At 49.7% G+C, this 72,089-nt stretch overlaps 1 protein-coding gene across 1 annotated transcript; it reads right to left on the reverse strand.

The window, feature by feature from the left end:
- Positions 1–4,171: 4,171 nt before the first annotated feature.
- Positions 4,172–57,295, reverse strand: LOC144821616 (uncharacterized). The gene is made up of 4 exons (XM_078678855.1): positions 57,217–57,295; positions 17,800–18,652; positions 12,407–14,913; positions 4,172–5,021 (listed from the first exon to the last, which is right to left on the reverse strand). Exons 2-3 carry the CDS (start codon positions 18,557–18,559, stop codon positions 13,778–13,780), a joined length of 1,896 nt encoding a protein of 631 aa, XP_078534981.1. The 5' UTR covers positions 18,560–18,652; positions 57,217–57,295; the 3' UTR covers positions 4,172–5,021; positions 12,407–13,777.
- Between the last annotated feature and the right edge of the window lie 14,794 nt (positions 57,296–72,089).

The following is a 72,089-nucleotide window of genomic DNA, read 5'->3' on the forward strand; positions in this document are numbered from 1 at the left end:
ACATGAGCCCCCTCGCCGCCATCGCATGCAAACACAACCTCAACATCATCTCATACGCCGATGACAACCAGCTGAAACTCTCCCTCACCAAAGACCCAGCCGCTGCCAAGCTCAACCTCCAGGAAGGAATGAAAAACATCGCTGAATGGATGAAACTCAGCCGTCTGAAACTGAACTCAGACAAGACGGAGGTCCTCATCCTCGGACCATCCCCATCCGCCTGGGACGACTCTTGGTGGCCCACAGAACTGGGCACCACACCGACACCCACTGACCACGCACGTAATGTGGGATTCATCCTGGACTTCTCTCTCACGATGAACAAGCAAGTCAACGCCATCTCATCTTCATGCTTCAACACCCTGCGCATGCTCCGTAAGATCTTCCGGTGGAAAGACGGTCACCCAGGCCCTCGTCACCAGCCGACTAGACTACGGGAACGCCCCATACACAGGAATCACAGTCAAACTTTAGAAAAAACTCCAACGCAAACAGAACGCATCTGCACGACTCATCCTCGACATCCCCCGCCACAGCCAGATATCAGCCCACCTGAGAGACCTGCACTGGCTCCCCGTCAACAAAAGGATCACGTTCAGGCTCCTCACCCACACACACAAAGCGCTCCACGACATAGGTTCCGAATACCTCAACAACCGCCTCACATTCTACACTCCAACACGCAAACTCCGCTCCGCCAGCCTCGCCCTCATCCCACGGATCCGCAGAACCACCGCCGGAGGAAGGTCATTCTCCTACCTGAAGGCCAAGACGTGGACTCCCTCCCCGCCCACCTACGACTGACCCATGACCACCTCACATTCAGGAAACACCTAAAGACCTGGCTCTTCGAGCAGTAGCGGCACTCCCCCCCGCCCCCCATTGCCTTGAAACCATCACGGGGGAGTAGTGCACTCTACAAGTGTATTGATTGATTGATTGATTGATCTTGGATGTCGCCGCTGTAGCTGTGGTATTGCACCGCATCAAGAAAAGCACCTCGCATCCACGCAGAAGCGTGCCGCCGTCGGAGCTGCTGCCATCGCATCTTGAATGTCGCCGCTGTAGTTGTCGCAGTGTGTGGAAGCGTCTCGCAACGCCGGAGAAGAGTGTCGCAGCCGAAGCTGCTGTCATCGCATCGTGGAACAAGGGTGTCGCCGCTGCAGCGGACGCATCGAATCGAGACTTCTCGCATCATCGGAGACGTGTGCCGCATCTGGAAGATCTTCACGTCTTGATTTCTTTGCACCTCAACTTTGCCGCATTTCCATCACTGCAACACTGTTTGTTGTGGAAGCGCAACGCATCGTAAGGTACATTGACGCAAAGCGTCGCATCTTAAGAACTGAACTAAGCTAAAACTACAATTTTTAAGTATAGTATTGTGGATTTTTGTCGTTTGTGGTCTTGTGTTAGGTCTATATAAAGAATACTTATTTTTAATATACAACGGTGTGGTGTCCATCTGTAGTGTTGTCACTATATTACTGTATGTGTTCACAAATGCTTTACACACCGCCTCTGAGATAAGCCCGTCTGCTCGTGCCAAGCTACAAAGGGGGTGAGCAGGGGTTATTTTAGGAGAGTACCCCCTTACCCTGACTAGAGGCAAGGGTCTCTATTTGTCACAAGTACCTACCTGTGCCAACTAGAGACCCCCAAATCTAACCGGGGTGAAGAAAAGGGATCAGAAAGGGAGATCCTTTTCGGGTCATGAGGCACTGTTCTAACACAATATCTATGCTCTCCCAAAATGTCTTGAGACCATCTGGCAATGGTCTCAGCGTGAGGCCATCCGGCAAACTTAGACTGGGCCTTCTGTGCATGGGGAGGACCTGAGGGTGCCATAGAGGTGGACGGGAGAGTGTCCTTCTGGGGGGCAGCAAACTCATCAGAAGCGTTGCACCGAATGGTCAATGACTTCCACCAGGCCATCATCAATATAATACCCCTCATCGCCCACCTGCCCATAAGCCTCATTCACTGGGGTTAAAGGGCTCACATGGAGACAAGACGGTAATTGGGTAAGGAGGACCAACAAAACCACAGATCAAATACTCCCAGAGGGGAGCAAGAGGAGGGTGGCACCAGAAAGCCAAAGGGGCAAGTTCAAGCTTGTAAAGCACCGGGAAGCACAAGCTGTAGAATCCAGATGATTGCAGCGCTGCAAGACTCTACTGGTCAGGGCATCAAGCCGAAGCAGTTCCAATGAGCCACCCTGCAGGGCCAGTAAAACAGCACCAAATCAGCCCGTGGCAAGAGGCAATCAATCCCTATTGTTGAAACCTAGAGTAGAGGTGCCATCATTGCAAGCGTGAAGGGGTCTGCGAGGAGCCGACGAGCGTGTAAGAAGCGTTGGCATAATAAACATTAAAAGAGAATTACGTACAGTGTATTTCTCGTTCCGGAGCAGAGCCTCCGCGAAGGGGGGGGGGGGGCAAACAGCCTGACCAACCCTGAATGGACAGGAAGGACAACGCAATAAGTGAGGGAACGAAAGGGGGGGCCATGCAGGCAAGCGACGCAAGCCGCAACTAGATCGGGCACCGCTGCAGGTGGAGGTGAAAGTACGCAAGCGCAGCAGCACACTCAATTCACACAATTGGCAGTCAAGATAATGTCTCAGTATTGGGGACTTCGGATTGGTGGACTGTAGCAGGGGGGGTAGTGGAAGAAGGTTAATGGGACATGTAGTTAATGTAAAGTTTCTTCCACTGTTTTGACTGACTACTGTTTGGAGCTAGTAAAGAGAAAGAAGCATAATTGGAGCCTCCGGTCCTGACATAGTGTCTGACACAAGATTCTCTTAATGTTTATGTGTAGTTTTTCGTTCAGTTCTCTTGATGAAGGTGAGTTACCGTCAAGGGGCGTGGAATTGAGTGCAGAAGCATCTTCCTCTGTAGTGTTGAACTGTAAATGGTTTAATGCTTGTGATGGGATGGAAATGTCCTCTGCATGGTAAAAGACTTGTACGTCACTGGAGTGAGTCCTACATACTAACTCACCTTTCTTTAAAGTTCTGCTGCGGTGTGCTTAAGTAATCCTTGCCTTTATCAGTTGGATGTAGAGTGCTGCACAGCACCGGAGTGGTGCCGGAGATGGGAAGAGTACAGGCAAACAGCATTGCTGTGCAGTACAAGCATGGTTACTGCATGTAATGAGTGTATGTGTGCCTGTAAGGAATTCATGGTCTGAGAGGTGTAGTGCTGTGCAGCACATGCACAATGAAAGCAAGTGCTGGGTGTATGTGTGCTTGCTAGGCGTACAATACAGGAAGGGGGCCGGGCAGAGTACGCATGGTGAGTGTGTGTGCTTGCAAATAGCCCACCATCTCAAAGTACAGATATACTATTTTCATGCAAAAGCAAGTATTTGACTGGACACCGATTTATTGACATTACAGTCACGCTCAATAACCTGTATCTACAACAACCCCAACCCCTTACACCGCCCCCTCCTGCAGGAGCATTTGACTGGTTATGCACAGATACCACTGACGTCGGGCCCTGGGACATCAGGAGTAAAGGCCACTCTGCAGGGCCAGTAAAACAGCACAGAATCAGGCAATCAACCCCTGTTGTTGCATGTTCCCTGGGCCGCTGTAACAGATTCTGACAGTGGGAGACATGAAAATGCAAATGCTTCCATTTTCTCAAGTAGAAACAACTGAGCAAAGCAGATGCCAAATCTACTGGAAAATGCTGGCGTGCAGCCTTGATACATGTATCACCATGTCACTCCTGGCATGGTAGGTCAATGGCGGGAAACACTGCACCATGAAGACCCTACAGCCCCATTACAAGAGTATGGGAACCACAGTGAGTACAGACTCCCACCCACCCACCCACTCATGCTGAGGAACTGTAAGGCATTGTCTAGAAGATCACAACCTCCTTAATGCACAATAGTATCTGTGAGAGGAGAGACCAGGAAAGGACAGCGGCGTGCTTAGAGATGAGAAGGCTGGACAGTGGTATATATCTTAGATGGGAGCAGCAGGGGACGGATCAGTGAGGCACTGCAGTCTCTATTCAAGGGCGGCTGAGGGACAACACAAGACCTGGAGAAGGAATGACTGCAGTTGAGCGTTGGGGCTGGACTCGCTGTAGTACACTACATAAGAATCTGGGTTCTTCATGGCATGCAATTCTATGTAGAACAATACACAAAATTATATAAATATGCATTTATTTTCACATGCATGGTGTATATACATTTAATTAACCTTTTGTTACTACAGTTCAAATGTAGTTTTCCATTTTTTTTCTATCACAATAGAGTTAAACGAATGGGAGAAAATACTTCTTACTGCCTTATAGACTACATGGTGCAATTATTTCATATTGGAAAACAACTGTCTAATGCTCACAAGGCCTGCCCAATGTGATTCTCTGTGTGGATTTAATGTCTCATGTTCAGGTTGTGGTTAAGTAATAACTACACATGAAATGACGCTATGGCATACACCATAAAAGCAGATGTAGAGAATATAAAACAGGCTTGGCGCCCCCGCTCTTCGTACGGCTGACCCTCATCCTTAGCACAGGGACCGGTCCCCAGAGATGAAACCAAGAAACATGTAGGGATACGAAAAGAGTAGAAATGGAAAGAGAAGAAAGGGAAAACCGCAAAGGGATAGCGGGACCCTGCCCGTCATTCCTCCACTGTGGAGGGCTGGTCTAATGCTTGCCCGACAGGTTTCTTCTCTTATCCAGAATAAAATGTGAGGTGGTGGAGGCAAAAACTGAAATGGTGTGTATGGGGAAGGAGGAAGGGAGAGGGTGATGGCAAAGAATGAGTCTGCAGAGTTACATTGTACAGGTCTCTGTAAGATACAGCATAACTGGCGGCCGTGCTTCCCACTTCAAACAGCTCTCAAAAGGACAGTTCACATACATAGGGAGTTAGGGCCTTACCGCACTTGTACACATTATAGTTAAGAACCAGTACAAGAAGGGTGAAGAGACTTTCCAAAAGCACTGTAGGGCTGTACTTTAAAGTTTGGGTGGGCTCCAAGCATACTGTTGGACAGGCCGCATGTTCGAGCTGTCCCCCCTCCCCGCAATGGGACCAGGACCCTGGCTCTCCCTGCATCCCCAGCCAGAGTCCACAAACGACCACCCGAAGTACCCTGCAATCCCTCCACTACAAGACACCAGCTCCGGACCCAGCTGGCCCGGGTCACCATCTACCCCACGACATCGACCCGGCCGCCATCTTGGGGCACTGCAGCACGAGGCCGCGTGGCCTCAACTCGACCCTAACCCCGGGCCCGGCCGGCCCCGACATCGAGGCCCCACCATCCTTCCAGGAGGCAGAGTGACCACTTGGCGGGTCAATGGGAGAAGGAATCGTCAACGGCTCTCCTCCGCCAGGTGTCGATCACCCCAGGCCGCCTGGGCGCTGGCTCCACCCCCCTGCTGGGTGTCTGGACTCCCTCATCCCGGACCTCCCGGCCCCCAGGCGCGAGGGTCCGGACATCAAAGGGGACCAGACCTATAACTGGGGCAGGGCCAGACCAGGAAGGCAGTTGTATCCTGGAGTCGAGAGACCCGAGAAGAACTCATCCGTGACTTGGCCTGCTGGCGCTGCCGCGGCCCTCTGCTCGTGAAACCATCGTCTTGGCCTGCTGGCGCTGCCGCGGCCCTCTGCCTCGTGAAACCATCGTCTTGGCCTGCTGGCGCTGCCGCGGCCCTCTGCCTCGTGAAACCATCGTCTTGGCCTGCTGGCGCTGCCGCGGCCCTCTGCCTCGTGAAACCATCGTCTTGGCCTGCTGGCGCTGCCGCGGCCCTCTGCCTCGTGAAACCATCGTCTTGGCCTGCTGGCGCTGCCGCGGCCCTCTGCCTCGTGAAACCATCGTCTTGGCCTGCTGGCGCTGCCGCGGCCCTCTGCCTCGTGAAACCATCGACTTGGCCTGCTGGCGCTGCCGCGGCCCTCTGCTTTATGAGACTATCACCTTGGCCTGCTGGCGCTGCCGCGGCCCGATCCACAGACCCTCCAGCTCGAGGATTGTGAGCTCGCCTTTTACCACTACCTGTACCGATCCGGTACCAAGACTGTCCCGCTACCCCCTTTCCCTACAGAGACTAGAAGTGAGAGGACCCCCGGGTCCAAGTTATCCTGTATCGCTGATATCCTTGCCTTAAGAACCTTATATAAAGCCTTGAACTCGACTTGGTGTGGTGCCTGTTTGTGGGGAGGGAGGGTACTTGTCTGTACGATCGCCGGAGACGGTCCCCCTCGGGGATCTCTCCCTCGGTATCCGGCCGACCCTCAGGGTCCCCGTCTAACATTGGTGGCCAGCGACGGGATCCGAACCTACGCATAATCGTACAGAAAGTCACTCGCCCCACCACACACAACAACCATGTCAATAGAGAGCGGAACAACGGAAAAATTTCAGATGGAAAAATTGGAAGACTACAACCACCGGGAACTGAAGCAATATTGCATAGAACTTGGACTTCCAACCACAGGTCTTAGCACAAAGGAAGACTTCAAACGAGCCCTAGAAGCTTGGGCAGAAACGGGTACGGCCGTACCCCGAACACAAACAACCGAAATGAGCCCCGCACCAACTAAAGAAAGAGCGGATCTCTCCCTGGAAGAGATCCGAGAAAGAGAAAAAACCAGACTCCACGAATTAGAACTTGCCCGACTTCGCTTGGATGGGGAACTCAAGCTGGCAGAACAAAAAATAACCCTGGAACACTTACGGCTCAGGGAAGAGCGGGAAGACAAGCAAAGACAGAGGGAGCTAGAGGAAAAGAGACTAGAGTACGAACATGAGCGCAATCTCAAAGCACTGGAGATTCAGAAACAGAATAAAGACCTCGGGCTCCCCGAACAACCGACCCCGTCTGCCTCGACCGAGCCCAAGGTTCACATCCCCAAAGATGTCATCCGGGAATACCACAAGAACGATGATATCCAGCAGTGGTTTAAAGCCTATGAGGTGGCAATGACCTCCCACCGGATTCCCCGAAGCGATTGGGGAGCCGGATTATGGGGGAGGTTTGTCAACGAAGGGCGGGACGCCCTGCTGCAACTCCCGGACCAGCTAATGACCTCCTACGACCACATGAAGGCCGCCCTCCTCACTCGATACGGGCTCACACCTGAGATGTACCGCCAACGGTTCCGCGACTGCAAACGGATTCCGGGTACAACTTGGGTGGAGTACGTGAACTTTTTTAGCCGAGCCTTCGAGGGGTGGATCAGGGGCAACAAAGTAACCACCTACGAACAACTCTTTGACCTTATCGTATGGGAACACCTGTCGAACAACTGCTTCGTGGAGCTCCGGCAACACCTCCTGGACAGCAAGCTAACCGACCCTCGACAACTCGCCGCCGAAGCCGACCGGTGGGAAAGCACCCGAGTTGGCCGGAGCGCACCCAGCGAAGTATCCAGATCGTATCGCCCCCGAGGGGGAGGAGGAAGTCAGGGTCGGGGGAGAGACCCCGGCCCCTCGTCACCCCCCAGAAACCCCTCGACCCCGGTTGGCCGGGGAAGCCCTGCCGTCCGGGCCGGTTTCCGGGCCAACATTACGTGCCACAGGTGCCAGCGACCCGGCCACTACGCCAGTGATCCCAACTGCCCAAAGAATCCGAACACGACTCCCCGCCAAGTTGCAGCGGCGGCCCTAGGGGAAGAAATAATCCCGGAAGACCAAGAGGAGTACGAGACCGATCCCTCGGAATGGGCACCCGCCGCCATGGCACTGGTCTGCTTAGGGGAGAGAGACATGATTCCGCGGGCCCCCCTTCCCGCCAACACACAGAAGTACGGTCAATGGGTTAACATCAATGGTCGCCGGGCGGAAGCCCTCCGCGACACCGGGGCCAGTGTAACGGCGGTCCGACGCCACCTCGTCACTCCAGACCAAATCTTGCCGAACATTCTTTGCCCTGTTCGATCAGCCGACAACTCCGAAAGCCTATGCCACATGGCCTGCGTCCCCTTCGAGTGGGGAGGAGTAACAGGGATGTTAAAAGTAACTGTCCGCGATGATGCCCCCGTGGACTGCCTCCTAGGAAACGACCTTGAAAGCTCTCCCTGGGCAGCTGTCGAACGGAGGGAGCACCTGGGGATGCTTGGCCTCCCCGAATGGGTCTGCGTCACGACCCGGTCCATGACCGCCCGCGCGGTCCCCAGCCCAGAAGAGCCCGAGTGGCCAGAACCTCCTCCCGCGCTCATCCCAGAGGAGGCCGCCCCAGAAGCCATTCCCTTGACCCAAACCGAAGAAGGACCCGACCAGCTTCGGGACGTCCCTGACCTGGCACAATGGCGGCAGGAGGGAGGCCCCACGCAGGAACAATTCCGGGCCGAGCAAAAAACCTGTCCTTCTCTCGAAGGACTCCGGCAGCAAGCCCTGGCCCAGAGCACCGGGGATACCTCGGGGGCCCACTGGATCTACTGGGACCAAGACCTGCTCTACAGCGAGCAGAAAATTGCAGAACTAGGGGCCAGTCGGGTGCTGGTGGTGCCCCTTCGCTTCCGAGACTTCCTCCTGAACTTAGCCCACGATGTCCCCCTTGCCGGACACCTGGGGCAGGATAAAACCTACGACCGCCTGGTGACCCATTTTTTCTGGCCCCACATGCGGAAGGATGTCACCAACCACTGCAAGGCCTGCCCCACCTGCCAGGCCAGCGGAAAAAGTGGCCGAAAAATCAAAGCACCATTACAACCCTTTCCTGTCGTCACCACCCCGTTTGAACGAGTGGGAATAGACATTGTGGGGCCCCTCGACCCTCGAACAGCCCAAGGACACCGGTTCATCCTGGTCCTTGTAGACCACGCCACCCGCTATCCCGAGGCCATCCCTCTTCGGACTGTGACGGCCCCCGTGGTGGGCCGGGCCCTGATGGGGGATCTTCTCCCGGGTGGGGTTCCCCCGGGAGGTCGTCAGTGACAGGGGCACGAACTTTATCTCCAGATATATGAAGTCCCTCTGGCAGCAATGCGGGGTCACCTACAAATTCACGACCCCCTATCACCCGCAAGGAAACGGACTGGTCGAGAGATTCAACCGCACCCTCAAGGGGATGATTATGGGTCTAGAAGAACCCCTTCGACGCCAGTGGGACGTACTGCTTCCATGCTTCCTGTTTGCCTATCGGGAGGTCCCGCAGAAGTCCCTCGGCTTCAGCCCCTTTGAACTACTGTACGGGCACCCCGTCCGGGGCCCCCTCAGCCTAGTCAAGGAAGGTTGGGAGCAGCCTCCCCAGAAAACTCCCCCGGACATCTACCGGTATCTCCTGGCTCTCCGCAACCAGACCCGGCGGTTCCGAGACACCGCCAAAGCCAACCTCGAGGCCAGTCAGGAGGACATGAAGAGGTGGTACGATCAGCACACGTCCTCCATTGAGTTCGAACCTGGACAACAGGTCTGGGTGATGTCCCCGGTTGAGCCCTGTGCCCTCCAAGACAGATGGTCCGGGCCCTTCAAGGTAATCGAACGCAAGGGGCCCGTCACCTATTTAATCGACATGGAGACTGCCCGGAACCCCCTACGGGTCCTCCATGCCAACAGGCTCAAACCCCATTTTGTGCGATCCGAACTCAGCCTCCTGATGGCTACCGATACTGGGACAGAAGAAGACTTCCGGACTTACTGAGGGCCCTCGAGCAGGATGGCTCAGTGGAAGGGGTCCAGCTCTCCGAGGCCCTGTCCCCGGAGCAACGCCAAGACTGCCAAACGCTCCTGAGGCAGTTCGCCTCCCTGTTCTCCCTCACCCCCGGAGTCACCCCCTGGTGCCTCCACGATGTGGACACCGGGGACAGCCCTCCTATTCGACACCGAGCATACCGCGTACCAGACCGGGTACGAGCCTGCATCCAGACCGAGGTGTCCAAGATGCTGACCCTAGGAGTGATCGAACCCTCAGACAGTCCCTGGGCGAGCCCGGTCGTCCTGGTTCCCAAGGCAGCTGCCCCGGGCGTTGCCCCTGAGCTCCGGTTCTGCGTGGACTATCGAGGGCTGAATGCAGTTACCCGGACCGACGCTCATCCCATCCCCCGGGCAGACGAGCTAATTGACCGGATGGGGGCCGCCCGCTACCTGAGCATCTTCGACCTAACAGCGGGTTACTGGCAGATCGGCCTCACCCCTAGGGCCCAAGAACGATCCGCCTTCTCTACCCCAGACGGGCACTACCACTTTAAAGTCATGCCCTTCGGCATGAAAAACGCCCCGGCAACGTTCCAACGGCTGGTAAACCAGGTACTGGCGGGCCTGGAAGACTTCAGCGCCGCCTACCTGGACGACATTGCTGTGTACAGCCACCAGTGGACCGACCACCTCCGCCACCTGCGGGAGGTTCTACACGCCCTCCAGCAAGCCAGGCTCACCATCAAGGCCAGCAAGTGCCAAGTTGGCCAAGGGTCCGTGACCTACCTGGGACACCAAGTGGGAAGCAGGCTGGTGGCCCCTCTCCAACTCAAGATTGCTGCCATCCAGGCCTGGCAACCCCCTACGAGCCAAACGGAGGTCCGGGCCTTCCTGGGGCTCACCGGATACTACCGGCGGTTCGTGAAGGACTATGGCAGCATCGTGGGGCCCCTCACAGAGCTCACCTCCAAAAAGAGCCCCAAAACCGTCAACTGGACCCCGGACTGCCAATCAGCCTTCGAGAAGCTAAAGACCGCCATGTGCACGGCCCCCGTGCTCCAAGCTCCCGACTACAGCCGGGAATTCATTGTGCAGACGGACGCCTCCGATCATGGTGTGGGGGCCGTCCTCTCCCAACTCAACACCGAAGGGGTCGACCATCCGGTGGTCTTCATCAGCAGACGCCTCTTGCCCCGAGAACAGCGCTGGAGCACCATTGAGAGGGAGGCCTTCGCCGTAGTCTGGGCACTCAAGAAGCTCCGGCCATACCTCTTCGGCACCCACTTCCGGGTGCAAACAGACCACCGACCCCTGCAATGGCTGATGCAAATGCGGGGGGAGAACCCGAAGCTGTTGCGCTGGTCCATCTCCCTGCAGGGGATGGACTTCACGGTGGAACATCGTCCAGGCCAGGACCACGCCAACGCCGACGGCCTGTCACGCTTTTTCCGCCTCAGCGAGGAGAGTCCCCAGGAAGATGGCTGACTCTCCCCGCCTTCAGCTGGGGGGGACGCATGTTGGACAGGCCGCATGTTCGAGCTGTCCCCCCTCCCCGCAATGGGACCAGGACCCTGGCTCTCCCTGCATCCCCAGCCAGAGTCCACAAACGACCACCCGAAGTACCCTGCAATCCCTCCACTACAAGACACCAGCTCCGGACCCAGCTGGCCCGGGTCACCATCTACCCCACGACATCGACCCGGCCGCCATCTTGGGGCACTGCAGCACGAGGCCGCGTGGCCTCAACTCGACCCTAACCCCGGGCCCGGCCGGCCCCGACATCGAGGCCCCACCATCCTTCCAGGAGGCAGAGTGACCACTTGGCGGGTCAATGGGAGAAGGAATCGTCAACGGCTCTCCTCCGCCAGGTGTCGATCACCCCAGGCCGCCTGGGCGCTGGCTCCACCCCCCTGCTGGGTGTCTGGACTCCCTCATCCCGGACCTCCCGGCCCCCAGGCGCGAGGGTCCGGACATCAAAGGGGACCAGACCTATAACTGGGGCAGGGCCAGACCAGGAAGGCAGTTGTATCCTGGAGTCGAGAGACCCGAGAAGAACTCATCCGTGACTTGGCCTGCTGGCGCTGCCGCGGCCCTCTGCTCGTGAAACCATCGTCTTGGCCTGCTGGCGCTGCCGCGGCCCTCTGCCTCGTGAAACCATCGTCTTGGCCTGCTGGCGCTGCCGCGGCCCTCTGCCTTGTGAAACCATCGTCTTGGCCTGCTGGCGCTGCCGCGGCCCTCTGCCTCGTGAAACCATCGTCTTGGCCTGCTGGCGCTGCCGCGGCCCTCTGCCTCGTGAAACCATCGTCTTGGCCTGCTGGCGCTGCCGCGGCCCTCTGCCTCGTGAAACCATCGTCTTGGCCTGCTGGCGCTGCCGCGGCCCTCTGCCTCGTGAAACCATCGACTTGGCCTGCTGGCGCTGCCGCGGCCCTCTGCTTTATGAGACTATCACCTAGGCCTGCTGGCGCTGCCGCGGCCCGATCCACAGACCCTCCAGCTCGAGGATTGTGAGCTCGCCTTTTACCACTACCTGTACCGATCCGGTACCAAGACTGTCCCGCTACCCCCTTTCCCTACAGAGACTAGAAGTGAGAGGACCCCCGGGTCCAAGTTATCCTGTATCGCTGATATCCTTGCCTTAAGAACCTTATATAAAGCCTTGAACTCGACTTGGTGTGGTGCCTGTTTGTGGGGAGGGAGGGTACTTGTCTGTACGATCGCCGGAGACGGTCCCCCTCGGGGATCTCTCCCTCGGTATCCGGCCGACCCTCAGGGTCCCCGTCTAACACATACCATTTCTAAACACAGCTGTGCCATCTGAAAATCACCCTGGTAACCTTTCTACACTAGTCTTCATTACACACTTCAGCTCCCAGGTTATTTTACCCCCAAGCCTCCATTCTTCAGTGATAGGGGAGCACAGTATTCATAACTCACAGGAGTGGGGCACACAGAAAGCACAAACATGAGGTCAGAATGCAGGCACGTCTTTACCCAAACAAATGCTGTATTCTTCAAGTACCCACTAGACCGCCTAAACACTCACTCAGCTTCGGTCCTTCAGTTCCTTATTAACATGTTCTATATTGAGAGACAACATAGCGGACACTGTCAAATAAATGGTTTCTACGCAGCCGATAAGCAAGGGATAGTGGCCAAGCAATAGTGAACAAAGCTTTGCTTGGACCAGACGCAATGGAGTTTACTTTCACACATGTTATTCTTATGTGCAGACCTCTCGCCTTCCAACATCTGTGAAAAACCTGGGGCACAAAAGCTATGTTGACCAGAACAAGGATGTTTCTGAAGATGCCCTGTTAAAATGGACTGGCAACCTTCATTCATCTGTCTAACTGAACACACACACACACAGAACAGAGACACCTGCACCAATACACTGATACCAACACCATTCCTCTCTAGAGTTTAGAGTTATTTCAGAGGTATTAGACCAATTCCTCGAATCCAAACTCTTTCTTAAGAATGTTCATGTGTGAGTGTTCACAAGAAAATGATTGCAGTAACTGGTGAAAAGGATGGGGGTCAGTGGTACTTTATGATTGTCTAGCCCTGTAAGGGTCTGGATATTTAATATGTAACCCAACAGCCATTGTCCACATTTTGGGACAGAGGCTTCAGTTTCCTTCTAAGGCGAAGCACACAGCAGATTCAACCGATTCCCCCACTAAACTCCCAGTCCTGCAGAGTGCCTCACTTCCTGCCCAACAGCTAACATCATCGCAGGCCACACTGCTGTCTCCAAGTGGATGCAGGATTTTTCCACACACCGATCTGTGCGCCCACGAAAGGTGAAAATTGCTTGATACAATAATGTGATGTGGTTTTGCAGCTCTGATACAAGGTCCTTCACACTTAATAAATAAATAAATGTTGCAAGGTACAACTCTTCACCCTGCCTACACTTTCTGATATTTCACACCCACTGTCATCAGTGAGGGTTCTGGAATCTGGTCTCCGAGCTCTATCTCGCTGGCCATGACCTTCAGACGATCCAGGTCGACCATGAGGCAGCGAGGGGTGTTAAGAGTGTTCCCCTTGTCCTCGACGGTATCCAAGGTCACTTGATGATCCACCGACACATGAAATAAAGCGTCCACCAGCAGCAGCTTTAAACACACAATGACTCTTTGGCTTGCTTTACACTCACTTCGGATCAGCAGTTTTCCCATCCTCCTCTTCACTGCTTGATAGATTAACATCACATGGCTCACTCCCTACTTCCAGAAGGTGCATTCGCTCATGTTTTACCAAGTTTGATGGCCGGCTGAACTTTCTCTCACATACACTACATGCATATGAATTCTGAGTTCTGTGTATCTGTTGATGTCGGACCAAATTTGATGACCGGCTGAAGCTTCTCCCACACTCATCACAAACAAAGAGTTTTTGCCCCGTGTGTAACTGCTGGTGTTCAGCCAGATAGGATGATCGGCTAAAACTCTCCCCACATACGGTACAAAGGTATGGCTTCTCCCCAGTGTGTAACCGACTATGTGTGTTCAGAGAGGATGTCTGGCTGAAGCGCTTACCACAAACTCCACACACATATGGCTTCTCTCCAGTGTGGATGCGCTTGTGTTTCACCAGAGTCGAGGACTGGCTGAAATGCTTGCCACAGATCCCACACGTGTAACGTTTTTCACCAGTGTGTATTCTGTAATGGGCATTCAAGGTTGATGATCGATTGAAGCTTTTACCACACTCACTACACGTGTAATGCTTCTCTCCCGTGTGTATTCTTTGATGTGCGGAGAGAGTGGACGACTGGCTGAAACATTTCCCACACTCAAGACACGTGAACGGCTTCTCTCCTGTATGCATCCGCCGATGTTTGTTTAGGACTGACAAATGGCTGAAGTACTTGCCACACTCATCGCACTGAAAAGGTTTCTCTACCGCTAGAACCGTCTGGGGTCTGGCTGCGAGAGGTGGCTTACGAGAACTCCTCACACAGTCCTTACACTTGAACGGATTGCCCTCTGTGTAGCTTCTTGAACGGTAGCTCCGGGATGGATTTTGAATGGATAATTTCCCACATTCCGCGCAGGTGTACAGCTGTGACTGTCCAGAAGATTGTGCCACCTTGTGTGCTTTGTCACGTGCAGCAGACAGATCTAGTTTGTGTCTTGTGGGGTACTGCTGCTTTCTTTGAGCTTTGTTATGCCCCAGACTGGCTTTTCCTTCTTCTGGCCACCAGATAATCTTCTCTATTTCCAGTGAATCAAGCGGTTCAGTGCAGTGTTCATGGCTCTTTTTCTTTGTGCAACTGGGCCCAGCTTCTGTTGATTGAAATATACTACAAGTTAATTACAACTTTAAGGAACATGAATCAGGAAAATTAATAATATACGTGTTTATAATTTTTTAAAGGTGAAAAAAAGGAGATTCTCTTGAGTTAAATGTACAAAATTAGTAAACACAGTAGAGACCGTTCCCAGATTAAGACCAAATCATAAAAAGTGAGGTGCCCAGAGATTTTTGGGCATCTCACAAAAAGTGATAGACTGGCATCACACTCCACCCGGAGTCATGCTTCATCATCTGCCAGTCCTCGCCCTCCAAAAACCGCGTTTGATGGAGGGCGGGCATGCACCTGGAGACAGGGATGCACTTCTAAGTGAGTGGGGGCCCAGAAAAAGAAAGTGAATTAAAAAGCCATCACAGTGCACCCATAAATCCTTTATTCAAAAGGGAGACTGTGTGGGATTACAATCAAGGATGCGGTGAGTAAGGATACTATCTTCCCATCACCGCTGTGAAGTTTTGAAGATGGTCGATGTACAAAATTCCAAGCACACCCAACGTCAATATCATATCAATACTTCACACTACAAAGGAAATCACAAGGTTTTTGTGTGTTTGCATCTAATTAAATAATCAGCAACTTAAAAATGTATTTTTGGGCTCTGGAAGTGTATAAAATCTGGGTTTTCTTATTTTTCCACGTTTTGGTAGACAAATAGGTGTTGTCCATGTTAACAGTTACCAGAGAAAGGAGCATTGGGCCAGAAAGAAACTGCACTTGTTGGCAGAAGTAGCTCAGCAGTCAGTGGTTTAAGAAAGCGCACAGCCTGCAACTGTGACAGTGCCAACTTTGGTTCGCTCTGGATGTAAAATGTCACCAATTGGTTCAAAGGAGTCTTGGCTTCAGTACCAGAGCTGAAACTAAAAAATATATTGGGCCTAAGGTCCAGTGCTTTATTATTGAGGTCAGGATTGGCTATCATTTTGCTCCATCTCTGGACCGTGTTGGGGGTGTCATGGGTAAGACCCGATGTGGTGCTAGTATGCTTGCGTTTTATCTCAAATGGGACGAACCAATGATCTGTCCATGGCATGGGCACTGGGGCATTACCTTTCAGAGAGCAGTGATTTGACGCAATGCCGTCCAGGGTGTGTCCAGCATTACGAGTGGGAGAACATACCAACTGCTCTAGTCCCAGGGTGTCCAGGGTATCTAAGACATTTCTAACTCCTGGTTCACTCTTACATTGTCAGTGTTTGTTAAGGTCCCAAGAAGGGTGAAACTGGAGTATCTGAGAGTTAAAGGGCCTAAGGAGTCACCTAGCGTGTCTGGAAATTGGGAGTTTGGGCCTGGTGGGCGACAGACCAGGGATCCAGGGAAGGAGGTGGATCCGTCAATGAGGAAGCAGAAGCCCAAATTTCCCGCCCCCTTCAGGGCTGAGATCTCATAAGTAGCATTGGAGCGTGTTGCGATAAAGTATTCCAAGACCGCCTCCCCGTGGTTCCGGCCTATATAAGGTATATCCCCCAGGGGGGATGGGCCTGAGCGATATCTGGGCTGCACCTCTCCCTAAGCCAAGTTTCTGTAACAAAAAGGATATCGAGGTCCAAGTCCAGGATCAGGTCATGAATGTTTGGACATGTTGAAACAAGGATCGTACATTCATCAGTCCCCCTAGCAGTGAGTTAGAGGGCCTCCTGAATTTATTAGTAAGTTCAGGTTGGGGACTGAGCTCACATTTGCATTTCCTACACATTATAGAGCCTTTCCAGTTATCAGGATGCATATAATTATCACAATTCTGTGAAGCATTATTAAGGCCAAGCAAGGCATCTCTTGTTAACAGCATAGCTGGTGAAGATTGGGTACCATGGCTGGCGCTGGCCGCGGTCCAGGTGGGTGCAGACGGGCTTGCCTTTGGCGCACCCTCTACACGCGTCCGTGGTGGCAGGCACATTATATAGTGTGTGCACCGAGACCACTAGACCGCAGCGGAACGAAGATGGCCGAAGTTTCTGTGTGATTCCGGAATACCACTCCTCCTAGAGGAGTGTGACAGCCGGAAAAACGTAGGAGGCTCTCAACGGGAGAGCGGACGTGAAGAGGATGCAAAGTCCGTGAGGTGAGGCTAAGGAGGCTGGTGCCAGTTCAAATTCAATACAGTGCACAGATTCAAAACAGGTACTAATAAATATATTCCAACAACAGAAAATATTGCTATTGTTCAATATTGTAGTCTAGAAGCATAAGCGGTTAAAATCAAATTCCGCAAGGACTCCCCTCCCCGCCCCCCCAGGTTTCCAAAATCAAAGTAAGAGATGTAAAAGAAGCAAAGTAAAAAACGATAAAGCTGCAGCTTGGAGCTTAACTGTCAGCTGATAAAGATAAATAAGCTATGCTCTGGGGAAGGGAAAACACAAGAAGAGAAATAAACTGCACGGAGTAAGGAACAAGACAAATGAGATTGATAAGAAAGCCAACCGGTAAGAAGCAATATATATTACAGTGGCTGTAAAAGGAAAGGCCTTTCTGTTTGAATGGATGTTTGAGTTCAAGAATGAATACTAGAGCGCATACACGACAACTTACAGAGTGCCTACACACATCAGTGACTGAAAAGGCACTTTCAATTACAGGCCAGACCTCCCGCCATTGTTAATGCTTCTTACGTTTTGTTTAGTAACCATAACTGTACTTTGACTACGTTTTTTTCAGTATATTTCAAAGGTTTTTTTTTTTTAAAGCACACGTTATGAAGTCATGAGCACGCCTAACCATAACGTTACATTAACCTTTGTTTTTACAGTGATCATGTGTTTTGTAATGCATGTTTTGCCAAACACAAGTATGGGGAAAAAACAGTTAAGCAGTCTCTAGGCCAGACCTAAAAACATTTGTACTGTGAATACATGGGTCTCACCTTCTGACGAGGCAATGGTGGTACTCTCTTGGTGTAAAATGCGATGACGACACACAGGGAAGTCCATGCTTACGCTCTCTTCTGAACTAGGGTGGTCCCCAAATAAAGAACTGCGCTCTTCTTCACTCTGCTGCTTTCCGTCCAGATCTTCGCTCGCCCCGTCTGACTGATCCTCTTCTTTAATTATGATTACTTTTTTGAAATGGCCATTTTCTTCCAAACAAGCAGTAGTCGGAGTTCCATGATGTGCAACTTTAACCGGTGGCGAATCCTCGTCCTCAGAGCTGTGGCGATCATCGTAAGGCCAGACCTCCAAGGAATGGACATTTCCTGTGTGCCGCTTCCTCGGTCTCTCTGAAGAAACAGGACTCTCTGAGCTCCCACTCCTACCTCTCTCTGAGGCAGAAGAGTTGCCACATTCTTGTGCATGTTTCTTCAAGGTTGTGGAAATATGTGGATCACAGACATGTAGCCCCTGTCCATCTGCAGGCCTTAATCGCTCTTCAGTGTCTCGATAATCCCAGAGAGATGGCTCCTCTCCACCTTCAGACAACTCCTCCCCACCTTCAGACGGCTCTTCCCCACCTTCAGACGGCTCTTCTCCACCTTCAGACGGATCCTCTCCACCTTCAGACGGATCCTCCCCACCTTCCGACAGCTCTTCCCCACCTTCAGACGGATCCTCTCCACCTTCAGACGGATCCTCTCCACCTTCAGACGGATCCTCTCCACCTTCAGACGGCTCCCCTTGCTCTTTCATTTTGAGTCTCTTGTTATTACAATAGTAGCATTTTTACAGCGGATGACTTCATCCATTACTGCGTCCTTGATATAATCAAAGGTCTTGCACAAACTGTTCAGGTAAATAGAAAAAAAAAGTTAGAAGAGAGTTGCTAACATTTGCTGCTAGCGTATAGCTGATACAGTACAATGTAAAGGGGCAGCTAGGCGGGAGAGTAACAAATAGCTTTATTTCCACTTAGTCACTGCTATTCACAAAAAATGTAGGAACCTACTTAATTCACCAACACCTCATGGTAAGTGGCACTTTATACAAATGACCCAGACAGTATCATCCATCACAGGTACTCTGGCATGGACCTGGTCACAACCGCCACGGAAGAGCCTGATTTTCGGGTTTACCCACTACTTCGACAAATGCCATCACTTGGCATAGGCACAATCAAAGCCCACCGGCAAGAATGAATGTCAGCTGCACATTTATCAACCCAAATCTAACACTGGTACGCACCTTTTGCCTTCTATTACATTTGTTGTCCCTCTCCGCTGCGTCCCCTGCGGCCCCGCCCCCCTGACTGCCCACTGCCCATTTGCTGCCTCCCGCCTGCTCCTCCCTCCCACCTCCCCATACAGGCTGGCCGCTGCGCGGTCAGGGGAGCGACCCTTGACCCCACCAGGTAGGTCGCTCCCCCTCCGCACATCACCGACTGTGTCTCCCTGCCCCAGCTGCCGCGGAGGTTCGAGACCCTCCACCACCCACAGGCTACCACCTGCGCCTCATCCCTGGTGGCCAGTGATAGGCCGTAGGTAGGTTTGTTCATCCTCCGCTTTATTGCTTTATTGTATTGCCTGTATTTTCATTGTTGTGTCTGTGACTGCTGTTGTCTGTCTTCCCCCGCTGCCTGTACGTGGTCTGTGCCCCCTTTTCTTCCCCTTTCTGCCCCTTTCCTTCTGTTCCCCTTGCTGCCCCCGTGCCTCTCTGCCCGTTCTGCCTTCTGTTCTTAGCTGCCCCTGTATTCTGTATTTTGCCTCTGTGCCACTCGTTTTTCCAGTATTTCTGTGACCTTTGTTCCTTCTGTGCCACTCGTTGTTCCCTCGATTTTGTGCCCCTTTTTCCTTCTATTACCTCCGCTGTCACTCACCACCCTCGCTGCTGTGTCCCCGCCCCCCGACTGCCCACTTGCTGCCCCCACCTCCTAGCTGCTCCTCCTTCCCACCTCCCCATATATGCCAGTGGCTGCGCGGCTGAACACCGGCCGCACGCGCAACGACGACAACCACCGCCACTACGACGCCAGCACTCTGCACGCTCTCAACTCCTGACGGAGACACAGCTGCTTCAAGGCCGCCCCGATACGCAAAAACGGCCCCTTCACCTGCAGAACTACAGCTACAGCAGCCTCAGAGCCGACGAACCACCCGCCAAGAAAGACCGCAACCACCTCTGATGCATACTACTGAACACCCGCTCCGCATGCAACTATGCCGTGAGGTACTGGGTTTTTAAGAACCGGTAACCCAGCGGTGTCAGGGTACACCCAGAGACCTCGGGTTCTTCCTGATCCAGACCACAGAAACTCAGAGTCTTCTAGGTGAAGTCAAAGATTAGTTTATTGGCTGCAACCAAGTTAACAAGTGTCCTAGAAGTACAACACGGGGAAGTATATTCTCAGGAGACTGCTGCCATTCACAAAGTCGGGCTTCTCTCTTTATACAGAATATTCAGCTTCAGGCAAACATTCCTTGAATTTGTAGTATGTTATTTACAGTTATTGGTTTACAAAAGAAAAGCAGAGTCATGATGACATGTACATATTTCACGTCGTGCAGCCCATAACAAATCACCTGGCAAGGCCCAACATTTCATCAGATATCGGTGGACCCCCAATAAAACAGGCACCTCCCCATCATAAAGTAAGTGAAGCAAAAGAGTAGAGACAGATGTGAGCAAGATACGGCAGGTGTGCGCGTTGAAATGGTTTTATGGCTTGTTGAGCCTTGATGCTATCTTGCTCGGCCACTGGGAGGGGAACTGACCTAACGAGTTCGGCCTGGGGCAATGGTTCCAACTTGCACAGGTCATGGAAAAGTCGATTAAGGAGTATGTGTCCTTGTGGGGTTGAATTCAACTGGATTAAGGCCTATGTAAAGGGCAACACATAAAGGAAGCCATGGGTTCAGAACGCAAATGACGATTTCGAGGTGAAACGTCACTCGAATATGCTGAAAATATATGTACATGATGTACTCGTCATTCTCGGTCTTTTGATACCAAATTCGTCATGTTTCGACGAAGTTTTAATTCTCGAGTCCAGAACGATTACACGAATCCAGATTTTCAGAACCACAGCCGTCGAGCTCTGGGACCTGCTCGACACAGCATCCCTGGACGTCGCCTTCCTGACAGAGACCTGGTTTAATGACGCCTCCGCACCAGACATCGCCATAGCCATCCCAGACGGCAACACGATCACCCGCAGTGACCGCGCCAATGGAGTCGCAATCACCATTGTCCACAAGAACAGCATCATGGTCTCGACTAGCACCGACGACGAGCTCAGCACCGCCGAACACATACATTTCCAGATCCACACAGACCCTAACTCTACCCTCAGAGGCACCCTCGTCTACCGGCCCCCAGTTCAGCAACTCCATCGCCGACTTGATCAGCATGCACGCCCTGACCTCCACCGACTACATCCTCCTCGGAGACCTGAACTTTCACCTTGAGAACAACAACAACTCCACATCCCTGATCTATAACCTCGCCAACATCGGAATGAAGCAACTCATCACAACGACTCCCTCGCCATCTTCTTCCACCGCAAGATAGCAGACATCCACAGCTTCAACACCCAGACAGCCCCAACAGACAGCAACACAACAGACCCTCGGCAACCATCAACCACGACCCCCTGCTAGCCTGGGCCAGCGTGAGCATCGATGACACCATCAAGACCATGCGCACAATCCACTCCGGCTCCCCGTCAGACCCATTCCCACACCACGTCTTCAACAGAGCAAGCAGCTCCATCGCACCCCACCTGCGCAACGTGATCAATCTCTCCCTCGAGATCGAGACCTTCCCAGAGATCTGGAAACACGCCGAGATCAACGCCATACTCAAAAAACCTAAGGCAGACCCAAGAGACCTCAAGAACTTCCGGCCCATCTCTCTGCTCCCCTTCCCGGCCAAGGTCATCAAGAAAACCGTCAACAGACAGCTAACCCGATACCTCGAAGAAAACAGAATCCTGGAACTTTCCCAGTCAGGGTTCCACAGCAACCACAGCACCGAGACTGCCCTCATCGCCACCACCGACATCAGGACCCTGCTGGATAACGGCGAGACTGCAGCACTCATCCTCCTAGACCTCTCTGCCGCCTTGGACACCGTCTGCCACCGCACACTACGCGCAAGCCTCTACGCCGCAGGGACCCGAGACAAGGCTCTGGATTGAACCACCTCCTTCCTCTCCGGCAGAACCCAGAGCGTCCACCTCCCCCCATTCCGTTGCAAAGCCTCCGAGATCATCTGAGGCGTTCCCCACGAATCCTCCCTCAGCCCAACACTGTTCAACATTTACATGACCCCGCTCGCACACTTAGCCCGACAGCACGACCTCAACATAATCTCCTACGCTGACGACACTCAGCTGATCCTCTCCCTCACCAAGGACCCCATCACCGCCAAAGCCAACCCCCACGAAGGAATGAAGGCTGTCGCCGACTGGATGAAGACCAGCCGCCTGAAGCTGAACTCAGACAAGACGGAGGTCCTCATCCTCGGCTCCAACCCTTCAGACTGGGACGATGTCAGCAGCGCCACGAATAATTAGCCACTAACCTGAAGTACGGCCAGCAGGAACAATGCCGTGAAGAGTAGTTCCCAACTTCCCCTAAACACTAAACTCTCCACAATGTAACTACGCATTATGGGTAGTAAAGTATTCAAGGGAAAAGGGGAATGGGACAAAATAACAAAAGAATCCTGTTCTGTCACAGGAATAGGTGACCGTCTTCTCTACACCCTCTGGGACCTCTGCATATATGGAAGAAAAACAAGAACAGAATGAGAAGTACAGCGCACTCACACTCACACCAGTACCCAGAAGAAGAAGACCCCTATCCTACTTACAGGAATGTAGTCCCTGGTCTTCCTCCAGAGGACAATGATAGAAGATAATCTCCGACTCTCACTGGGCACGTAAATCCCTGCAGGGAGGAAGGGTCCGGGAGAAGCACCGTTATGAAGACTCTAGCTTGCTGTGAGAGGAGAGCGCCTTGATGCGCAGTCTCCGACTCTCACGTAGTTCACCTCACTCCAGAGGCGACTCGCAACTGGAAAAGGTACAGTGTTCAGATCCCCTTCACGATCCAGAAGACAAAGTAAAGCGCAAAACAAGGAAAGAATTTGATTCGGTTTCTGCAGCGAAACGGAAAGCACCATGGGCGTAGAGATGCGTTGCAGGAATTTCAGAGTTCCGACTGCAGGAAGGAATTCTGACACACTCCCCAGCCGCGCTCAAATGTTAGCGTCTCCTGTTCAGCTCCTGTGAACAGAGACGCAGGCTCCACTGTTAGCGTCTCCTGTTCAGCTCCTGTGAACCGAGACGCAGGCTCAAATGTTAGCGTCTCCTGTTCAGCTCCTGTGAACAGAGACGCAAGCTCAAAAAAGGTTCCTCGGTAAATACCGCAAATTCAATGTGAAGTGCCAAAGGGTTCAGGACATCCGGTCGTGCTTCACACGAAAGCGTTTAAATCCCGGCAGAAATGTAATCTTTGGCCAGACTCAGGACAACGAAGAAACGGCAACCAAGTCCATAGCTCGCAGGCAGTTTGTCAAGCCCCGTTTTCACTGTAGGCGGGGCTTAAGTAGGAGTATGCTCCTTCCTGTCATACTGCGAGAGGCCCCTAAGCCTTGTGGGATATGTAGTCCCTAATGCAGGCATACGTGACAGGCGAAACCGGGAAAGGTGAGGGCTAAGGGCGTTATGCATACTTGTAATCATGACAGATGACTCCTGGTGGCCGACGGCACTGGGGGCAGCCCCGACACCCACCGACTATGCACGCAACCTGGGAATCATCCTCGACTCAAAGCTCTCAATGACCAAGCAAGTCAACGACGTCTCCTCCTCCTGCTTCAACACCCTCCACATGCTCCGCAAGATCTACAGATGGATCCCGACAGATACAAGAAAGACAGTCACCCAGGCCCTCGTCAGCAGCAGACTAGACTACGGAAACGCCCTCTATGCGGGAGCCCCGATCAAGCTCATCAAACGCCTATAACGCATCCAAAACGCCTCAGCACAACTGATCCTCGGCATACCACGCCACGGCCACATCACCCCCCACCTGAGAAACCTGCGCTCGCTCCCCGTCAACAAGAGGATATCCTTCAAGCTCCTCACCCACGCACACATGGCACTCCACAAGACCGGCCCAACCTACCTCAACAGACAGCTCTCCTTCTACATCCCCAACCGCCAGCTCCGCTCCGCCGACCTCTCACTCGCCACCGTCCTGCGCATCCGAAGAACAACCACCGGTGGGAGATCCTTCTCCCACCTCGCCGCCAAGACATGGAACACCCTCCCACTCAGCCTACGACAGAGCCAAGACCTGCTGACCTTCAGGAGGATACTCAAGACCTGGCTGTTCGATCAGTAGTGCCCCCCTCCGCCCCCTCCAGCGCCTTGAGACCCTCTCGGGTATGTAGTGCGCTTTACAAATGATTGATTGATTGATTGAAAACTATATAATATTATGCAAGCAAAGTTTAAAAACTGGAATAAAATCAAGGCTTTAAAAAAAAAAAAAAGTACTTGACATATCACATTGGCAACTTATAATTAAATGGTTCTCGTCGTCACTGACCAATGCTGCAAGTAAATTCCTTTCAGAGCAAGACTGTGCCTGTAACATATAAAAAAAAACTGCAGACTCAGAACGTGTCTGGACCATCAGTTGGTTACATGGCATGACCTCTTCTGTGTTTGTACATGTGCTAATAAGGAATCAAATCCGTTCATGGATGAAAGCTTAGAAATACAATGCTCAAAGCCTTATTTCTGCTAACTAAATCCAGAGCTGACCTGGCAGAATGTGCTGCTCATGACAAGGGACAACTGACCAGAATGGTAGTCACCTTTCAAGATTTTCTTTCCATTTTAATGATGTATTTATAAAGTTTTATATAGCGCTAGCTAGTTCCGTGGGTATCAGAGCGCTTTACATACACAAAAGGAAAAGAAAACTTGCATTACATCGCAGGACATGAGGGTGCATAAAGATATAAGCAAAGACCCAATACTTATGTAAACAGTGAAGGGGGGAAAAACGCAGGTGGTTGAAACAGTCAAATAACCACGATCCTTGAAGATCAAAGTAAGAGGGGAGTCCACTAGGTTATTGATGCCTAGGTTGGTTGACTTGGTCGGTAAAGTATTGGTTGAGGAGAAGGAGTTTCAGGTCCTTTTTGAAGCAAGAGAAGGAGGGGTTGCATCTGAGGTCAATAGGCAGTGCGCTCCACATCCTGTGTACGTTACCAAAGAAGGATCGGCACTGGGTCGTTTTCCTTTTCAGTTTCGGAGGGATGATAAGAAGTGAGTTGGTGCTTCTCAGAGTTCTGGATTTTCCTGCTTTAACCAGTTTGCTGTTTAGGTAGTTGGGGGATTGGGTGTGAAGGGCCTGGTGTGTGATGCAGGCCAGTTTGTAAATACATCTACCTTCCATGGGAAGCCAGTTGAGTGCGTTGAGGGTTGGTGAGATGTGTTCAAATCTTTTTACACCGGTTATGTAAAAGTAAATGTAAATGTATTGTATTTATATAGCGCACTTCTACCCGGAGGCCTCGTAGCGCTGTATTCATACCGCTGTGGAACCCATCCTGGCTTTCCTGTGAAATGTCCACTCCAGGGCACCCCCAAGGTGAAGCCAGGCATCCAAGCGCTGCTGGGGCCGTTGTGGAGATTAAACAAGCTATTGCCCAGAGTCCAAGAGTGGGACCCATGATTAGACTAGGCACCGAGGCGAGAATGATCAGGTCCGGGGAAATTGAGTCCAAGAGCCGCCGAGGCGGGAGTTGAACCCTGGTCCCGGGCTAGACCTCTGCATCAGGGTCTGCCGCTCTAACCATTGAGCCACGCTTCTCCATGGCAGCTCTTATGAGTTGAGCTGCCATGTTAAGGACTGACCTTAGAGGGGCTAGGTGAGCTTTCGGTGACCCGGTTAGGATGGCGTTCTCAATGTTTAGAAAGGACTAGGGATTGTACAATTGTCTTGAGATCATCTTGGGGAATGAAAGGTTTAATTTTCTGTAAGTGTTTTAGAGAGTAAAGCACACTTTTTACAGAGTTTTTGATGTGGGACTCCATTGACAAGTTCTTGTCCAGGGCAATGCCTAGTGACTTTACTGAGTCGGATAGGATGAGGGAGCAGTTCAGAGCATCAAGATTCTTGAGCGATTCTTGAATTGGTCGGTGGTTACTTTTCAGAGAGAACAGTATTAATTCCGTTTTGTCCGGGTTCAGCTTTAAGTGGTTTGCGTTAAACCAGGTTTGGATCTTGGTTAGCCTGACATTGAGGTGCCGGACGTCACTGGGTGATTTGATTTTGTAGTATATTTGTGTGTCATCTGCATATAGGTGATATTGAACCCCTACTTGTTTCAGAATAACTGCATGGGGTTCCATGAACAGACTGAAGAGGGATGGTGAGAGGATCGAGCCTTGCAGGACTCCAATGCCTCTAAAACACTCGCAGGGTTGAAGCAAAGTCAATCCATGGCACCCGTACCCCTGAGGGGCTAAAACGAACTGAGGAGCCTTCCACGACATGCCAGCTCATCCAAAGGGTGACCTTGCTGGGTGAGGCAGGTTTTATACAGATCTAGCGCTAATAGGAAGGGAGGGTTGTTTTAGATACAGTGACAATCCGACCAGTGAGTCAGTCACTGGTGGAAGAGGTGTGGCGCAGCGGCCAGGGTGCCTGGCTTCGGACCAGGGGGTTCACGGTTTCATCCCCGGTGCCAGCGGCAGGTTAGCCCAGCACCATGTGACTCTGGGCAATAGCTCTCTTAATCTTCCCGACGCACCCCAGCGCTGGGACACCTCTCCGGAGGTAGCTGTGCGCTTTACAAATGCTGGTATTTCATATATTTATTTCAATCTGTTTCCAAGGTGCAAACGTTAGGATCCCGGACCAAAACAAGCCAGGGTCAGTTGGAGACTTTATGGGAGTATTAATTTCATTATTTTACTCAACTTCAGAGGTCAAGTATCAATCTGATGATTTCTCAAGCACTGAAAAGCCTCTGCAGGTCCCAATACCAGAGTCTCTGTTAAACTGACAAAACTTACTCCTCATCTTTCATTTCCAGCCCTTAAATCGGGGCTTTCTTTGCACCTGAAGAACTCGACTCCGACCGTCTATGTCTGTAGACTTTTGAAGCTCACACCTGCCAGCTGCAGTCAAATAACTAAGTCAGCAAAGGCCATAGCCTTTGTCTGGATGACAGAACTGCTCCTTTGTTTGTGGCTTCCCTACATAAACTACTCTAGTCAAACTCCCCCAACACAAGCATACAACTCGCTGAGCTACCATGGTTTAAATGTGTACCAAAGTCCGAGTGATCTTCTGAAATCCCAATATGCTAATGTAGAGGGGAGTCAAGGAGGGCTGTCACCAGTGATGAAGCAAAGCTTCGCATATTTTGCGACTTGCTGTACTCATGAACCTCGTTTATGTATAACAAGGTAATAAGTGTACGTCTTACTAATGTTCATTTTATGTTTAAACGAGGTTTCCAGACGCTTGCCTATGTGTTTTACTAAAATAATTTACTCAAGTCATTTAAAATGTCTGCCGCTTGTATTTAGTTACTGCGCATGCGTCAGTTACACTCACGTGTCCTGACGCGTCTGCAGAGTTGGAGGGAAAATTATGCGCATGCGTAATACATAGCTTGGCCCATAATGTGGTACTGCTCGTGCCACTGCTCTTGTCACCGTTTCTATGTAGCTAACATTTAGACTGCATAAGTATATTTTTATAATGATAAGTTGAAAGTACAACCCTGTGATGTGATCTCATAATGTTATTTCTATGTATTAATTTGTTCTCGCTTACTTTTCATGTACCGCGGGGAATGGGGGTCCAAACTGATTGGGAGCCATATTGAAGGTCTCTTCTGCGCATGATCCTGGAGCACTGAAAGGTGGCAACTTTGGACAGCGGAACTCAGCCAGCTGGCAGCCACAGTCATGATGCTCCTGGGAAAGCCACCTCTGCGCTATGAGAACGGAGAATGTTGCTCCTCATATGATACATTGTAAAATTGCCATTGTATTTCTGCACAGTTTCTCATGGGAACCCCAATCTTGCTAGGCGGTACCCAAATATGATAATGAAGCATCTAAATAGCATGTTATGATTGGTGTGTTACCCAAATCCTACCTTAGGACCAATCCAAATTGAGGGATTCTGATACTTTGCAACATTGGGGGGTGGTACACCGTCCCAAAAGAGTATATCTACCCTGGGTTCGCCTAGGGAAATTGTCCGACTTGTCTGGTTTAGCTGACCTGTCACTGACCCATCGTACTCAATAGGTGACTGAAGATACAGAGAGCTGCGGAGCACTTTGTCCGAAATTGACCATAGACTAAGGTTCTACTGAACCTTAAAGTGCTGGCGAAGCACTTTGCTGGGAGTTCGCTGACCCAATCGGGGTCTTGATCGATAGCTGCAGAGAGGGTGGAACGCAGGCGTTGCTTCCAAACTGCGGGTGCGGTCCTGTCCTGAGCGGTCCTGTCCTGAGGTTTTGCTGTCCTGTCCTGAGGTCCTGTCCTGATTCCTAATCTGAGGGTATCCTGTCCTGTCCAGGGTGTCCATTCTGCACCTGCTGCCCTTGAGGGGTATCCTTCCTTGAGGGTTTCCTGTCCTTAACTGACCCGTGGCCAGGGTTTGGTTTCCACACCAGTCTAGGTAATTACTGCTCTAAGTTCTTTAAAACTTGCACCTTTCTATTTTTCCTATCTTTTGCTTTAATAAAGAGACATCTTGCACATGTTGATTTTCCATGCTTTTGCCGCAAACTATTGAAACGTAAAGTCATTTGCATATTTCTTGATATGTTCCCATGTTACCCTACCTTTAGAAATCATATTTTGCATTGCAATTTGTCATTTTCTGATATGGTCTAGAACGGCCTTACTTGAACTGTTTAAAGAATTCTTGCCTTGAATTGCATAGCATATTTCTCTTTGCATCTCATATTTGCATTTAAATGATTACCCTGTCTTTATTTCTCTATAGCTATATAATTTACATGATCTTGGTTATTGATTGCCTTATTCTTGTGTATCTCATGCATGAAGAGAACAAACTTTAGATAAACATTTTAAAACTTCCAGTTGTCCGTGGTCATTTACAACAGTATTGAATGTCATTTGAGAATTGCATTTGCTGCCTTTTCCTTTTACAGCTAGGCCCCTGATCCATGGAAGTCATAGGTACCCGTGTCGGTGAATGGTAAGTCGGGTACACTGAGTAAGAACAGTAGGGAACACACACAATTGGTAGCAGCCCGTGAAGTCGCCCTGTCAATGAGTAGTGTGAATTGAAAGTATATGGGCCCTGAAGCCGGAAACGGCGGAATCATTGGCTGGGTGACCTCGCGCGCTCTATCAGTTTTCTGGTAGATCAGAGGATGGTTAGGGACTAGCTAAAGGTTAGGTAGAACTAGTTAGACTAGTTAAGTCGGAAGCTGCAAGTACATTAATGCTGCTATAAGAGCGGCTGTCGCGAGGGAACCGATCACTCTCTTGTGAATACGCTGCTGAAATTCATGAATTGCTGTATTGTTATTATTCTTGTTCTTATATTGTTATATGTATTAATCCATGCATTTGTAAACCGTCTCGTATTGTGTTGTCCGAACTCCCCGGGGAATTGAAAAGGGCAAGTGGTGAATAGAATCCATTGTCCTGAGGTCACAGGTTTAAGGAAAGTTAGGTGCAGGTTAGGATAACCGGGAAGCACTAACTAGGGTTTTCTGAATACATGTGTGAATAAATGTCAGTAACGAGGTTCATTGGCAAAATTCCCATAGTGGCGTAACCTGGTAAGGGTCACATCGGAAAAGTAGCAGGTTCCTCGGAGCTTGGGTGAAAGCAGAGGGGTCCGCTGAGAAACCTTAGACTCAGATATATCCCGGAGAAGTGGATGAGTTTAGGGGAATAACAGGTTCACCGATGCTAGAGTGAAGGGTAGGCGGAAGAGATCTGCCCGCAGAGCGTGAAAAGTAAATGGAAGTAGTTTACTTGCAGTAAAAGAAATCTTTCTGTCTAGACACTTGAGCACTGTGGCGAATGTGTATTCATTGTTAAATAACCAAGCACTGAGCACTTTAGAAAGAAAGAAAGTTTCCGTTACCTTGTGAAGGGAGGGAGTCAGCCGCGAAGCGCCTCTGACGTCACTCCGTGCCGCGCTGGGATTGGTAGAAGCAGCGGGCGGGTAGCGGGGCTGCAATTGTAAAGGAGGGGTGAAGCGCCGAGGAGTGAGAACTGTCTCACGAAGGGGCCGCGCACCCATTGGCCGAAATTATTTGAACGCGCGCACCTCATTGGTTGCACGAAATTGCAAGACGCGTTCTGATTGGAGGTGATTTTGTAAACAGAATTAAGCGTAGAAAACGTATGTGGCACTCGTATTGTACAGAGACTAGACCCGATCCAAGAAACCAAGGGTTCGAAAGGGATCAGTGGAAAGCTAATAGATACGATATCATGTACGGAGCTAAGAGAAAGATGTCCCTTGTAAGTAGGGTAAAGAATTATTTCAAAACGGACAAACCGATTAAGTCTAGAGAGGGCGTTACTATCCCGCCACCGAATACTCCCGCCTCATTCATGATGTTTGACCGAGGGTACAACACCTGTGTGTGGTTGGAGAATTGGGTGAAGTACACAAAAGATGACGGAGTATTGGCTTTTCCGTTAGACGGTACTTTTAATGGCAGAATTTTATTTAATTTGAGAACCCGAATGAATGAATTACATCCCAGACCGAGACTAACGCAGTATGAGGCATTAGAGGAATGGGAGATTGAGGCTTTTGAAAGAGAGAAACCTCGAATGGACAAAGGTCTGACTAAATGGTACCCCAGGCTGAAACAAGAGACAAGGGATAAGAGGATGAAACAGTGGAGGCAGAGCATGATTGTTGAGGGTCTGTTTCCCATGATGCCAGCAGGTAACCCTTCTGGGGGAGAGAAAAGGACAGAAAAGAGTAAGCATTGGGGAGCCCCTGGGGAGTCAGACGATGAATTTTTAGATGACATCTTTACGAGAAGTCCGCCCCCTTATAATGAAGGAGCCCGACCTTCCAGTGCAGGAGAGAATCTCCAGCGTCCATCTATTAAGGAGGAGGACAGATCCATATGTAGGGGGGCAGGGGGCCAGGTATTGCCCTATTTTGAGAAGCCCGAGCCCCCGGAGGTACGAAATATATATCCCAGTATGCCCGTGAGCCCGGAGGAAAAATATTCCTGTGAAAAGCTCTTTTACCCCAGACCTCTTTATGAAAACGAAGAGAAGCCATTAAGCTCAGGAGTGCCCTTTTTGCAGCCTCCATATGGGGAGGAGCGCAGGTCATTTGGGACAGGAACTTTGTTCCCGAAACCAAATTATGGTGGGGGTCCAAGTGAAACGCATCCTACTGCCCCGAGTTTTACGCCTCACCTGACCCCACAGATGATACCTGACCGAACCTTAGGAAGAGTATTAGATGAAAGGGAGCAAGAGGCCATAGCTAGACAGAGGTCAGAAATAATTCAGAAGATCTCCCAGTTAAATACCAGTCCTGAAGCTTTGACTATTCCGGTAACAATCGGACCCGTGGTTCCATTGTACGGGAATAGTCAAGGAGGTCCGAACCCTCCAGTTATGAACCCGATAATGGCCCCGCCGAGGCAAGAGCCCCTACTGATAGACGATCAGTCCAGTGAGTGCGAGTCCGAAGTTGTGTTCTTGGACCTGCCAAACAAACAAACAGGGAAGGGAGTGCAGAAGAGGCATAATCCTTTTGATACGAAAGAAATTAAATTAGAATCAGCAACGGGTACCAGGAGTGTCTCTTTGGTAACGCCGGAAGAAATTGAGAATTGGAGTCGTGAATTAGAAAAACAGGCTCCGCAAACGAAACCTTTAGACCTCTACAAACTGAGAGTAGAAATAGAAGAATTAATGGCAGGAAATGTGGGATTAGACAGATTGAATACTTATTCTGAAGAAGAATTGCTGTTTATGTGTAAAAGCCTTACCCGGAGTACTAGGGTGCTCCACGAAAAACTGACCGACACCGCAGCTAGTATGGGGATAGATATATCCAGATCGAAGCCCTTGCAGAAACCATACCGAGCTGAGTTCTCAGACAAGGATTTAGAGAATTTGAATGTGTCAGGAAGGAAGTTGCAGATTAAAGAGTTGCTTGCGGTTTTGCAAAAATGGGGAGACGTGGAAAGATGGAAAACGAGGTGGGCACGTAAGAAAGATGAGGCCCGATCCAGGCAAGCTACCCCTGAATTCCCTCTGAGAGAAGTAGACAAGCCCGAAACATTATGCCCCATGCGTGAAGTACCAGGTGGGAGGTATGTGCACGTTCCATGGTCCAGACAAGATATTGTGTCCTTTACTAACGATTTCCCGAAACTGCGCGAGAAACCGGTTGAATGGTACCGGCAAGTGGAAAGGTTCGTGAAGGTGCAGAAATGCCTGTGGAAAGACCTGGATGGGTTTTTCGACATTGTGGTCCCGGTAGATCTATGGACCGAGTGTAAGATAGCCATAGCCTGGCCCAGTGAGGAGTATACAAGAGATAAAGAAACAGGGGAGCCATCGAAAGAAGTGATGAGAAAATATGAACAAGTAATTCAGCATCTGAAACTAAAAGTGCCAGCTAAGGAAACTGATTGGACCAGGATAGATAGAACAACGCAGGAAAGAGAGGAGACAGTGCACTCCTATTATGAAAGGCTGTTGCAGGTGTTTAAAACATATAGTGGTATAGATAACATCGAGATGAAGGATATGACGCACTTTATTTACAGGTTTGTAAACGGTTTAAGACCAGAAATTTGTCAGTGGATAAAAGATAACAAAATCTGTTGGCACTCCAAAAAGGTAGACGAGGTCCTGCGGTACGCAAAGTACTGCGAGGACGAGATGGCAGAAAAGAAAAAAGCTCTTAAGGAGAAAGTGATGTGGGCTCAGGTGAAGCTCGCAGAACAGCAGGAAAAGCAGTTGAGTAACATGGTCAAAAATGCTAAGAACGAAGGCCCTGGGGAAGGGGGAGGAGGCAAGCCCCGGCCCAAAATGAGCAGGGAGGAGGCTATGAAGAAATTTCCCTGCCATCAGTGCGGCGAAATCGGACACTGGCGTAACGAGTGTCCTTACTTGCCCGAAGATAACCCCAAAACTCCTGATTTAACTCCACAGACGCAGAAAGAGAGACCGAGAAAGACTCAACCACAGGTAAAAACAGTTCAGGTGCCCCGAGCACCAAAGCAAGTGTACAGGGGAAAACAGGCAGAGGGAGATGAGATAGAAGTCTGGGAAAGCAATGAGAACAGAAATGCAGCAACTTCGCAGTATCTTTTAAATGATACCTTCCTTTGTGATGACCAGTACTGACGGGGCCTGAGAGGGGAGGACGAGGAGTGCGTACTTGGCGCCTCTTTGCCGGTAGACCAGTCCGGACCATACATTGAAGGAAAGGTTGACGGGAATGATGTCACCTTTCTGTTGGACACTGGCGCTACCCGTTCTACTGTGAGAACAGTGGACGTTCCAAACCTACCCCTCTCGGGAGAAGCCATCCAAGTAGTGGGTGTATCTAATCAATTGATTAGTACTCCTGTTACCAAGCCCATGGAGATCTCAATCGGAAACTTTAAGGAAATGCATAGATTTGTCGTTTGCGACACCAGTCCAGTAAACTTACTGGGACGTGATTTGCTGTGCAAAATGAACTGTACCATCTTTTGCACACCAAAGGGTGTTGAAATTCAGACCCCAGATGAAGACGGCATTTATAAATTAATGTTAGTCCGCCCTGACTCGGAAATTAAACGAATGACCATGCAGGATTTACCCCAAGAACTCCAAGAAGCAGTGAAGCCAGAGGTGTGGGACTTTACTGGGAAAGATGTAGGGTTAATGAAAAATGTGGACCCCATACAGATAGCAATAAAAGACAATGCAGTATACCCCAATACTAAACCCTACAGAATGAATGCAGAAGTGAAAGCTGGTGTTGCTGTGGAAATACAGAAATTGCTGGAAGGAAACATCATACAGGAGGTAAGTAGCCCATGTAACTCTCCGATTATGGGCATCAAGAAGCCTAGTGGCAAGTACAGAGTAGTACAGGATCTACGAAAAGTCAACAAAATAGTAGTTCCCTGTTGCCCTATTGTCCCGAACCCAGCAGTGATTCTGTATCAGATTCCCTGGGATGCTGAGTGGTTCACTGTGATAGACTTGTGTCATGCATTCTTTTCCATTCCTTTGCATCCAGATAGCAAATTTCTTTTCTCATTTGCCTTTGAAGGTCACGTGTATTGCTGGAACCGGGTCCCTCAAGGGTATACAGAGAGCCCCTCTATCTTTAATCAGATCTTGAAAAAATGTTTGGAAACTTTGGTCTTACCTGGGAACTCTGTCTTAGTGCAATACATAGACGACCTCTTGGTGGCGTCTAAAAGTCATAAGGATTGTGTGATTGACACCATTGCCCTGCTGAATCACTTGTGTGAAAAGGGACATAAAGTGTCCCCTGACAAGTTACAGTTCTGTGCAAAATCGGTGAAATATCTGGGGCATCAGATAGAAAAAGGTGTCAGAAAAGTGACATCGGAAAGAGTGAGGATAATTCAAAGGATGCAGCTACCCCGTACTCAAAAGGAGATCAGAATGTTCCTGGGTGTGATAGGATACTGCAGGCAGTGGATTTTGGGATTTGCAGTCCTAGCCAGGCCCTTGATAAAAATGACCAAGAGAGGAACACCCGAGATTGTAGAATAGGATGATGAAAGCTTAACAGCCTTCACCAAACTGCGAGATTGTCTGTGTACAGCCCCTGCATTGGGAATGCCAGACTATTCCAAAGAATTTGCCCTATTCTGTGACACTCGCGATAATTGCGTATTGTCAGTCCTAACTCAAGAACATGGCACAACAAGAAGGCCTGTGGCATATTTCTCTGCCACCCTGGATCCAGTGGCTGCTGGATTACCAGGTTGTCTGAAAGCAGTAGCTGCTACCTGTGCCAGTTTAGAACAGAGTGAGTCAATTGTCATGGGACATCCGGTAACTGTGTATGTTCCACATGGAGTGGTAATTTTGTTGACCAGAACAAAAACTCAGTATCTCACCCCTAGTCGGCTGACTAAATATGACAGGATTCTTGTGGGTGCTGCAAATGTAAACATTGTTAGGTGCAGTATTCTGAACCCAGCCACCTTACTCCCTGACCCAAAGGATATGGAAGGGGGGGTGGATGATGAACATGATTGTATTGATCTAACAGAATTCAATACCAAGCCACGCCCAGACATAAAAGAAACGCCATTGCCTGTGCATGATAAATAACTATTTGTAGATGGTTCATGTCTAAGGCATGAACAAGGAGGCCTGAGTGCTGCCTATGCAGTAGTGTCCCTAGAGAAAATTGAGGAAGCAGGTTATCTATATCACATCAAGTCTGCACAAGTAGCCGAATTGATTGCTATGATAAAAGCTTGCCAAATTGGGAAGAACCTACGCATAACAGTGTATACTGACAGTCAGTACTGTTATGGGGTCGTGCATGACTTTGGCCAATTGTGGCTACAGAGGGAGTTCCTGACTTCATCAGGTACCCCTATTCGAAATGGAAAAGTGGTTCAGGACCTTTTAGAGGCAATCCAGTTACCAAAGGAACTGGCAGTGGTAAAATGTGCTGCTCATAAGAAGAGCATGGACAAGGTATCACTGGGAAACGATTATGCTGATCGAGTGGCCCAATGGTGCGCTAGAGATCGGTATATCGTAAATCCGAAACGAGGGGGGCCAGGAACCAGCTGCCAACTTCAGGTGTTTGAAGAAGTGCCCACATGGGATGAAGTGAAAGAGTGGCAGCAGGCGGCACCTTGGCAAGAAAGAGAGAAGTGGAAGGACGATGGGTGTCGACCAAGGCGTGTGGATGGTGTCATCTTAGGTCCAACTGGTATGCCTGTGTTACCTAGACACTTACTTAGCACAATGGCGAGGTTGATACATGAAGGGTCACACATTGGTAGGGATGCCATGATTCTAGTGTTCCAACAGACTTGGTACAGTAAAAAGTTCAGGAAAGTAGCAGAATCCCTCTGCCAGAGGTGCCTGTCATGTCAAAAGATGAACCCAGGGAAGAAAACTTTGGTGGAACTGGGAAAAATTGGGAGGTCCGGGGGTCCCTTTGTAAGAAAACAGGTTGATTTCATCACCATGCCCCGTTGTGAAGGGAAAAGATATGTCCTTGTCATGGTCTGTTTATTTTCCAAGTGGGTGGAAGCTTTCCCTACTCCCCAAAATGACGCAAAGACAGTAGCTAAGTGTTTACTAAAAGAACTGATACCTAGGTTCGGGGTGCCAGTCACTATTGAATCAGATCAAGGCTCACATTTTCAGAATGCAGTGATCGACGAACTCTGTAAGGCCTTTGGAATTGCCCAAAAGCTTCACTGTGCCTACCGTCCAGAGGCTTCTGGAGTAGTGGAACAAATAAATGGAACTATCAAAAACAGACTAGCGAAACTGTGTGATGCATCTAAATTGACCTGGGTGAAGGCCCTGCCCCTGGTCCTGATGGGACTGAGAAGTGTTCCTGATCGCAAAACAGGCCTAAGTCCCCATGAAATCATTATGGGAAGAGTGATGAGACAAGCATGGGTGCCAGGAAGCAAACTGTTGAGTATTACTGATGATTTGGTGCTTGAATACTGCAAGAGATTGGGTGACCAAGTGCGTTCTATCTCTCGCCAGATCGGAGAAGACGCCATTCTCAATCCAACGACTCCTCTCCACAAACTGGTCCCAGGGGACTGGGTGAAGATAAAGAAGCATACTCGGAAGAGCTGCCTGGAGCCAAGGTGGGGAGAAAAACGTCAGGTGATCCTGGTAACTACCACAGCAGTAAAGTGTGCAGGAGTACCACGCTGGGTACACGCCAGCCACACCCAGAAGGTACCACCAGACGAAGTGCCTGAAGCAGAAGGACGTCCAGCAGAGGACTCTGCAGGAGCCAGACCGGAAGTAGCTGATGACGTACAGCCCAGTACCAGTCGAGCTGCAGAATCAGCAGCCGTTGGCCCAAGGATAGTTGATGACGAACTACCAAGAGTCCAGCCTGCTGAAGGGGTCCAGGACGCTGAGCCAGAAGTAGCTGAAGACGAGCTGCCAAGCATATGGCCAGAAGAGTGGATTCCATTGATTGACCTCACTGAAGACCCTATTCGAACAAGTGAGAGACTTTGGGAAGGTAGAGAGTGGACTAGTCAGGAAAAGCAAGGCATAGGCGAAGAGCCTCAGAATCTTGAGATTCACATCAAAACTGAGGAAGGAGAAGGTCAGACAGGGACAGAGCACGTGGTTGATACAGAACAAGTGAATAAGACTGAACAAGTGCCCGATACTGAACAAGTGCAGGATACAGAGCAAGTGTTTGATACTCCTCCACTGACTCCGGATATCGGGAAGGGACAGACTAGATATAGTGTAATAGTTCGAGCAGAAGAAAATCAAGAGATCGAAGTGCTTGAACAGGATCAGATAGTGCCAGAAGAAAGTGTTCAGGAAACAGAATCAGAGACACTTGGGGAGCAAAATGTACCTGAACAAGGCCAGATTAGTAACCAGGCAGAAGAAATAGATGCGAGCCCTGGTGTTAGTCAGATAGAAGAAGAAGAAACTGAAACAGAATTACCAACAGTAAATGAGAACAAAAGGGCAAGAGAAGGAAACGAAGTCCAAGTACCAACTAAAAGACTTAAGAAAAGAAAGCATCTTGAGCCCAGGTTCGTAAAGAAGTTAAGACTAAGGATAAAGACGGTAGAAGAAAAACGTGCAGAAGAAAGGAGAAGTGCACGCATAGCTAAACAACAAGAGGATACTTCCAACAGAAGGAGTGATCGAATAAAAAGGCAAAACAAAAAGTACAAGTCACCTGAATGGACACTTGTGTTGGAAGAACTTGAAGATCTTGATATAACTGACGTAAGCGACGGAGAGCCCGTCCCTGAGTACTCTGACGAAGAAGAAGACGAGCCACCGTGAATTTGCACAAAGTAAGCTACTCGTGTAAAGTCACAAAGAGGGGTCGAGAAACTTGTTCTGAGCCAAAATGTCTGATTCAAACGTGAGTGGTAGACCTAGTCGCAGCTGTTGCAAAACATGCTGCAAGGTATGCGTCTGTAGTGTAGTTGTCCTGATATTACTTTGGATAGGACTAACAATTTTCATTCCCTTTGCTGTGAGTAAAGATACTAACATTGTCCCTACTGAAATTGTAAATACTGACAGTGAGGAGCTGACAACACAGAGTGTAGCAAGACATGAGAGAGCACTGAGACAAACAAAACAAGACTTAGAAGCATCAGATGAGGGAGGACTACATTATCATGGAGTTAAGAACAAGACACACTTAAATGTTTTCGCAAACTTGTTAATACACTATGTAGAGACTATGGAAATTGAAGATTGCTATGTCTGCATGAAGCTACCTACTTCTGTGGCTGAAGGCGTGACATACCATCACTTGCCGCTGACATATGGAATTTCCTGTAGCATTTTAGCTAGTTTATTTTACAAAAGGGGACCGTTACAGTACTATTACTCTAACAATGACGTGATCTTTTCTGAACTTCCTATACGTGGGAACTTGAATCCTGTACATACCAAAAGTGACGTAATACGATATATGGGAGACTACTTTCTGACTATAGGTAACATTGACATAGCTGATGCACACAGAGATAACTTGACTTGTTCTTTGCGTGAGCAGGAAAAGATGTTCCTGAACATGGCAGAGAAAAGGAGAATTAAAATACAAAAGAAGGCTAATGACGAAAGTCAGAAAAGGCCAAGATGGGCAGAGAACATGGAAGGCACCTCAACTGGTGGGGCGGGTCCTGCTCTGTTGCTGGATTTTGAAAAGAAAGGCAAGCTATGTCTTCACCGCGAGAAGACTAGCTATTATAATAACATTTTCATTGGTTCCAGTGAATGCGAACATAATTACAAGGTAATTGGAGGTTGGGGTTTCAAAAATGGGTCAGAGCCTGTGTTTCCTGGAATCTATTATATTTGTTGGGACAAGGCTTATTTCAAATTGCCGGATCACTGGTATGGAAGCTGCTATTTTGGCATTGTCTTCCCGAAAATATACCATGTGAATGGGAATGCTGGAAGCAGTGAAAATACTAATGGCTTAGTGCGTAGTAAAAGAGAAAGTATAGGTGAAATTATGGGTAGTATTTTCAGTGCACTGATACCTGGAGTGGGAGTGGTTCTGAATACTCACAGAATTTGCAAATTGTCTACTATAGTGGATGTATTGTCTACTGAGACAGCTCATGGATTTCTGCTGGTCAATACCGAAATGGTTGCGATCAGATCAATGGTTTTGCAGAATCGACTTGCTCTTGACACCTTATTAGCGAAAGAGGGCGGAGTCTGCCGGATGTTGAAGGCGCAACATTGTTGCACTTATATTCCGGATAAAAGTGTACAGCTCAAAAGATACGTGAAAAACATTACTAATTTGACAAAGGAACTCAAACCACTCGAAGTTGATAGTGCCTGGAAGAGACTGGTAGATGGTCTATCAAATGTAGGTCATTGGCTTGCTAGCGTAGGTAAAGGCTTATTGTTTAAGGTACTGATGCCAATTGGAATCATAGGTCTCATCCTATTTTTCATATTTGTCTGCTGCAAATGCCGCAAGCGCACCGGAAAGCATGAAGTGAATGCAAGAGGGGTGAAACGAAGTGTGGATAAGATTGAATTGGAGGAAGTGAATGATCAGATATACAAAAAGGTGAAGACTTCTCACCCTACCAAAACTGAAAGAGAAAAGTTGGAACGCTTGCTGGAAGAGATAGAATTGTATAAAGTGTGAAAGAAAGTTGGCATCTGGTTCCATTATATTTTGTGATGATAGTAAATATCATCAAAGAGGGGATTGATGAAGCAAAGCTTCGCATATTTTGCGACTTGCTGTACTCATGAACCTCGTTTATGTATAACAAGGTAATAAGTGTACGTCTTACTAATGTTCATTTTATGTTTAAACGAGGTTTCCAGACGCTTGCCTATGTGTTTTACTAAAATAATTTACTCGAGTCATTTAAAATGTCTGCCGCTTGTATTTAGTTACTGCGCATGCGTCAGTTACACTCACGTGTCCTGACGCGTCTGCAGAGTTGGAGGGAAAATTATGCGCATGCGTAATACATAGCTTGGCCCATAATGTGGTACTGCTCGTGCCACTGCTCTTGTCACCGTTTCTATGTAGCTAACATTTAGACTGCATAAGTATATTTTTATAATGATAAGTTGAAAGTACAACCCTGTGATGTGATCTCATAATGTTATTTCTATGTATTAATTTGTTCTCGCTTACTTTTCATGTACCGCGGGGAATGGGGGTCCAAACTGATTGGGAGCCATATTGAAGGTCTCTTCTGCGCATGATCCTGGAGCACTGAAAGGTGGCAACTTTGGACAGCGGAACTCAGCCAGCTGGCAGCCACAGTCATGATGCTCCTGGGAAAGCCACCTCTGCGCTATGAGAACGGAGAATGTTGCTCCTCATATGATACATTGTAAAATTGCCATTGTATTTCTGCACAGTTTCTCATGGGAACCCCAATCTTGCTAGGCGGTACCCAAATATGATAATGAAGCATCTAAATAGCATGTTATGATTGGTGTGTTACCCAAATCCTACCTTAGGACCAATCCAAATTGAGGGATTCTGATACTTTGCAACATTGGGGGGTGGTACACCGTCCCAAAAGAGTATATCTACCCTGGGTTCGCCTAGGGAAATTGTCCGACTTGTCTGGTTTAGCTGACCTGTCACTGACCCATCGTACTCAATAGGTGACTGAAGATACAGAGAGCTGCGGAGCACTTTGTCCGAAATTGACCATAGACTAAGGTTCTACTGAACCTTAAAGTGCTGGCGAAGCACTTTGCTGGGAGTTCGTTGACCCAATCGGGGTCTTGATCGATAGCTGCAGAGAGGGTGGAACGCAGGCGTTGCTTCCAAACTGCGGGTGCGGTCCTGTCCTAAGCGGTCCTGTCCTGAGGTTTTGCTGTCCTGTCCTGAGGTCCTGTCCTGATTCCTAATCTGAGGGTATCCTGTCCTGTCCGGGGTGTCCATTCTGCACCTGCTGTCCTTGAGGGGTATCCTTCCTTGAGGGTTTCCTGTCCTTAACTGACCCGTGGCCAGGGTTTGGTTTCCACACCAGTCTAGGTAATTATTGCTCTAAGTTCTTTAAAACTTGCACCTTTCTATTTTTCCTATCTTTTGCTTTAATAAAGAGACATCTTGCACATGTTGATTTTCCATGCTTTTGCCGCAAACTATTGAAACGTAAAGTCATTTGCATATTTCTTGATATGTTCCCATGTTACCCTACCTTTAGAAATCATATTTTGCATTGCAATTTGTCATTTTCTGATATGGTCTAGAACGGCCTTACTTGAACTGTTTAAAGAATTCTTGCCTTGAATTGCATAGCATATTTCTCTTTGCATCTCATATTTGCATTTAAATGATTACCCTGTCTTTATTTCTCTATAGCTATATAATTTACATGATCTTGGTTATTGATTGCCTTATTCTTGTGTATCTCATGCATGAAGAGAACGAACTTTAGATAAACATTTTAAAACTTCCAGTTGTCCGTGGTCATTTACAACAGTATTGAATGTCATTTGAGAATTGCATTTGCTGCCTTTTCCTTTTACAGCTAGGCCCCTGATCCATGGAAGTCATAGGTACCCGTGTCGGTGAATGGTAAGTCGGGTACACTGAGTAAGAACAGTAGGGAACACACACAATTGGTAGCAGCCCGTGAAGTCGCCCTGTCAATGAGTAGTGTGAATTGAAAGTATATGGGCCCTGAAGCCGGAGACGGCGGAATCATTGGCTGGGTGACCTCGCGCGCTCTATCACCAGCAAACACATTTGGGGATACAGGTAACGCGGTGAGGAGCCGAATCATCAATTACCCGATTACTAACCAGTAAGCTTCATTAGTCTACAGGCTAAATAAACCTGCCTCCAGGTTGTTACATCAAGAGGATCCGCATCCCTTCTTAAAGACAGAAAACGAAAGAGGAACGCCTTAATTAGCCTTAAATAATGCTTTTGAATCATACATACATACCTACAAACCAGCTGTGGCAAATGTCTCTCTCCAAAAGCAGCAAGATCTCTCCACCAGACTGGAAGTTGCCAAAATCAGACTATCATACTCTTCACATACCATTTTGATGTGCAGTCCACGGGCTGCTTGAAAGACAAAGAAGCTGTAATGGTCTCACCCAACACAAAACGCCTAACACTGTGCCACCTGCAGTACCCCAGGGGTGGAAGCTCAGTGCAAACATGGCTCTGTAGTCGCAGGTTGATGGTGCCCAAGGCCCGCTAGGTAATACTGCTTGCCCATTCCTGTCGACAAGAGGGCGCAGAATTTGTGCTGCTATCAGGGGACGAGCTGAGGTCAGTATTCAGACCGGCCTGATGTGTCAAATCAATGGAGCCATGAAACTGAGCTTATCCTTTAGTCCATCTGAAGTACTGAGCTCGAGAAGTCTCGGAGGTGACAAAGAAGAAAAATCAAAACCTGGGCACCTTAACCTATATTTTAATTCTAGTACAAAAATGCAATAAACTATTTACATATGCATATATTCTTCACCGCCACCAGCAAACCCACTCTACTGGTCAAAGCCATTTAACGATCACTCAAGCAAGACTGCCATACAGCTTCTCCCCCCGATTATTGGACGTGGGTGAGTAAAAAAGCAACTAAATGGTGGACAATGCTATAGGGACTTCATATTCAACTGATTCTTCAATGGTGTTCTACATAAGCGCCATTCTACCGGTATGTCAAACCTGGCAGAGAAGAGAAATAAGGACACTGAAGGAGTGCATAAGGGGGTGATACAGCATAAGAGGTTATGTGTTCTGGCCCAAAGCTTCTGCCACTAGATGCGCTCAACTCCAAACACAAAGCCAGATATGAAGGCAGAGAAACCTCTCAAACAGACTGATTTATGAGCAGGCCTGTTGGGGGTGGGAGGTGATCAAAGTAAAGCAAACCTTTCCACCCAAATGTAGGGCAGGAGCACATTATACCCAATCATACGAAAGCCACACCACCTTGAGTCTGGACGCAAGCGCCTGCTCTCGTGGAGACCTCCTCACGCGTAAACCACTCTAACCTTTAGTCTGGATTCAAGCTACTGCTGTCGTGGAGCCCTAATCATGAGTAAGCCACGCCAACCTCGAGTTTGGATGCAAGCTCCTGCTCGTGTGGATCCCTCTTCATGCGTCAGCCACGTCAACCTTGAGTCTGGATTCAAGCTCCTGCTGTCGAGGAGCCATCATCATAAGTAAGCCACGCCAACCTTGAGTGGGGATGCAAGCTCCTGCTCTTGTGGAGCTCTAATAATACGTAAGCCACGCCAACCTTGAGTCTGGGTGGAAGCTCCTGCTCTCATGGAGCCATCATCATGCGTCAGTCACGCCAACCTTGAGTCTGGGTGGAAGCTCCTGCTCTCATGGAGCCCTCATCATACGTAAGCCACGCCAACCTTGAGTCGGGATGCAAGCTCCTGCTCGTGTGGAGCCCTCATTATACGTAAGCCACGCCAACCTTGAGTCTGGGTCGAAGCTCCTGCTCTCGTGGAGCCCTCATCATATGTAAGCCACGCCAACCTTGAGTCTGGGTCGAAGCTCCTGCTCTCGTGGAGCCCTCATCATACGTAAGCCACGCCAACCTTGAGTCTGGGTCGAAGCTCCTGCTCTCGTGGAGCCCTCATCATACGTAAGCCACGCCAACCTTGAGTCTGGGTCGAAGCTCCTGCTCTCGTGGAGCCCTCATCATACGTAAGCCACGCCAACCTTGAGTCGGGATGCAAGCTCCTGCTCTCATGGAGCCCTCATCATACGTAAGCCACGCCAACCTTGAGTTTGGATGCAAGCTCCTGCTCGTGTGGATCCCTCTTCATGCGTCAGTCACTTCAACCTTGAGTCTGGATGCAAGCTCCTGCTCTCATGGAGCCCTCATCATACGTAAGCCACGCCAACCTTGAGTCTGGATGCAAGCTCCCGCTCTCGTGGAGCAATCATCATACATAAGCCACGCCATCCTTGAGTCTGGATGCAAGCTCCTGCTCTCATGGAGCCCTCATCATACGTAAGCCACGCCAACCTTGAGTTTGGATGCAAGCTCCTGCTCTCGTGGAGCCCTCATCATACGTAAGCCACGCCAACCTTGAGTGGGGATGCAAGCTCCTGATCGTGTGGAGCCCTCATTATACGTAAGCCACGCCAACCTTGAGTGGGGATGCAAGCTCCTGCTCTTGTGGAGCCCTCATCATAAGTAAGCCACGCCACCTTGAGTATGGATGTAAGCTCCTGCTCTCGTGGAGCCCTCATCATACGTAAGCCACGCCAACCTTGAGTCTGGGTGGAAGCTCCTGCTCTCGTGGAGCCCTCATCATACGTAAGCCAAGCCAACCTTGAGTGGGGATGCAAGCTCCTGCTCGTGTGGAGCCCTCATTATACGTAAGCCACGCCAACCTTGAGTGGGGATGCAAGCTCCTGCTCTCATGGAGCCCTCATCATAAGTAAGCCACGGCAAGCTCGACTCTGGATGCAAGCTCCTGCTCTCGTGGAGCCCTCATCATACGTAAGCTACGCCAACCTTGAGTTTGGATGCAAGCTCCCGCTCTCGTGGTCCCTCATCATACGTAAGCCACGCCACCTTGAGTTTGGATGCAAGCTCCTGCTCTCGTGGAGCCCTCATCATACGTAAGCCACGCCAACCTTGAGTCTGGGTGGAAGCTCCTGCTCTCGTGGAGCCCTCATCATACGTAAGCCAAGCCAACCTTGAGTGGGGATGCAAGCTCCTGCTCGTGTGGAGCCCTCATTATACGTAAGCCACGCCAACCTTGAGTGGGGATGCAAGCTCCTGCTCTCATGGAGCCCTCATCATAAGTAAGCCACGGCAAGCTCGACTCTGGATGCAAGCTCCTGCTCTCGTGGAGCCCTCATCATACGTAAGCTACGCCAACCTTGAGTTTGGATGCAAGCTCCCGCTCTCGTGGTCCCTCATCATACGTAAGCCACGCCACCTTGAGTTTGGATGCAAGCTCCTGCTCTCGTGGAGCCCTCATCATAAGTAAGCCACGGCAAGCTCGACTCTGGATGCAAGCTCCTGCTCTCGTGGAGCCCTCATCATACGTAAGCTACTGTCGTGTTTTGGCAACTCCTGAGTTAGCGTTTAGCACAGCTACACGGTCTTTTCTGTTAACTTGACCAAAACGAACGGGGGCCATTTTGAATCCCTCTGATTTCCGTTTCCTATGAACACGCTGTCTCGTGGTCAGTGTGCCCTTTTGTCCTTTCTCGATACCCATGGTCACTAGTCTGCTCGGCAACAGGCTATTTTTAGTACTGGTCAAGCGCACATGCGCATTACGCACCAATTGGTCACTCTTTAGGAATGTTCACACTAACTGACCAGTGCTGTTGACACTCCTCCCACATGTTGGCTGTGTTCCAAAAATGACCTTATATGTACCTAAAATGTGTAACTTGTAACCGCCTATCTTTTTATTGCTAATAAACTGTATAAAAGAGGTCGCGCACCGATGTTCGGTGTGCTACTTCTTACATTGCCGAAGGGTGCTGTAGGAATGTATCACCACCCCATGGGGTCCTAATAAACTTGTCTTTTACCTTTTCCAGTGTCCGTGCCAACTTCTATACTAAGGTGTTCGAGAGTTAGCAGAGTATGTAGGCCAGATTTGAGTTCAACACCACAATTGGCGACCACGAAGGGACTCATCGGCGACTCGGATGCCCGAAGGAGAGGTCGTGACGAAGGTCAGGAAACTCGCCATGGACGCGTACGCTGCCACTGAGTGACCCAAGTCTCGGCACCCACGGTGTGTTTTCCCGTCCTTCCGATCTGACCTTCCAGGTGGCGCCGGTCTTCGACTGAGATTCTGATCTTGGATTGTCGTGATGTGCCGTTTTGGCTGATTTGACCACAGAACTTGGCAGTTGGACTTTGGACGTTTGAAAAGAAAATTGGTAAGCTTTTGATTGGTGAGGTAGTCTACTGACACTTACTGTGGCTTTTTGAAACTTTGAATTTGAATTTGTTAGCTAACTTTTTGAATCTTTGAATTTGAATATGTGAAGTGCACCTCACATAGGCAGGCATGTAGGGATATTTCTCTGATTTATTTGATTTGAACAGTGCTCCGTGTTAGGTGGCATTTTTGTAGTATCGCGTTTTCGTGGTACTTTTTGAAACATGCCTGTTTTTAGCACACTCCGTAGGATGTGCTGTTCTGAAAATGGTACCAATTATCGATTAAGTGCAAAACAGCCGGCTCCCCCAGAGGGGACTCCAAATCGTGAAATGTATGTTAAATTCGGTATTCCACCTATAATGTATAGTACATTATGGCATAAGTATACTAAAACTGATCATGAATTACAGTGGCCACTATATGGGTCGTTTGACCTTCGAAAGGTACAGTATGTAGAACAGTGTTTGTTTCAGCGAAGGTCTAGACAAGATATGTTTGATTGTGTGCGTATGTGGGAGAAAGAGGTGCGTGAACGAGCGAAGCGTGAGGAAGCCTTGGCGGAGAAAGTACAGCGGAAGGCTGCACATGACAAAGCTTTACAGCTACAGGAGAAGGAATTACAGGAAAAGAAAGAGAGGGAGAGACGAGAACGCAATTTACAGGTTAATGGTCAATTCCCTATCAGGCGTCCTCTCTATCCAGTCCTTACTAATGAAACGGATGATTTTTCATTACTAGATCGTTGTCCGCCCCCGTACGTCGCACCAACGGCTCCGAGCGAGGGATCAGACGAGGATAGTGATCGAACACAGCGTACCAGGTTACATGCGGAACGAGCTGCGGAATTACGTTCATTTGCACGGAAACTAAATATTAATACTGTTACTGTTTCTGACGTTACTGAACAAATGGAACAGTGGCCTGATAAGGAACGACTGTATTTTTTAGATCAGTTTGGAGATGAAGTTGTTGAGCGGTATAGAAAATATTCTCTCGAGTTAGAACCAAAGGAGATATCCAAGGGTCGTGAGTATTTTCGTAAAGGTCTTTTTGTTCTTTCAGATGCGGACGACTTCTTCAAGCGTTTGATTGAACTGCGTAATGAGGCGACACGACTACGGGAGTTGGAAAAGTCGAAGAATTCGTCTCCGTCCGGAGCGACGGGGATATCCAAAGAATGCCCTATTTTTGAAACAGATAAGATCGCTGCGATTAATGTTAGACCTATGCGAGAAGCTGCGCCTTTATACGTCCCTCATAAAGGGGATGGCACAGATGATGATAAAAGATCCAAAGACGCGAAAGGGTATTTTGTATATAATTGGGTTTATACGCCTTGGAATAGAGCAGATGTCATGGCGCTTAAGAATGCTTTACCTGATCCCCGTAAAAACCCTGCGGCTTTTTATGAAAATGTTGAAAGTGCAATTTCTTCATGTATCATGACGTTAGTTGATATTGATCTATTTTTCGGGTTGATATTGCCCCCTGATATGTGGAGAGTAATTCGTAGGTTTGATGACCTCACGACTCTCGGGGCCACTTGGAAAGATCTTGTTCAGGCTGACTTAGATAGAGAACCAGCATGTAAGCCGTGTCAATTAATATTAGACCTTCCAGGGGCCATACTAACAAAACTGAAGACTCTTGCTCCCGCTAAAAAGATTGATTGGACTATATTAGCCTCTTGTAAGCAGAAAGCGGAAGAATCAGTTTCCGATTTTTTCTCTCGCTTCGAGGAAGCGTTCCATGATTACAGTGGTCAATTATTGACAGAAGATACTGGCAGGCATCTATTCGTTGATAAGTATGTAGCTAATCTCCTACCGGAGATTGCGAAACGATTAAAAGCGAGTGAAAGTTCATGGACCACAGCAACCCCTGCTTCTTTATTGACTATGGCTCAATATTATGAAAGACAGGAATTGGAGGCGAAAGAAAGTAGTGAAAAGAAGGCGAAGGAATTGAAAACGAAGGTAATGTTAGCTCAGGTTCAGGCTACGAGAGGGAACAATAGAGGGGGGCGAGGATCATACAGTAATGCTCCTCCCCCTCGTTCTGACATTTCTGTGAATCAATGTGCATACTGCAAACAGTTTGGGCATTGGATTGCAGACTGTCCGGTGTTTCGAGAGCAGCGTAATTTGAGGGGACGAGGAAGTGGAAGGTCTAAGAATTATTATGGAGGGTCGAGAGGAGGTTATGGCACGAATGATCGAGGAGGCTATGGTACGAATGATCGTGGAGGATATGGAGCAAAGGGTCGTGGTCAGTCAGATTATAATACGTTTGATAATCGCAATCAATATCAGATCAATGAGGGTGGTCCTGCTGAACTACGGGATGAGCATTACGCATAGGATTGCGTAGGATGGGGTGTGGAATCGGTTGAGGTACCAGTTGATCAGAGGGGTCCATACATAGAAGCACATGTTCTGGGTTCCACTGATCAATTTCTGGTCGATACAGGAGCTACTCGTAGCGCTTTGTCCAAATACTTGGTTCCAAGGGCTCCCCTGTCTGGCGAGGTAATTACAGCAATAGGGTTCGATGGAACACCTACTTCTAGCCCACTGTCTCAACCAGTTACATTTCATGTTGATAAATTTGCTGCCCCTTGTCCCTTTTTGTTGTCTCCAAATACACCAGATAATATTATAGGACTTGATATGTTAAAACACTTTCGAGCTACTATTCGCTGTGCCCCAGAAGGAGTGCGAGTTGTGTTGAATGAGAATTACCCGGAATTAGAGCGAGTGTGTTTTGTCCATGAATCTGAAGTTCTGGCCTCTTTACCGAAAACGTTGTGGGCCACTTCCGATACGGATGTAGGGCAGATGATAATTCCTCCAGTGCGTATTACTGTAAAGGAGGGAGTATCTCTGCCACGTGTCCCACAATATAAGATTTCCAGAGAAGGTGAACTTGCTTTGATACACATTGTAGATGATTTAATTTCGGCAGGAGTAGTTGAGGAAGTCCCCTACAATGTTTGTAATAGCCCAATTTTACCGATCCTTAAAAGAGATACAGATGCTAAGGTTTACCGTTTCATTATTGATTTGAGGGAAATAAACAAGATAGTAGTGCCTCAGTACCCGGTGGTGTCTGACATCACCACATTGCTTACGTTGGTTCCACCGACGGCAACTACTTTTACAGTCATTGATTTGAAGAATGCCTTCTTTTCGATCCCTGTACATCCTGACAGTCGATATCTATTCGGCTTTACATTAAATAATAAATCGTACAGATTCTGTCGAGTTCCTCAAGGCTATACTGAAAGTCCTAGCATTTATAGTCAGGCGTTAAAAAGACAGCTTGATTCCTTTGAATTACAAGATGGAGTGGTTCTCATTCAATATGTAGATGATATCTTACTTGCTGCAGACACGCCAGAACAATGTGAGAAGAGTACCTTTTCCTTGCTTTCCTTCCTGGCCAAACATAATCATAAAGTTTCGAAGAAAAAGCTGCAATATTGTAGACCAAAGGTGACCTACCTTGGTCATCTTTTGTCTAAGGAGGGCCGGGCATTGACACCAGATCGAATTCAAGCAATTCTAGATACTCCAGTTCCTCGCACTCAGAAGGATGTTCGCGCCTTTATAGGTTTGACGTCTTTTTGTAGGCAATGGATATTGGGTTTTTCGCATATTGTTAAACCATTGTTAGCATTGTTGTCTAAAGAGATACCGACTCCCATTGAATGGACGGATGAATGTCGGAATGCTTTTGAACAATTGAGACAAGCTCTTTGTTCTGCACCAGTGTTAGGTACACCTGACTACACGAAGGTTTTCACATTATATGTACACGAGAAGGATGGGTGTGCATTGTCAGTGTTAGTGCAGACACACGGAGACAAACAGAGGCCTTGTGCATACTTCTCGGCGGTACTCGACCCTGTGGCTCGAGGATTGCCTGGATGTTTTCGAGCAGTTGCAGCAACAGCAGTTGCGATACGACAAAGTGAGGGAATAGTTTTGTCACACAAATTGTTGGTACTAGTTCCCCATGCGGTAGATGCGTTACTGAATCAAACGAAAACACAGCATCTAACCAGTGCCCGACTTACAGGATATGAGCTAACGTTGTTGGCGCCTCACATCACACTAAAGCGATGTGCGACACTGAATCCTGCTACTTTACTGCCGGATCCTGTTGCTGAGACCCAGAAGGAAGAACAACATGATTGTGTTTTTCTGACTGAGGAACAGACAAAGGGTCGTATCGACTTACAGGATACGCCATTTCCAGATGTAGATGGGGAACTGTGGGTTGATGGATCGTGCGTGAGGTTACCAGATGGTACGACTTCCGCAGCTTATGCGATCACGACACTTAAGACTGTGGTAGAAGCAGCACGGATACCCCAAAAATCGGCTCAAGCGGCTGAGTTGATAGCCTTAACGAAGGCATGTGAGTTAAGTGCTGGACTATGTGTGAACATTTACACGGATAGTCGTTACGCTTTTGGAGTAGTGCATGATTTTGGCCTACTTTGGAAGGAACGAGGATTCCTGACTTCACACGGAGTACACATCATGCATGGAGAATTGGTACGCGATCTCCTGAATGCACTGTTATGCCCAAAGAAAGTTGCAATAGTCAAGTGCAGTGCACACAAAAAGGTGACGGACAAAATAGGACAAGGCAATGCTTTTGCAGACCGTATTGCAAGAGAGACCACTATGCTGCAAAACAATTTCCCCATGTATGTGGTGAAATCACAAGCTGAGCGGTGGCATGATGCTAGAGAAGAAATACTAGATATACAGAAGTCAGCATCTGAGGCAGAACTTGTGAAATGGGCCACTGAAGGAGTATTAGATGATGAGGGTTGCTGGCGTAGTAAAGATATGGAGAGATGGAAACTACCCATGGCCTATTTACAAACAATGGTGCAAATGACACACGGGCTGGCACACATTGGAGCTCTCGCAATTACTAAATTGCTTACACGAGTTTGGGAAAACGCTGACATTGCTAGCACGGCTAAGAGAGTAGTGCAGACCTGTCTGATATGTTTGCAGCACAATCCTGGACAAGGGACTCATACTCCTAAAGGTGGGTTTGTTCCACCTACTGCACCATTCGAAGTACTACAAATGGATTACATCCAGCTGGAGCGCTGTAATAATCTCAAGTATGTCCTAGTAGTGGTGTGTGCCTTTAGCAAATGGATTGAGGCTTACCCTACGAAAGACAATACAGCATTGACAACAGCTAAGGTGTACGCCAACCTTGAGTTTGGATGCAAGCTCCCGCTCTCGTGGTCCCTCATCATACGTAAGCCACACCACCTTGAGTTTGGATGCAAGCTCCCGCTCTCGTGGAGTCCTCATCATACGCAAGCCACGCCAACCTTGAGTCGGGATGCAAGCTCCTGCTCTCGTGGAGCCCTCATCATACGTAAGCCACGCCACCTTGAGTTTGGATGCAAGCTCCTGCTCTCGTGGAGCCCTCATCATAAGTAAGCCACGCCACCATGAGTTTGGATGCAAGCTCCTGCTCTCGTGGAGCCCTCATCATAAGTAAGCCACGCCAACCTTGAGTCGGGATGCGAGCTCCTGCTCTCGTGGAGCCCTCATCATACGTAAGCCACGCCAACCTTGAGTCGGGATGCAAGCTCCCGCTCTCGTGGTCCCTCATCATACGTAAGCCACGCCACCTTGAGTTTGGATGCAAGCTCCCGCTCTCGTGGAGCCCTCATCATACGTAAGCCACGCCAGCCTTGAGTGGGGATGCAAGCTCCCGCTCTCATGGAGCCCTCATCATACGTAAGCCACGCCAACCTTGAGTGGGGATGCAAGCTCCTGCTCTCGTGGTCCCTCATCATACGTAAGCCACGCCAAGCTGGAGTCTGAATGGAAGCTCCCGCGGAGCCCACATCATACGTAAGCCACGGCAACCTTGAGTCTGGGTCTGGATGCAAGCTCCCGCTCTCGTGGTCCCCGATCATACGTAAGCCACGTCAACCTTGAGTGGGGATACAAGCTCCTGCTCTCGTGGTCCCTCATCATACGTAAGCCACGCCAACCTTGAGTCTGGATGCAAGCTCCTGCTCTCGTGGTCCCTCATCATACGTAAGCCACGCCAACCTTGAGTGGGGATGCAAGTTCCTGCTCTCGTGGAGCCCTCATCATACGTAAGCTACGCCAAGCTAGACTCTGGATGCAAGCTCCTGCTATCGTGGAGCCCTCATCATACGTAAGCCACGACAACCTTGAGTCGGGATGCAAGCTCCTGCTCTTGTGGAGCTCTCATCATGCGTCAGTCACGCCAACCTCGAGTCTGGATGCAAGCTCCTGCTGTCGAGGAGCCATCATCATACGTAAGCCATGCCAACCGTGAGTCTTGATGCAAGCTCCCGCTCTCGTGGTCCCTCATCATACGTAAGCCGCGCCAACCGTGAATCGGGATGCAAGCTCCTGCTCTCGTGGAGCCCTCATCATACGTAAGCCACGCCAAGCTAGACTCTGGATGCAAGCTCCTGCTCTTGTGGAGCCCTCATCATGCGTCAGTCACGCCAAGCTTGAGTTTGGATGCAAGCTCCCGCTCTCATGGTCCCTCATACGTAAGCCACGCCACCTTGAGTCGGGATGCAAGCTCCTGCTCTTGTGGAGTTCTCATCATGCGTCAGTCACGCCAACCTCGAGTCTGGATGCAAGCTCCTGCTGTCCAGGAGCCATCATCATACGTAAGCCACGCCAACCGTGAGTCTTGATGCAAGCTCACGCTCTCGTGGTCCCTCATCATACGTAAGCCACGCCAACCGTGAATCGGGATGCAAGCTCCTGCTCTCGTGGTCCCTCATCATACGTAAACCACGCCAACCGTGAATCGGGATGCAAGCTCCTGCTCTCGTGGAGCCCTCATCATACGTAAGTCACGCCACCTTGAGTTTGGATGCAAGCTCCCGCTCTCGTGGTCCCTCATCATACGTAAGCCACGCCAACCTTGAGTCTGGGTGGAAGCTCCCGCTCTCGTGGAGCCCTCATCATACGTAAGCCACGCCAACCTTGAGTCGGGATGCAAGCTCCTGCTCTCGTGGAGCCCTCATCATCCGTAAGCCACGCCAACCTTGAGTCTGGGTGGAAGCTCCTGCTCTCGTGGAGCCCTCATCATACGTAAGCCACGCCAACCTTGAGTCGGGATGCAAGCTCCTGCTCTCGTAGAGCCCTCATCATACGTAAGCCACGCCAACCTTGAGTCTGGGTGGAAGCTCCTGCTCTCATGGTCCCTCATCATACGTAAGCCACGCCAACCTTGAGTCGGGATGCAAGCTCCTGCTCTCGTGGAGCCCTCATCATACGTAAGCCACGCCAACCTTGAGTCTGGGTCGAAGCTCCTGCTCTCGTGGAGCCCTCATCATACGTAAGCCACACCAACCTTGAGTCTGGGTGGAAGCTCCTGCTCTTGTGGAGCTCTCATCATCCGTAAGCCACGCTGGCACAGACCTTTTTTTATTTCCATGCCTGTGGTTGTGCAGTGAGCTCTGCACACTATTAAGGGAGACATTATGCCTAGGCCCTAGGATGGGCTAGCGCAGTCCTATCTTTATTTCCATGCCTGCTGGTGCGCAGTGAGCTCCGCACACTATAAGGGAGGCCTCATGCTCAGGCCTAAGATGGGCTGGCGCAGTCCTATTTTTATTTCAATGCCCGTGGGTGCGCAGTGCTCCCACAGAAACTCTAAGCAAAAGTTAACATACAAGGGAAGTGGAAACTCTACTGATGAGCACCACGCGGAACTAGGAGCGTTTCTCCTTGTGTCTCCTATCTTGTGCAGCCGATTAATCTGCTCCCTGTCATTGCTACGGCCTCAATGTCGCCTTTTAATATATCATTTTGTACCTAATGTATATAGCTCTACTATTCTCCCACAACCATCAACCTATGTCTTCCGTAAATCGTATGTAAAGCGCTCTGATTCCCACTTGGGTCAGGTTTGCGCTATACAAATTTTTCAATAAATAAATTAGCCTCTCCAGCGCACAGTATCACCAGCCAGGGTATACATCTACACTCACACATAGTATCACTAGTGCACCAGTGAAGAGGTGAACCCATAATGAGGACATGATCAGCAGTGCACGAGTGATGGTGTAAATCTATAAGGCACAGGATCACTAGTGCAGAAGTGATGGTGTAAATGGATCTTGCACACAGGGTCACTAGTGCAGCCACTGCCCAAAGTATTAGTAGAGCATTTATGACGGTGTAAGCCCCTCCAGCGCAGTGTCACCAGAGGGGGGGGGGGGCACAGACAGAGATCAGAGGGGGGGGGGGACAGACCGAGATCAGAGGGGGGGGGGGGAAGACCAAGATCAGGGAGGGGGCACAGACCGAAATCAGAGAGGGGGCACAGACCGAGATCAGGGGGGGGGCACAGACCGAGATCAGGGGGGGGCACAGACCGAGATCAGGGGGGGGGGCACAGACCCAAATCAGAGGGGGGGCACAGACCCAGATCAGAGGGGGGGGCACAGACCCAGATCAGAGGGGGGCACAGACCCAGATCAGAGGGGGGGGCACAGACCCAGATCAGAGGGGGGGGCACAGACCCAGATCAGAGGGGGGGCACAGACCCAGATCAGAGGGATCAGAGGGGGGCACAGACCCAGATCAGGGGGGGGGGGTAGACCGAGATCAGAGGGGGGGCACAGACAGAGATCAGAGGGGGGGACAGACAGAGATCAGGGAGGGGGCACAGACCGAGATCAGGGGGGGCACAGACCGAGATCAGGGGGGGCACTGACCGAGATCAGGGGGGGGGCACAGACCGAGATCAGGGGGGGGGGCACAGACCGAGATCAGGGGGGGGCACAGACCAAGATCAGAGGGGGGGCACAGACCGAGATCAGAGGGGGGGCACAGACCGAGATCAGAGGGGGGGCACAGACCCAGATCAGAGGGGGGGCACAGACCCAGATCAGAGGGGGGGCACAGACCCAGATCAGAGGGGGGGCACAGACCGAGATCAGGGGGGGGACACAGACCGAGATCAGGGGGGGGACACAGACCGAGATCAGGGGGGGGACACAGACCGAGATCAGGGGGGGGACACAGACCGAGATCAGGGGGGGACACAGACCCAGATCAGAGGGGGGGGCACAGACCCAGATCAGAGGGGGGGCACAGACCCAGATCAGAGGGAGGGGCACAGACCCAGATCAGGGGGGGCACAGACCCAGATCAGGGGGGCACAGACCCAGATCAGGGGGGGGCACAGACCCAGATCAGGGGGGGGCACAGACCCAGATCAGGGGGGGGCACAGACCCAGATCAGGGGGGGGGCACAGACCCAGATCAGGGGGGGGCACAGACCGAGATCAGGGGGGGGCACAGACCGAGATCAGGGGGGGGGCACAGACCCAGATCAGAGGGGGGGCACAGACCGAGATCAGAGGGGGGGCACAGACCGAGATCAGGGCGGGCACAGACCCAGGTCAGGGGGGGGCACAGACCGAGATCAGGGGGGGGGACACAGACCCAGATCAGGGGGGGGGGCACAGACCCAGATCAGGGGGGGGGCACAGACCCAGATCAGAGGGGGGGCACAGACCCAGATCAGGGGGGGCACAGACCGAGATCAGGGGGGGCACAGACCGAGATCAGGGGGGGGGCACAGACCGAGATCAGGGGGGGGCGCAGACCCAGATCAGGGGGGGGCACAGACCCAGATCAGGGGGGGGGCACAGACCGAAATCAGAGAGGGGGCACAGACCGAGATCAGGGGGGGGGGCACAGACCGAGATCAGGGGGGGGGGCACAGACCGAGATCAGGGGGGGGGGCACAGACCGAGATCAGGGGGGGGGGCACAGACCGAGATCAGGGGGGGGCACAGACCAAGATCAGAGGGGGGCACAGACCCAAATCAGAGGGGGGGGCACAGACCCAGATCAGGGGGGGGCACAGACCCAGATCAGGGGGGGGGCACAGACCCAAATCAGAGGGGGGGGCACAGACCCAGATCAGAGGGGGCACAGACCGAGATCAGGGGGGGCATAGACCGAGATCAGAGGGGGGGGCAAAGACCGAGATCAGGGGGGGGGCACAGACCCAGATCAGGGGGGGGGCACAGACCCAGATCAGGGGGGGCACAGACCGAGATCAGAGGGGGGGCACAGACCCAGATCAGGGGGGGGCACAGACCCAGATCAGGGGGGGGCACAGACCGAGATCAGGGGGGGCACAGACCGAGATCAGGAGGGGGGCACAGACCGAGATCAGGGGGGGCACAGACCGAGATCAGAGGGGGGGGCACAGACCCAGATCAGGGGGGGGCACAGACCGAGATCAGGGGGGGGCACAGACCGAGATCAGGGGGGGCACAGACCCAGATCAGGGGGGGGCACAGACCGAGATCAGGGGGGGCACAGACCGAGATCAGAGGGGGGGGCACAGACCCAGATCAGGGGGGGGCACAGACCGAGATCAGGGGGGGGGCACAGACCGAGATCAGAGGGGGTGGCACAGACCCAGATCAGGGGGGGGCACAGACCCAGATCAGGGGGGGCACAGACCGAGATCAGAGGGGGGGGCACAGACCCAGATCAGGGGGGGCACAGACCGAGATCAGAGGGGGGGGCACAGACCGAGATCAGAGGGGGGGGCACAGACCCAGATCAGGGGGGGCACAGACCGAGATCAGAGGGGGGGGCACAGACCCAGATCAGAGGGGGGGGCACAGACCCAGATCAGGGGGGGGCACAGACCCAGATCAGGGGGGGGGGCACAGACCCAGATCAGGGGGGGGGCACAGACCCAGATCAGAGGGGGGGGCACAGACCCAGATCAGGGGGGGGCACAGACCGAGATCAGGGGGGGGCACAGACCCAGATCAGAGGGGGGCACAGACCCAGATCAGAGGGGGGGCACAGACCCAGATCAGAGGGGGGCACAGACCCAGATCAGAGGGGGGGCACAGACCCAGATCAGAGGGGGGGCACAGACCCAGATCAGAGGGGGGCACAGACCCAGATCAGAGGGGGGGGCACAGACCCAGGTCAGAGGGGGGGCACAGACCCAGATCAGAGGGGGGGCACAGACCCAGATCAGAGGGGGGGCACAGACCCAGATCAGAGGGGGGGGGCACAGACCCAGGTCAGAGGGGGGGGCTGGATGAGGTTTCACTACAGACTGAGACTGGATACAGGAGACGGGGCGGGGGGGGGAGAGGCCTGAGACCTGCACCCCTCGAGGGGAGTCTCTCTCCCCGGGGACAGCCACTCACCTGGGCTTCCGGTCCTCAACCCTTCCTTTCACCCTCTTCAGTCTGTTCGTCTTGCACCGGAAGTACATCTTGTGACCGGAAGTAGCGCACCCTCGCTCCGCTCTGCTTTTGACAGAGGACCAGAGTCAAAAGAGGGGCGCGAGGAAGGGAGCCAATCAGAAGCGCGAAAGTGAGGACTGGAAGCGCGTCAGAGCGAAGAGTGACAGCCAATCAGACACTCCCTAGAGGGAACGGGGGCATTGATTGATGTAAACAAACACAAGGTTCATAGAGAGCAGCACCAGGACAAGCAACCAATCAGACGGCGAATGCGTAACAATTGCAGCCAATCAAATTCCTGTATCGCTTCCGGCAGCGCCCTCTCACGCCGCCCCTCAGCTCGGAGCGTGCAGCAGCGCGCGGCCCGGAAAGAGCTCCGAGTCCAACTGCCCTTGTGTGGGAGTGAGGCTCGACGGGGGGGGGGTCTTAGTAGAGCACCCCCCCCCCCCGCCCCGTCGACTGGGCTGGACTGGGCGTGGGTACGGGGGCGGGCTGGCAGCAGTGGGCCCCGGGTGCAGCCCAGTCACACCTGTCAGCAGAGGGGCCTGGCTGGAGGGGGGATGGGAGGGGGGGCACCCTCAGGGGCTGCTCAGGGCCCTCCCTCTCCTGGCACTGTCACCGAGGCCCACCCTCTGACAAAAAAAACAAGCACTGAAAATGCAATAGACCCGCCCTCAGAAAGAAAACAAGCATTGGAAATGCAATAGACCCACCCTCCGAGAAAGAAACATGTTGAGAGCGAGGTGCACTTAGGGGCGTCCGTCGCAGAAGAGGCTTACAGGGCGGCGTTAATAAGGGGTAGCGGTCTCACATCAACATAGCATAAGCGGAACAGGCCACAAACAGGTGACTGCCAGGGCCCAGGGGGAACTGGCAGGCTAGCAATGGCCTTCCACGTTAAACCAGAAGAAAACAGTTGACAGCAGGGCCTGTGGCTCCGAAAAAGTTGGGAGATGTGATGGCACCGGAAGTGTAAGGTCATTCAGTTGGGTTGGAGCAAATGTTGACCCGAATGAAAGTTGACCCGAATGGAAGGTGAAAGGTGTGATGGCACCGGAAGTGTAAGGTCACTCAGATAGGTGGGAAGCAGATGGTTACCTGGTATGGAAGGTGTGGTTACACGAGAAGTGAAAGGTCACCCGGTTGGGGCTGAAAGCAGATGCTTGCCCAGAGTGGAAGTGAATGACGTCTGGCACTAAATGTAAGGCACAGTGCGTTTGGCTACGTTACAGAGGTCACAGGCTTCCTGAATAAATAAAGTAATCGGTGTTGAAGGATCGCTTGTAAGTTTAAAACTGCCTAATAAACTGCGGCCTCAATTCTGCCATAATGTAAAATTTGTGTGATCCATATGGGGAGACCAGGTAGGGATGTCTTCGCTAGGACCCCTGAGATCCTATGTCAGGAACGGAGGCTTCGGGTTATGCTTCTCTTTCTTTACCAAAGAATCCCAGCAGCCAATGCAAACTTTAAATTACATACCGCAATAGCCTTTGCTACTCCTGTTCACCACCAATCACAGGTCATCTCGTTAGGTATATATAACAATGGAACTAAACTCCATCCTCTTTCTTTGCTGTTGCAGCAGTGAGTTAAATGTCATTTTCATTCTTATGTGCTATGTTTTACATGTTTAACTTTGTGAGCGTGTGATATTGTATTTGCGGTGTGTATTGATCCGTTTTGCTATGCGGGCAAACATAAGTACTTGTGCGATGTAGGCTTGTTGATGCCTGCAATTAGTGAAATGGAGTGGTTCAGACGCACATAGTACATACTAAAAGATGAAGTCCCTTTTCTAGTTGTTACCGGTTTGCACATGCGCAAATAGGTGATCGTAGATAATTGCAGTCCAATCTGCTCCTCACGCTGTGCAACACCGAGTGGTCACTTCCCCAGTACCTGGAACGCCTAATGGGGCGCGTAAATGGTAGAGGGCACAGCCCTAGGAGAGTTTGAGATGGCTCCCTTCACTTTAAATCATATTATCAAATCTGTGAGCAGTGATTTTTCAAGGATTTTAGCAATAATTTCAGACTTGCTGACTTGAGGCTCTAGGCCTGTGACAGTTCAGGATTTGATCACTCCTGGGCATACACTCCTCCTGAACCTCTTCCAACTCTCCATTAGCACGCTGAGGAGGGTCTATGAATATACTGAGGTTGAAGAGGTGCCTTACGAGCACCACATTGAAGAGCAGCTGGTCGAAACATTGGATTCACATTTACAGGATTCCGTGAATCGTGCATTGATTAAGGCTTTACAGCCCTTTACCCAACCCTTGACAGAATTATGGCAGACGTGTGCTGGGAGGACCTTTAGGGAAATCCTCCGTCAAGGTAAAAAAATTTGGACGAACCAGACTTTGCCCATGAGGTGACTTCCATGGGTACCTCCTCTGCGGAAGTGCTGTCGCAGATGCCATCTTTGGTCCTTACAAGGGTGTGGAATTTAATAAAATATCTATTTGTCCATGGGGCAGGCTGCTTAATAAATCTACTTGTCCTGTAACAAAATCCACTTGTCCCTTTGGGGCCATGTAATGTGGCAACGAATTACGCAACAATCTCATTATATAAGAGTTCTTATATAGCCTCTCTGATTATGCCAGGGTTCATACTATAGTAGTGTTTGAATTCTAGCAATTCCCTTTGCTGCTATGTTTCTGCAGGTCTACATACTGGGGCTGAAGGTAGTGGTAAGCAATAGTTCCAGGGTTGGAATGCCCTTTTGAGTCTGTGCAAACCTACTAATGTGCATGTTTTAAGGGTTTTCACCAATTCTTCTCTAATCATTTCCCATACTGAAAACGATTGGAAATGTACTACTGACAGTGGCAGACTTAAAACTTCTTCCAGGGTTGGGAAAAAGTGGTTGGAGGAAAAGTGAACTTGAAAACATTCAGATTTTTACATAAGCAAATCTACACCTGCATATTTACTCATGCTAAAATGCAATTCACAAATATTTTCTGGGAGTACTATTTCTTGGCCTACTTCTGTAAATTCATGGAAACTGGACATATGCACTTAATGCAAGGATATATACCATGGATGCACTTTTGAGACTTTCTTTAATAATTGGGCCTCTAATTTGGCCTGGCGTTAACCATGACCTTTTGTTTTGTTTTTTATTCTGTCTCTCTCCGTCTGTCTATAAGCTGGCGTCCCTGTAAGTGACAGTATTTTGCTCTTTTAGAAGGAGCATATTGGCACACAAAGTAGTTTTGTTCAGTGCCCAGAACCGGTGTGGCAATGTGTGCTGACCAACATTTTTTTGTTTTGCTTTTGCCAATGCTTGTTACAATGGTGAGGACCCAGCAGCTCCCACACTGTTAAGCTCTTACAAAACCCATTCCTAAACAAGTCACGCCTTGACAAAACCAAAAGGCTGACCACCAATTTCAGACCCACTAGCTTTGCCAATTCTTGTTTATTTTTGTTTTCCATATTCGTAGTTAAACTGGTTACACTGATATTCCATTCTGAATATTTTTGGGAAATACTAATATACATCAACATGTTACTAAATGATGCTACAAAGATACGGTACCTAAAATCTTACAGTAGTTTAGCTAAATGTTTTCTTTTCTTACATGCATTTTTTTGTGAATGTTTTATTTTGAAAGCAAGGAATCATCACTCTTGCTTTCAAGCTTCTGCAAATATTTGCATATAATCAGAGAGCATTCTGAGTGCATTATACAGAGCCTGATATTACTAAACTTTCAAAATATGTGTACACTTTTATACTGGAACCACCGTCAGTAGTGCAGGCTGAGCTTAACATATGTACTTTTAATGCTCACCCTAATAATAAAGGCTTTGCGTTAATGAACCATATATACAAGCTTGAACAGCATTAACACACATATTACATATAACACACATTTGACCTTAATTGTAGAGAATTCCCTTCCCTGATCCACAATGTGCTACTGTAAACTGGCAGCCAAAGGGTTTGTGCTGCAGGGGGTTGGGCCTACTTGTCCCAAAGACAAAACACACATTAAAACTTGTTGCCCCTGACCCCAAAAATATGTCCTGGGCATCGGGCTATAGGAATTCCACATCCCTGTCCTTAGGTACCATGAGTATGGAAGTTTGTTTGCACATGGCACTTAGGGTGCCTCCTTGATTTTTACCCTGGGGGTTGCTGATGTGTCTTCTCATTCCTCTCCTCACACCTCTGATTCAAAGGATGCACAGGAGAAGCTACGACCAACGATTAAACGTAAGCACAAGACCCATTGTATGGAGTCTGAAGTCTCAGCCATCAAAAATCTCCTTTTTGACCCCAAAAATATTGTACACCCGAGATCTACAGAATGGGTGCCCTGCGTGTAAGCCACACACTACGTGTAGGAGAATATAAGGCAGGCAATACATTAAAATCAGAGTGCCCTGATCCTTCTATTCTGTGCAAAGTAACAGAGACCCCAGAGTAAGTATGGGCGAATTTTGCTGATTCGCTGTCCGCGAATTCGCGCAAAATGGCAAAACAATCCGCGAATTTGCAGATTTTCCCGCGAACTCGCGGATTTTTTTGCCATTTGCACAAATGTGACCACGTGTGTGTGTAACTTTGCCACTGCGCCAAAAGGCACGATGTCCCTCGAGTGAGCTGTCCATCATAGTGAGGAAAGGGTGGGAAGACGTTGCATACCCTAGTGTGTGTGTGACGGGGCCAAACGGGCGGGGCTTCTATTCAAGTTCCCATGCTTCTTGTCTATAAAGGGTCAGCGACCGATCAGAGCAGCAAATGAGGGGAAAGCAGCCTCCTGGCCACTGGAAGTACACGGGGATTACGCTCGAGAAACTCGTGGATGCAAAGACCTCCATCAAGGATTAAATCTAATTGTAGGCGGTAGATATGGGAAGGAAGCACACCTGCCTAGCCTCGACCGTGCTCACTAGTTGTTTGGGCGCCGAGGTCCCTCGAGTGAGCTGTTTATCATAGTGAGGAAAGGGCGGGAAAACATTGCATACCCTAGTGTGTGTGGGGCAGGGCTTCTATGCGAGTTCACATGCCTCTTGTTTATAAAGGGTCAGAGACGGATTAGAGCAGCAGATGAGGAGAAAGCAGCCTCCTGGTCACTGGAAGAACACGGGGATTGCGCTCGAGAAACTCGTGGATGCAAAGACCTCCATCAAGGATTAAATCTAATTGTAGGTGGTAGATATGGGGAGGAAGCACACCTGCCTAGCCTAGACCCTGCTCACTAGTTGTTTGGGCGCCGAGGTCCCTCCGATCAGAGCACCAGATGAGGAAAAAGAAGCCTCCTGGTCACTGGAAGTACAAGGGGATTGCGCTCAAGAAACTCGTGGATGCAAAGACCTCCATCAAAGATTACATCTAATTGTAGGCAGTAGATATGGGGAGGAAGCACACCTGCCTAGCCTAGACCGTTCTCACTAGTTGTTTGGGCTGATTATTTGAGCTTCAACTCGGGCATGTGCAAAAAAATCCGCCCGCGAGCAAATTTGTGAATTTTTCGGCAATTTCGCGAGATTTGCGGATCGGGAAATTGCCGAAAATTCGCAAATTTCGCGAGCGGAACGGATTTTGCGCCCATACTTACCCCAGAGCTGGACTCCAACATGGCTACGTTTTTGAAAATGTTTGCTAAAGACCATAGAAGGGGTTAGACAGCTTGACGAGGCTGTTAAGACAAGCTTCTGGATGTGTCAGGACCCTTCATCAAGATTTTAGACCTGGTCATCAAGGCTAAAGATTCCAACTCTCAACTTGATCCTACCAAAGTTCTCGGATGGGTGCAAAGAGCATTATGTTTCTTGGGCATTGCTAACTGCGCCTTGTCTACGGAATGGTGAAAACCTTTTTGTATGAGGATTGATCCACAAATGGCAGATTTGGCCACCACGGAGGCAGGCACCCTGGCCAGCGGACTCTTGTTCGGCAACAAATTTGTTAAAGACTTCTGTCCTTGATAATGCCCTGACTTCGCTCAAGAAGGTTTCCCAGAGTGCCTTTTCGTCAGGTCGGACGCTTTTGGTGTCGGGCGCCCGATTGGGGATTCTATCAGGTCTCCAGAGGATATGTACCCACAGGACATGGTGGAGCCCCACACTCCAATTTCTCCCCACCCGCAGAGGTTGTGGAGAATATCAAGGAGTAAAAAACTCCGATGATACCTCATAATCGGATAAAGATTTTTAAGTCTTTCGGAATTTGTGTGCAAGGACGAATACAGTTGTTTCTACATAATTAGAAGATGCTTACTCAAGTCCCACGGGTACTGCAGACGGTTCAGGGTTTTCACCTAGCATTCTACTTCTCCCCGTCCCAGGGACAGACACTGAGTCTTCTCCATTTTTCCCTAACAGAGAGCAGTTTTAAAGACGAGGTTTTGTTGCTGTTGCCAGAAATGGGCAATAAAAGAATCAAGTCCACATCCTCATGGGTTTATCAGCACCATATTTCTGGTCCCAAAAAAGGATCAAGGGTTCCATATAGTTCTAAATCTCAAATAATTCAGTTCATGGATTGTGTATATCCACTTCAAAATGGAGGGCATACACGTTGAGAGATTTGTTATTACAGAGGCTTGATGGTTCGTCTCAACCTAAAAAGATGCTTATTTGGCGGTTCCTTTCTTCCCTCCTCATCAGAGGTTTCTGCAATTCCAATGGCGCCATCGCTGGTTCAAGTTTATCGCCATGCCTTTCGTCTGCTCCTTGGTGCTTCACCAAGTTGCTCATACTGGTTGTGCAGTATCTCCGAGAACGGGGAGTCGGTCTGATAATTTATTTAAATGATATTCTGGTCATGGCACAGAGCGTGGACTTGGTCTTACTTCTTCTCTCTTAGACGACTCAACTTCTTCAGGATCTGGGGTTCGTCATCAATTCGGACATGTCTATCATGATTCCTTCTCAGATGATGGAGTTTTTGGGATTCCAAGTGGACTCAATTTTGACATAACTGTTGCTTCCATTGAAAAAAGGGATTTCGATTAAGAAGCAGTTGAGAAGATCGCTTGCCTCTCTGACTGTATCCTTGAGGATCCTGGCTTGTCTGGTGGGTATCTTGGCCTCCTCGATCCAGGCAATATTTCCTGGCCTGCTTCACTATTGGGCCTTGCAACGGTTGAAGATACTACACCTTTGCAAGGGTTAAACCTACTTGGAACAGATTGTCTTGTCAATGGAAGCCAGAACGGAAATATCCTGGTGGCTAGATTACATGGATGCATGGAGCTGCAAGACCATATTTGCATCAGTCCCGGAGGTGATAATAGAACCCGATGGGGTTGGGGAGCCCCTTGTGGCTCAGTGGAGACGGGTGGACAGATAGTCCTTGGTGGAATTTCACCTCCATTTCAATTGTCTGGCACTCCTAGTTGGTTCTTTTGCTATTCGAACATTATCTCTGAGGAAAACGAGTTGCTGCATCCTGTTGCGGATGTACAATGTGTCTGCAGTACTATACATCAATTGTTGGGGGGCACAAGGTCGCATCTCTTGGCGGAATTAGCCACGGACTTTTGGCATTATTGCCTTCAACATCACATTTTGGTGACGGCGGAGTATATTCCGCGCAGTTCCAATGTGGTGGCGGACTGGAATTCTCATTTTCTTTGGGATTCCAGTGACTGGAGACTTCACCCCATGGTGTATTAATAACTGGATTTGAATTTTGGTCCGTGCACAGTGAATATACTTGCGTCCCGATTGAACACACAATTGACCCTATTTTACAGATGGAGGCTAAATCCCCGAGCGATCAGCTCAGATTCAATCCTCCAAGTTTGGTAGACAGGCAAACTTTATGCATTTCCTCCGTTTGCCATGATTCAGGAAGTGCTTGCACAGGTTCGCCATCAAAATGCGGAGACTATTTTGGTCACTCCATATTGGAAGGTATAGTCATGGTTTCCAGTGATACAAATCCCTTTGTGTGCACCCCCAGTGCCTTTTCTCTTATTTCCGGATCTTCTTCTGCATCCGATGGGATTACCACACCGTTAGTGAATTCAGGGCAGTTATCCCTCATGGCCTGGAGACTTTCCGACAACACCGGCAGGTGCCGGGAGTTTCTCAGGGTTTAGTGTTTTTCATGTCTCAGTCTTGGGCTTCCTCTACATGCAAACATTATGAATCAGCTTGGCTTAGATGGGTTTGTTGGTGTAGTGAACGACAGGTGTATCTCTTGGGATCAGGTATCCATATGATTGCTAATTTTCTATTGGATGTTGCAAGTCAGGGTCTGGTTTATAGGACGGTTAATCATTTCCATTCAGCTATCTCGGCTGGTTATCCTCATCTGGATGGTAATCTGTGGGAGAATACCCTCTTGTTTGTAATCTTTTGAGGGGTATTCAGTTGGTTCGTCCACCAAAACCTAGATATTCCATGCTATGGGATTGTGATATAGTGCTCCGTTTTCTCAGGGACTGGCCTGCAAATCTTTTGTGCTAGCAATTGTAGGTGAAACGGATGTATGACGGTACCACGCGTGCTTTCACAACGCGTACCGTTACCACGCAGGTTTTACAACGCAAGTCGTTACAACGACGTGCATTGGGGGGCGCTGGATAGTGAATAGTTTAATTTACTATTCCAGCTCCAGTCCCCGTGGATAGTAGGAAAGGTGTTGAATAGTAAATGAAACTATTCCCTATCCTGCAGCGCCCTCCAGCACAAGCCGTTGTAACGACTTGCGTTGTAAAACCTGCGTGGTAATGGTACCTCCTTGTGAAAGTTTCGTTACAAAGGATGTTTCCCGGCGAAACTCACTCTGTTATTGTGCCTTATTTCCCGCAGAAGGATATCTGATGTAAGGGCCTCGGATTTGGCAGGTAGAGTAGTGACTAATTAGGGAGTCTCTTTTGCAATTTGTAAGTGTACTAAGACAAACTCCAGATATATGAGTTCTCCTTCTTTTCCACATCATCAGGAACTGTGTGTTGTGAAATGTCTAAAATTTTACGAGAATTTAACTTGTGAATTGCGTAATGACTAGGCGGGTCAATTGTTGATTTCATTCCAGAATACTGCCTCCGATCTCTTCAGCTACTATGGCCTGTTTTGTTAACCCCTTCGCTGCGCCCGTTGGCCAACGGCCGCCAACGCGCACTACCTCCGTATTGCTGCGCACGTCCTTTGGCTGACGCAGCCCCGCCCACTCAATCAAACAGCAGTTAAGCAGTTAAATGGTTATTGTCTGAAGCTGGTATTGATGTCTTCATCTTTGGGGCTCAATCAGTGAGGGAGGCTATGGCCTCAAAATCTTTTGTTACGGGTTCATGTTTGGAGGACATTATAGATGAGGTGCATTGGTCTTCTGATTCAGCACTTAAGCTATTTTATCACAAGCCAATTGATGATGCAGCTAATGTGGTGGATCAACTTTAAATTAGCATAAACCGAAGTCTCCGGTCCTGACATAGAATAAAAACATTTTTAGCTATTGCATGAAGAATTTTAAATTCTATTAAGGACACTGATTATCCCACCCTATGTCATGATTAGTCATACTATTGACGGCTGTTGATTATTGTATATGAGACATGTTTTGTTATAATAAAAATGTAATTCTTGTGATTTGATACAATTTCCCCTCCAGTGTTTGTGATATACTTTCTGTAAGTGGGATTTTATGGCTCTTGTTCTCTTTTCAGGATTGGGGACCAAAGCATTTTCAGGATCGGAGATCAACGCGACCTGAAGGGTCTTGAAGTGCGGCTACCGCTGTACCATTTGATGACAAAGGAGTTTCATCTTCATTTGTGAGAGCTGGTTTGTGGACAGAGTCCGATTACTGGCAGAGTTCTGTTACTGTGGGCTTGAAGTTCATGGACTTACACTGGTGGTTGGCAAAGAAAGAAGACAGACTTTAGTTCCATTATTATATATACCTAACAAGGTGACCAGTGATTGGTGGAGAGGAGTTGCAGAGGCTACTGGGTTATGTAGTTTAAAGTTTTCATTGGCTGCTGTGATGCTTAATTAAAGAAAAAGAAACTTAATCCTCGCCTCTGTATCCTTATTAAAATGTAAAATTCTTGATTCAATAGCTAGAATTATTTTTTATTCAAAGCGCTCTTGTCTCCTTTTGGGAGAAAATACCAGCTATACTGAAGTACAGTTAAACCTGCAATACTCAATAAATCGATAAAAGAACAAATGATGTACGGAATGCTGAACAATCTCAAACGTTCACTCCTGGTATAGAGATCTGGGCTCAATTCATAATTTGTTTGCTCACCAGCCATATGCAAATCAGTCTTGACCCTGCTCTGTTACAAGGATATATCCACGCTTGCCGAAATTATCCACATAGCCACCGTGAGTAAATGATAAGGATACTCTTTATTAACAAGTACAAGATCCGTTGGTTAAGTCCATGTCAAACAGTGAAAGCCATAACCTTCAACCCCCCGCTCAATAACCTTCTCCACATTTCGAAAGATTACATCATACAAGACTGCCCCACAGTTAGGCTCTATCTGCAAACAATAACAGATAGACATGAGTGCACATAACATGTTGTGCTCATATCTTGTGTTCACAATTATGCTGCATTATTTGAATGACATGAGCACGAGTGAGTGACGCAAGACCAACCTGTGAGAAGTTAGCCTGGTATATACTGTCCGCTATTCTAGTGGGCACCTTGCACCAGTCCAAATGACCCTTATTGATGGTAGGTTTAAAGACAACCTTTACTGAAAGCTATCCTACTGGTAGTTGTGGAGAGCAGCCTTCAGGCTAAGTCTTGAAGGAATGTAAAGCAGCTTGTTTTACCAGTCTATAATCTCATTAATGACCAAATGAAAGCACACCACACAAGGCATATATCAAATATATATGTATTTATTCTAAACACAACCCCTCTGCACTCTTTATGAGGCTAGAGGCCAAATTACAATACAAAACTTTAAATAGCACACAGTAAATAGCACAGTTTATGTTTGGCCATAGGGGCCTCACAAACCATATACTAAAATAGTGGTATAAGCACCACATGAGAGATAGAAGTCAGGCCTAGGGCCTGTAGAACCTCTGGGGCAACCAGGAACCACCCAAGGTAGGGACGCAGGAGACCCACGGGGGACGTGTGCAGTGTCTAAACACAGCCGCGAATCGGCATTGACTTTCAATAGGAAACAAACAAGTTACAATTTTAAAGATTAAGGACACTTAGAGATGAACTACAATGGAACCCTTTCAGACTTAAACACTTCAAGAGTCAAGACCCACAGGAGCACCGGAGTACTCGTGTTACCTCACCCAGGGAAGCCAGGTGCAAAGGTGTCTTCCCGTGTCGGGTTTCGTTGCCGATTCCAATGGAGAGCTGCGAAGAAGTGCTGTAGGCGACCAGAGGAAAAGTGTCCGGGTGGATCCAAGGATGGATCTGAGATCTGAAGAACCTGAAAGCAGAGCGGACAGAGTCTGGGTTACTACCCAGTGACCAGGATGGCGACAGGAAGATGCCAGCCGATGACGGGTGCTTTAAGGTGAAAGAGGTAAAGCTTGACTCTTCAGCCACAAGGTCCAGGAGACGATGACCAGGAGCTGGATTTGAGCTGTCCCATGAAGGATGTCGAGTGCTGCAGCGTCAGAATACAGATTGGACCCAACAAGCCTTGGCAACAGCAACCCACGCAAGATGACAAGATTGGCTTCAGGGTGGACCAGCAAGGTCTGGGGGACTCACCCTTTGGAGGGGAGTCAGAGCACGTCTGGAGAAATCAGGAAAGCTCAAGGAACAAAGGATTGTCCTTTGTGGGGACCCACTAGCCAACAGACTAGAGATTGCGAAGGAGCCTCGAGCTGCGGTGAAGAAAACGGGGCCCACGGAACACTCGTGGAGTGTCGGCCTCGCAGCTTCGGTGCAAAGGTGCTCAGGGCAAGGGCAACAAATAGCCCAATGCACAACTTCGGGAAACTTTGGGAAGTAGGTGCACTTACAAACTTGCAGGATGTCCAGGAGTTCCGGTCCCACATCTCTCGTCTCAGCTACGGGTCTCAGCTTTGCTGGGGACTCGTGTCAGCCTCGATGATGTCTGGAAGTCCATGTCCTGTGTCGCAGATTTTTTGGGATCCGGTGGGAGCCTCGAAAATGCAGACCGGCAAGATGCTTCTCTGGTGCCTGTTCGAACAGGGAGGTCACTCCTTGACCTCAAGGGAGATTTCTTCCATCTTCCAGTCGATATGGAATGGCGAAAGTCCAAGATTTATGTTTCAGAGATTCATCCAGGGTAATCTAATGTCCTAGGGCCTGGGTTCCTATACTTATACCAAGTTTAGGGGTTAGACTAACTCTAGGGTCCCACCTATGAGAGGACCTAAGGGGGGGCGGTTACACCCCTTCCCCTTTGTCCAGTTTCGTGCCAGAGCTGAGGCTGAGTGCCCCAGCAACCGGTTTGAACTGGGAAATGCATGGAGCACCTAGTGTGCCCCATGCAATGTCTGAAAAGCATTCACTGGATGCAGCCCACCCTGCCCCAATACACTAAAGCCTGTCTGGGGAGGTGCTGGCACCTCCCTGGACAGGAAACCTATTGTCCAGGCCTCCCCTGCCAGAGTTTCGTCCCGCAGCAGGAGGGCAGACTCGTGTCTGTGGCAGCAGCATCCATTTTGTGATGCTGAGGCTCTCTTTAACTTTAACCGGGTATACCAGTGTGTACATGTCTTTTCACTCTAGAAGGGTGGAATGCTACCCCCGCCGCCAGAACTGGCGGGGGATGGGTAGAAGTCCAAAGTGTTTGACACCAAGCAGGACATGTTTTGATAAAGCCAAACCAAAGTTAGCATTAACCGCGAGGATTATAATGCACTTAAGAGTATATGGTATGGCAGTATCAATAGAACAGCTATAAGGAGATGGTTCCGAAAGCTGCAGAGGGGCTCAGCTCATGCTAGGGCACCCTCTTACATAAAACCAAGCACTCTGCCTCCAGGATTGTCAAGGTCTGCCATAGGAGTGACTTATAGGTTAATATCTGTCTATATGTAAAGGTAGATATAGGTATACTATATCTAAGTAAGGGGTGATTCCACCACCTTACCCAGGCTGCAAGTGCATACCTGTGGTGTCAGTTTGGAAGGCTAACCAGGGGTGGCACAATACATGCTTCAGCCCCTGGTAGGCCTCTGGGGTACCTATGCCCTGGGTACCTATGGTACCATATACAGGGACTCACAAGGGTGACCCTGTAACCAATCTGGTATGTACCTAAAGTACATGGTATCAATTTAGAGAGAGAACAGCTGGGCTGTGGGTCTGATTAGCAGGCCGACAGCCACACTAAAGTAAAAAAAACACAGTATCACAGCAAAATGTGGGGGTGACCATAGGAAGCAGACCCTACTCTCCTACAGCTGACTGCACTAGGAGCACCTCCTACACCCACCAACCACGCGCGCAACCTAGGGGTCATCCTCGACCCAACCCTCTCCATGACGAAACAGGTCAATGCCGTCTCCTCTTCCTGCTTCAACACCCTCCGCATGCTCCGTAGGATCTACAAGTGGCTCCCCACCGAAACTAGAAGGACGGTCACCCAGGCCCTCGTCAGCATCAGACTGGACTACGGCAACGCACTCTACACAGGAGCCCCGGCCAAACTCCTGAAACGGTCCAACGCATCCAGAACGCTACCGCACGCCTAATCCGTGACATCCTTCATCGCAGTCACATCACACCTCACCTGGGAGACCTGCACTGGCTCCCCATCAACAAGAGGATAACCTTCAAGCTTCTCAGCCATGCACACAAGGCACTCCACGACACCAGACCAGCGTACCTCAACAGCCGACGCAGCCTCTACGCCCCATCCCGCCAGCTCCGCTCTACAGACCGCGCCCTCGCCACCGTCCCCCGCATCCGAAGAGCAACCGCCGGCGGCAGATCTTTCTCCCACCTCGCCGCCAAGACATGGAACACCCTCCCCATCCGCCTACGGCAGACTGAAGACCTCCTAGCCTTCAGGAGACTCCTCAAGGCCTGGCTCTTCGAACAGTAGCAGCGCTCCTCCCCCCCCTAGCGCCTTGAGACCATCATGGGTATGTAGTGCGCTTTACAAATGCTATGATTGATTGATTGATTGATGGTTGAAGAATGTGGCCTGAACCCTGATTGGTAGAAGGGAATGATGCCTTTTACTTGTGCCCATGACTCCAGTTCCTTCAGGAGAAGTTGAGCGTAGGCCTTTGCCTGAAGGTCAAGAAGGGCGACAAGCCAATAGTTTGATGGCTTGGAATGGTTGCCTTTACTGAAGATAGGGAAAAGTATAGAAAAAGCCTCCAGAAAGCCGGTGTCCTTGCTGTTGAAATGATGTTGTTAAAGAGCGGGGTTAGAATTGCCACCCAGAAAGCCGGCACTGTTTTGAATGCAGGCGCTGGTGAGGCATTTGGCCCTGGAGCTCCGTTGTTCCTCATTTTCATGACGGTCCTGTACCACATCAGTTTTTATTCTTGTACCCCTCTTCCAAGCTGCCCTCTTCAAGTCCTGTAGTTTCACGTTATTTAACCCACAATACTCCACTCCCTGATTGATCCCTTCTGTGGGGTTTTTATCAATTGAGCCAGTCGAGTATAGTTGTGTTACATGGTTTGACCAATCGCGCTCCGCCACCCCGCTCTCTCTTGACACTCCTCGATTGCTCAGCTGGTTCATGTGATGGAGCAAGGATTCGCACGTAAAGCGACTTGCTTGTATTCAGGAACCTCGAATGACCTTAATGAACTAAATCAATCTGTTTGTCTTACTAATTTCCCCTTTATTCTTACATTTGGGTGTCCCAGGGACGCTTGCTTATGTGTTTACTAATCCTAATACGCTTGCAACCTAAGATGGCTGCTGCT

The sequence above is a fragment of the Lissotriton helveticus genome, chromosome 2_2, assembly GCF_964261635.1.
Source record: "Lissotriton helveticus chromosome 2_2, aLisHel1.1, whole genome shotgun sequence".
NCBI lineage: Eukaryota > Metazoa > Chordata > Amphibia > Caudata > Salamandridae > Lissotriton > Lissotriton helveticus.

Excerpts from the sequence above, each read along its gene's own strand:
- LOC144821616 (XM_078678855.1), bottom strand. The coding sequence starts at position 18,559 with ATGAAAGAGCAAGGGGAGCCGTCTGAAGGTGGAGAGGATCCGTCTGAA. Across the intron at positions 14,914-17,799 it reads CACCATTGCCTCGTCAGAAG|AAGCTGGGCCCAGTTGCACA; the intron begins GTGAGACCCATG and ends TTCAATCAACAG.